The sequence below is a fragment of the Camarhynchus parvulus genome, chromosome 13 (assembly GCF_901933205.1).
Source record: "Camarhynchus parvulus chromosome 13, STF_HiC, whole genome shotgun sequence".
NCBI lineage: Eukaryota > Metazoa > Chordata > Aves > Passeriformes > Thraupidae > Camarhynchus > Camarhynchus parvulus.
In genome coordinates this window covers 15,731,776-15,802,806 of record NC_044583.1, presented here as the reverse complement: position 1 = coordinate 15,802,806, position 71,031 = coordinate 15,731,776, and the positions used below count along the sequence as shown (strand labels likewise).

General features: G+C 43.5%; 2 protein-coding genes across 3 annotated transcripts; both read left to right on the top strand.

The window, feature by feature from the left end:
* The first annotated feature begins 17,339 nt into the window (after positions 1-17,339).
* Positions 17,340-55,457, top strand: CPEB4 (cytoplasmic polyadenylation element binding protein 4). Of its 2 annotated transcripts, XM_030957261.1 has the most exons (9): positions 17,340-20,069; positions 28,768-28,849; positions 43,331-43,354; positions 45,229-45,402; positions 46,430-46,519; positions 46,969-47,087; positions 47,897-48,011; positions 48,276-48,457; positions 51,087-55,457. In XM_030957261.1, the coding sequence occupies exons 1-9, from the start codon at positions 18,948-18,950 to the stop codon at positions 51,312-51,314; spliced, it is 2,136 nt and encodes a 711-aa protein (XP_030813121.1). In that variant the 5' UTR covers positions 17,340-18,947; the 3' UTR covers positions 51,315-55,457. The 2 variants fall into 2 exon arrangements, with proteins under 2 accessions (XP_030813121.1, XP_030813122.1); XM_030957262.1 differs by lacking the exon at positions 43,331-43,354.
* An 8,962-nt stretch (positions 55,458-64,419) lies between these two features.
* C13H5orf47 (chromosome 13 C5orf47 homolog) lies at positions 64,420-69,467 on the top strand. The gene is made up of 5 exons (XM_030957752.1): positions 64,420-64,693; positions 65,282-65,370; positions 66,797-66,899; positions 69,023-69,069; positions 69,441-69,467. Exons 1-5 carry the CDS (start codon positions 64,420-64,422, stop codon positions 69,465-69,467), a joined length of 540 nt encoding a protein of 179 aa, XP_030813612.1.
* Positions 69,468-71,031: the final 1,564 nt, after the last annotated feature.

Genomic DNA, 71,031 nt, shown 5'->3' with positions numbered 1-71,031 from the left:
GTGCATGGCTTAAAGAAGGCATTCAGGTCAGTCTCCACCCAGGAGGGATCCAAGCACACTCTGTACTGGGAAGGGAAAAGTCTGAGCCAACTATGTAATCATTCTCCACCTTATCATTGCCCCAACATGACTAATGAGCCAGGGCCAGACTGCAGGGAATGAGGAACGTGGAAGCAGCAGCAAAAACAAAGTAGGTGTTTGCAACACCTCTTGCTCTGAACAAGTGCACTGAAATCATTGCCATGCAGCAAACCCCCTAAATCAGGGGTTTGGGTGGTTTTCTAACTTGTCCCTCAAACTGGTTTTTATCCCACTGGAGGGGTGTGAGGTGAGAATGAAGGAGCTGTTATTCTAAACTTAACTTTTATCTGATCATCTTGTCTCGAGCCTTTATTTCAAAGCCTCGCAGCAGACCCCAGGAGTGGAAATGAGATCAGATTGACAGCAGGAGCTGCTGGTTCTGTGCACCAGGTGCTCAGCACATCCACGTGGCTGCTGCTCCTTGTTTGGAGCCAGGTCTGAGGCAGGCAGGGCTGAGCTGTGCTGTGCCTGCCACTGCTGCTCATCTTTCTTTTCAAGTGCTGGATCCCACAGGTCAGGGCGGGGAGATCTTCATCTCCAGTTATTTATAAAGTGTCTTTTGACAGAGCTGTGAGTGAGGGAGGACTTGGCTGTACTGTCAGTGACCAGAGGTATAAAAAAAGCCCTGGCTTTCAGGAACACTAAATTAACTGCGAAATAAATAAATAAAATGAAGAGCTCACTCTCGTTATTGTGCTGCAGGCATCATTTATTAGATGCTGCTGTGCTGTGGAGTCCTTATCTCTCCCTCCAGATAGTGTAAATCAGAACTCCTGTTGCTGACACCCCGAGAGCATTCTCATCTGTCAGAGATTTAGCTGCCCTTTCCTCGTGTGTTTTCCTGGAGAGTGATTTTTTATTTTCACTTTAACCCTCGGCGCTCTCATCATTCATGGCTTACACTCTCAGCAAATAAGGGCTGGGGAGGGATGCTCCAAGGTCTTTTGTTGCTGTTGATGAACGTTTCTCTCTGTCCTCAGTGAGAGCATCTCTGTCACAGGCAGATGCTTCAGCCACACTGAAAATGTGCTGCTTTATGCAGGGTAACCCACAGGTTCCTCCCTCTCTTCCCAACCCAGCTGCAGCCATTGAGTTTTCCCCCTCCCTGCACTGTGCCTTTCAATATTATTCCTTTAATGGGCTTAATGATTTTTCCACTCCTGAAACATGAATCAAATATACAAATTACTCTTGAAGGTACTCGGGAAAAGCTGTGGTTTTATTGAACTCTCAGTGAGAATCAGCAGCACCTCAGCCAGAGGCAGGAGGAGCAGATCCCACGTGAGGGGTGATCCATCTCAGCCAGGCAGCAGATTTGGTGATTCATCACTGTTCACCACCTTTAAACACATTTTCCATTCATCCTGATGATTTACTGTGGCCATGGGTCTAAAAAAATCTACTTTAAATGAGTGGCTCTCAGACTAGCTGGACTCTAGGAAAGATGTCAACTTCTCTTCACAGTGCTAAGGGACTTTGTGCAAAGTCACAGAGCATGGGCTTTAAGTGATAACTCTGCTTTTGCTGATATTATTTAAATACTTGTGTGTGTGCATACTTTTATGGCCTTTCTCATTTCTCTCTTGCCAGTGGGTGTCTTTGCTTTATTAAAATTTATGTATTTCTCCAAAGTCAATCCAATCTTCCCTCCTTTTGCCATCACGCTCGTAACATTCATAACTCAGCTGTAAAAGCTGTCAATAAGGAAGCAATTGAGATTTAAGGGGGAAAAGGGCAGTGCCTTCTCTCCCATAAGACTGTATAGAAACTATTTGGGTAAAAGCCCCAGATTTGGACTGCAGCAAAGAAGTTTGTGCCTTCCTTTCAGCAAAAGTCCTGAGCAAACCAATGTGCTGGATCTAATTTCACCCATTTTTAATCTGTCTGTGAAACAGAGATGTCCTCAGGTTCTACTGTCCAACCAGAAGGATAGAAAGGGACTTTCTGAGGAACTCAGATTAAAAATTAGGGTAATGTGCTGACAAACAATCTGAGTTGTGATTGAGACATTCAAAAGTGTAAATTGATATCATTTTGGTGACCAGGGATTATGAAAGATTAGTTTGTGCCTGGCTCTCTTGGGAGTTTTCTGACAGCTAAACCACACACCTGAATGCAAAACCAGGTGTGTTTGTATACTCTGTAAATACATTTATATACAGCTGTGGCTTTAATGAAGATAGAAGTGTATATTGTGTGTGTGTGCTCCATACATCCTGCACTGAGATACTCAGCTCCAATCTTAGTGCAAACAAATAGTGCCAAACCCCGTTTTTCATGCTTGAATCTTTCAGAGACAGATTCAAATAGTTGTTTTGTGCCCAGAAAAGAATACTCTTAGGAGATGGAGGGTCATCAAATCCAATTCCCTTTTACGGTGATTCTGATCCAGCCGTATTTAGCTCCCAAAATTGCTTAAAAATCCAAACAAAGCAACCCATCATTGGAGGAGAACTTCAGAGAGCAGCTCTGAAGCCTCCCAGCAACAACTGCTCCATGCTCTGCAGGTTGGAGTTGCTGTTTTCAGCACAGGAACACAATCCATCACCAATCCCAACGCCCAGTGCTGCAATTCCCTGCCCAGCTGCTGGGGTTCAGCAGGGTTTGACTGTTGCGACACATTTTGCACAAAGAGCAAGAGTTTGGCTCGAAGATCTACAGAGCCTTGGATGAATATCAGCCCACAGCCTACAGTAGTAGGAGAAGCCTCAGGAAAGCTGCCAGAATTCAGTCAAGGTTGCACAAGAAGTGGGTTTTTGTTGGCCCAGCAGGTCAGATGTAACACCCCTACTGTTCTGAAGAACCATTTGTTAGGATCCCAAACCCTCAGTTTGTTCTTTTGGGTGCCAGCAGATGACCTGGGCACACTTGAATTACTTTGCTGCGGATTTATTGGGTGAACTGTGTCCAAGTCAGTTAGGTCAAGGTAGTAAAAGATGTTTGGAGGCTTGAATACAGTTGATACCCAGACAGATTAAATTCCCAGTTCCTATTGAGGTGCTCACCTCACCTCCCTCCACTCCAGCTTGTCAGATGTGTCCTGCTTCATTTCCTTGCTCGTTTTTCATAGGGTGCCAGGGATAAAAGACCAAGAGGCACCTGCTGCAGGAGTAAACAGCCATTTAGAAGATGTGTGTACAAAAGCAGGTCTGATAGATCAGAACTGATACAGCAGGAGATGATAAAACCACAGGGCAAATTGGGCTGGCCTGTAACAGATTGGGATGTGGCTACTTTTCCTTACTAGTGTTGTACTGTAGAATATGTTTGGGTATTTTTTTTCTTTCTTTTAAGCTGATGCTTTTAATGCTGTGATTAAAAGATTATTGTCAGAATGAAAATTAATTACATGCAGTGCACTTGACCCAGGTATGGTGAGAACTTGGAAAACATTTCAGAGACATGCCTTTGGAATAGAGAGTGTTCAAAAAGCACCAGGACACCAACCCCAAGTGCCCTTCAAGACAGGATCTGCCTCCAAAATATAACATTGTGTTGACATCAAAGCTTAGCAAAGGTATTTGCAAACCTGTCAGCATGGTCTGGCTTGTAGGATTAGCTGCCAGTCAGCGTGTCCTGCTGCCACCTCGTTAAATTTACTGATAATTGTTGATTTCCCTATGTTTTGGAATTAGCTGTATTCTGAAAAGGTGGATAAAAATGAGGAATGAATCAGATGCAGGAAGTCAGCAGAGTCAGCTGTGGGTAACATAACCTGGAAACACAATAGAGCTCAGAAATGGCCCCAAGGATATAGATAGCAGCTTTTATCTCCCTCAGATATAGGCCAGAGCAGCAAAGTTCAGCTCTAGTTTTGGATCGCTGAACTAGTTCAGTAACACCCAGCAGGAACCCGACCCCAGCAGATTCCCTGTTTGTCTTGGGAGGATTTTGTTCTGCTTCCCTTGCAGCTCCATCAGACCTCGTTTCACCCACAGCAAGTGTAAAACTGGGTCCAGATCTGCCATCCACAGAACAGGAAACCCACAGAGAACATCTTCTGCCTTTTCAGGAGGTGGAGTTTGGTCTGCAGCAATGGAAAACTCCGTTCTTCTGCTCAAACATTCAATTATTGCATTTCTGCTTATTGCTAGAGGCTTTGGGGACATCAATATGTTGTGGGTTATGTACAAACACAGGGGAAGGAATGTTCTGGACAAAGCAGAGGGGAGAGAAGGGTTAGGATGAGCTGGAAGGCCCTCCAAGGTAGAGAAGCCACCATGGTATGTAGGATGAATTGTGTAAGGCAGCAATGCATAAAGCTGTGGCAGAGGACACTTGAAATTCCAAACTAGAACTGCAGATATTGGACATTTCATGTTCCTGGTGGTTGGGTTTTTTGGTCCTCTCCCTTTGCATGGCACACCTTCCATTTATTTTTCAGAATTTCAATTGTAAGCTTCTAATTTTCCCCCTCACCCTGCCTTTCTCTTATTTACATCCCAGAGATTCTGTGCTTCTCAGAGGGCTGACATGCCCTGGCTTAAACTGGAGCTGCCCTGAGGACGATTTTATATTTAGTAGCTCCTTATGAGCTGCTCTCATTTGAAGCAGCCCAGACTGCCTGATACAATATTTACTGCAGAAATCTCTCTTGCCTCTCCTGATTGCAGTCTAATGATAAGGCTGAGCTTGAGAAGGGGCCAGGGCCTTACCCAAAGTGTGCCAGGGCAGCAGAGCCTTGCAGGGCACAGTTCCTACCCCTTTCTGCCTTCAGAGTAACCCACAAGATCCATGGTAAGAAATGAAATTCTGTCCCACAAAAACTGCTGCCAGGAGAGCACAGATCTCAGCTTCTATCATTCAGATTGTACACCTAGGAGAGGCCTAACCAAGAACAACCTCTGCTATTTTCCTCTCATGTGCTGCTATTTTTCTGCATTTATTACAGGCTGGCCTTTTTTAGAGTGGTGTATTGATTTACAGGGTTTAAGAGAAAGATGTCATGTGCAGCAGGGGTACAAACACAAAGTCACCTTGCTTCTCCCATCCTTGGGGTGCCAGCTTTTAACAGGGAGCTTTCTGTGTCTCAGTTTTATACAAAGCTCCTGGTTGGAGTATCCAGGTGCTCTGATCTGACTCTTGCCAAATCCTGGTGATAGTGATGGGGTGAAGCTCTGACCTGCAGCTCTCCTCATTCCAAAGTCAGCACTGCAGTTCACAGGACAGTGCAAGACCCTCAGCTCTCCCTCCAAAGATCCTCCTGGGCTGCAGGTAGCTGCAGACAGACCAATCCCTTCTAAAATAGTCCCAATTTTGAGCCTGTGATGCTTTTAAGCCTGTGAGCTTGTGGGGGGAGGTGATGCATCACACAGAGCACTGCCTCAGCTCTGACATGCTGAGCCTCTGGAATAAAGGAACAGCACAGCATTGCCTCTGTGGAGAGCTCCCTTCCTGGAACACTGAGTGGAGCAGCGAGGTGCTAACACAGCCTGCTCTCTCCTGATTGTGTTCCTGGAAAAGCTGCTCCATTATCAATAAAGTTTGCACCGACAGCATCAAAAGCCAACAAGGCTCTTGCTGGCCTTTAATAATTTCTTACTCAACAGATGTTTCATTTCCAGCTCAGCAGAGTGGGCACTGCAGGCACATCAGCTGAAATACAATCTCTGTGCTGGAAAGACAGACTGCCAGGCTGTTCCATTTGCAGACTAGGAAGGAATACAGAGCTGGCACCCCGGACACTCTGCTCTGCACAGCTCGAGCTGCCATCGTGCTCTTGGCACTGCCAGCTTCTCTTTCCTGCTGAGAACGTTTGGTCCTTGTTCATTGTTCACAGCTGCTCTGGGGTTCCTCCTCCCCCACTCACCACATCTGCTGGAAAGGAGGATTTCCCAATAAAGGTGAAGAGAAGGGACTGGTACTCACGTTCCAGATCTAAATCAATTTAGCCAGCACTGCTCCAGCTAGGAAATCTGCTGCTGTTCTGTGCATGTGTATACAGCATGGTATAGAGCTGACAGACAATGCAGGGAGGAGCATTAACCCCCTCTGTACCTTGCAGGAGGTTTACTATTCCAAAAGACCTTTTTTCATTAAAGAGAGAGCTTTAAGCCTACAATCTCTTTGAGATCTCAGACTGTCCTGGGTTTGTCCCTGTGAATGTGCCCTACAGAATCAGCACCAAGTGGGAAGCAGAGTGAAGTTTTGGAAGACCCTTGAGTTTGGGCCAGAAGTTGAACTGTCACCTGTCATAAATGCATATGAAGTGTTCCTTTTTTAACCTGTATTGTTCATAGACATTTCTGAGCATCCTGGTGGCTGCCATTCACCTAATTCACGAGATCACTGGCTGCCTGTGACATAAGGAGGCTAATGACTGAGGCTCATTAGAAAATGGAGAGACTCTTGTATCAGCAGATCTGAATGTCAGGCAGGGCTTCCCATCACTTTCAAAACATGGGAGCTGAAACTTCCCAGAAATTCCAGGTGGTGCTGCAAAATCCAAACCTCACACCAGGGTCACACCTGGGGGAAGATCCCCCTGGCCCTGGGCTTGCACTGCAGCATTTCCATTTTGTCTGAGGTCTCTGCAGCCTCACAAGCTGCAGGCACTCACACCACCTGTGTGGCGGCTGGTCTTGCCCTCAGGTGTGACAGCCAGGGGTCCCTGGGAGTTGAAGGAACCTGTTTGGGGTGCCCAGGTGATGTGCCAGGTTCCAGCTCCTCACTTGCTGCTCTGCTGGAGGTAGATGCAAACATTGGGTTGCCAGCGCTGCTGCGTCACTGATGCAAACAATTTTCATCAGGGCAAAAGCCCGGATGAAACCACCATGGCAACCAATTTTAAATAGAAACAATAGCCCAGCTCCTTCACTGAAATAAAGGCACAGGACCCAGGGATCTGGTTCCATATTCCTACAGCAGACAACGCCATTTTTTGAGCATTCATATTTTCTGGGTTTTTATTGCGTCTTTCAGAGCATCTCAATGAGCTGTTTGCAAATTCTATGCAATAAATTCTGATGGAATGAAGCCATCTCTGTGGGGCCAGCAGCAGTCAGAGAGCAGCATGGTGGATAAAGCAAGTTCTTGCCAACTCCTTTATCTTTCCAGTTCCAGGATCTCAAAGTCCCACGCAGAGAAGTCAGTCCAGTTTTTCCCTTGAAGATCTGCAAAAAACAAACAACAAATCATTAAAACTGAAAAGATGAAATGCTGAATCATGCCTTCCACTCTTTAGAACCCTGTGTTCCACTGACTCTAATTATTTCACACTTGCTACCTAAATCTTTGAGCAGTCTCTCCCAAGAATATTCACTATGAGAGCTGGAAAAGAATAAGTTCTGATGAACAGTCTAACAGGGGGACAATAGTTCTGGTCAAACTCCCTGGAAATTAATGTTGGCTTATCTCATAAGAATGGGATTTTATTTGGCCCAAACAACCTCAAGCAAACTTGAAATTGCAGTGAGGGCAGTACAGTAAATGTGCAGCTGAATGAACGAAGAGAAACTGCCAGGAAATGTCAAACATAATTTTAAGCATTTAAACCAGTGTCTTTTGAGTATCTGAAATAAGGTGAAAATGCATTAAAATCCCACCAGATCCCTCTTTCTCCCTTGCTGGAGCCAAAACACCCTGAACAGAGTCAGTGGGTGCAGAAATAAGAAACTACATTTTGCTTTTACTTAGGTAGTGGGGGTTTACTGTTTAAAAAAATCAAAATAAAAAATGCCTGACCTACAGCACATTCTGGAAGGGCACATATCAAATATCCTCAGCTCTTAATCTAAGAAGGAACTTCAGTGCTCTGGCATTGTTCTCCCCTGTGTCATTCTTATCTGACACGTAGTATCAGTTGCCAGAAACGCTGTGGGTTTATTCTGTACTTTGTATTCTAATATAAATGGAGCTGAATAGTTGTCACAGTCCTCTGGGCAGGGCTCCTTGCTGCAGCAGAGTTTAATATTGAGGTTGGCAGCACGAGGGTGGCTGATGTAATCCCTTCCATTACCGATATTTACGGCACACCACGTTACAATGCAAAGGTTTGGAGACTGGGAAGATGTGACAAGCCAAAAAGCCAAACCATTCAAAACTGAGCCTGGCTCTGCAGGGGTTGATTCCCCTCATTGGATGTTCACTGAAATGTCTTTTAATGCCTTCAGGAGCATTTGTGATGCAGAATTCAGGCATAAAGCACTGATGGCAAAGTCCCCATTGCACACCCCACATCTGACTGCAGCATGAGCCAGTGACTCAGGATCACCAGCAAGTGCTGTCCAGAGTCACCCCTGGGTTTCACCATTCTCTGGCCAAGCATCACAAGCCTTGGTGTATTGTAACCCAGGGGGAAGGGGCAGCACAGAGGAGGATTTGTTCCTCTTTCCAGCAAACTCCTTCTACTCCTGCAGCAGCCCAGGAGGTGATACAGTGCTCTCCATGAGTCAGAAAACTACACACTGCTTATTTGTGCTTTTAAAGTCCAGGATAATTCCTTCAATCTCTTATTTACCTCCAAGTTTCATCAAACTTACGACTCGTTCCTGAGGGGCAGAGCAGGGGCAGCTCTGATCTCTGCTCCCTGGGACAGGGACAGGAGCCAGGGAAGGGCTGGGGCTGGGCCAGGGGAGGGTTGGGGTGGATATTTGGAAAAGGTTCTTCCCCCAGAGGGTGCTGAGCACTGCCCAGGCTCCCCAGGGAATGGGCACAGCCTGAGGCTGCCAGAGCTCCAGGAGGGTTTGGACACCACTCCAGGGACGCCCAGGGTGGGATTGTTGGGAGGTCTGTGCAGGGATAGGAGATCCCTGGGATGATCCTTGTCAATCCCTTCCAGCTCAGGATATTCTGTGCTTCCACAAAACCTCCTCAAGCAGCTCTTTCAGGTTTGAGGGTGGGAGCTGAGTGACTCTCCACACGTTTAAGAGCCCATTTCTGTCCTAGAGCTCTCCTGGAGGATTTGCAGCATCTCTTCTGCAGAATCAGCACTTTTGTTGGTTTTAATGGAGCCACTTCTTGTGGAAGACACTGGAGAGGCTTCGTGTGGAAATGAGTAATTTCTATTGCAGAGAACACAGCCCACTCTGCCTGGTGCTTGTGATCTGATGTGAAAATAACTCTGCTGGTGTGCTGGGAATGCAGCGTGGTGTTTCCCACACAGATGGGCCCAACCCAAGGGCTTTTCCCCCAAATTTCTTAAAGTTAAAAGGAGGTTGGAACCAAAGTGCTTCCCCTGAACAGTTTAATTTTGTGTTTTAGTTGCCATGGAAGTGGCAAAATTGACTTTATCAAACAAATGCTCTTTGCCATAGCATTCAATCAGTTTCTTGCCATTTGCAATGGCTTCCTTGTGCTGTTGGTAAAAATAATGTTGCTTTTCCAGTATGTCATGTAAAATGATTTCAGCTGTGTTTTTTCCACTCCTGACCTCTGCAATGCTTGCATTTCAGGCAATTTTATACATTTATTGATTACATGAGGTACTGTTCTAATTTCTAGGAAGCAAGAACATAGCCCTTAAATCATCCAGACTCTGAAATGTTTTAATTTCCTCAAGTAAATAGAGCATATTTTGCCAGGAATCTTAAATGTATGATACATGGATTTGATTCCACTTTTACATAGGTCTTGTATAACTCTCATCACTTCAGTGAAATTACTCCTGATTAGCATTGAGAAACAGGTCCAGAATATGGGGAGGGGAGTGGGTTAATGCCATTTTTCCTGACACTGAGTGCTCTAAAAGCACTCTGAGACTGTAAACCATTACCATTTCTCAGTAAGTGCCCTCTGAGAGGACTGGGGAGGGTTGAGGAGTTTTTAACCAGTAAGTCACCTCAGCTCTTTCACAAAAGAGTAGAGATTTAGCCTTGTCCACCTCATCGGAAAACTGGTGTTCTTGTCATCTGCTGTGACCACAACTGCTGCCATTGGGTTAATTCCCTTCGAGGCACCCTGGAAGCACAGGTCTGGTTCTCTTCCCAGGCTTTGCAAGTTTTCCTGTCAACCAGGAAGGGAAGAGTTGTACAGAAGAGCTCTACAGAGGTGGATGATGTGCCTGCCGCGCTCGTCGTGCCTCAGCGCCTCGGCACCAAGGATGTTATTCTCCAGCAACGCCGTCAAACTCCCACTCCTCGATGACTGCTCCAAGTTATGAGCACTCCCAAAATAGGGCTGGATTTTCACAGTGATAATTGAGAGCCATAACTTTCCATCAGAGAGGCTCTGTAGGTGGGAGCAGCAGCACAGACAGCAGTATCAACAGAGTCGAGGCTTTTTGTCAGGATGTTATCTAATTTTATTGCAGTATTTATCCCATAATCCTATCAAGGTAGAGCCTTTCTTTAAGGGGTGTCTCCTGTGCACAATTTTGGACCCATCTTTGACCTTTGTGAGAAAAATCCTATGGGGAGCTAAAAAAAATGACTTTATGATGGCCCTAAGCCTTGGTTCAGGAAAATGTTCATATTCAGGAAGGGGTTGAAGCTTTTTGAACATTGCTTGAATAGTGCTGGCTCCACTGAACTGATGACTAGAAAAAAATGTTCATGCAGGGTTTTGTTTTGCTTCAAAAGAACTTCCACTGCTCAGGAAACCCACTCATTAGCTCACTTCTGATGCAAATATCAGAATATTTAAATGCAAGTTAATAGCAGAGCAATATTCTCAGTCACTGGAAAAAATAATTGTTCTTCTTTTGGAGCTACGTGGCCAGAAAGGCTGAATCAAAGAACATTTATGGGTCACATTCTTATCTGGTGCTCTGCCACCTCCATCAAATAACACCAGAGCAGCACTGCAGCAGTTGCTGTTGAGATCAGAATCTGCATATAGAAATTGTGTCTCTCAAGTTCTAAAAGTACTGTTACATTTGAAGTCAAAGAGAAAAGAGAGAACAAATAACACAATTTACTGCTGCAGATTATTTTTATGCCTGTGTGCTCCACTTAAGAGAATACTCTGTAAATGACTTATTATCAAGAAAAGTTATTTGTTTGCACTAATCAAGCCTTAAACTTGGAGGCATAATACGGAACTAATTATTTTTAACTAACTAATCAACATGTTTCATTCATAAGTTGGGATTTATCAATATAGCACATGAAAGGAGAGAACATATTATTATTTCAATTTAGATAATATGCAAAAAGCAGTGTGTTTGTAATGACCTGCTTTCACTGAATATAATCAAGCTCCAAAGCTCTATTACAGGCTGGAAATAGCAGCAGCTTACTTTAATGAGATTTCTGGCTCTGGGCCCCAGCTGTTCTACGCAAGGCTCTCCCTTTGCTCTATGACCTACCAATATGTGCTGTCACCAGTAATGAGACAGGACCTATTTCCTAACATGGGGAAAAATTGGAAAGCACGAGTTCATTCTATTCTGAGGAAACACACCCTGTTCCCCCTGCAAGGCACGAGGAGGGCAACACTGAATATGCAACATGCTCCCCCTTCCCTCACCAGCAGAAATGTGACAGGAAACCCATCAGGTGAGGAACTCCAAGGGAAAACTGGAAGTCTCTCCTGAACTGCTTCCCTCAACACACAGAAACCCAATATTCATTAAACTCATCCAGAGTATCTTTGTCCCCTTCAAGGACCCCAGCAAAGGACCTCCCATTACCTGCAAGGCACGGGAAGGGGGAACAGTGGCAGCCATGGGCTCTGAATCTTATGGATTTTGTGGAATTATGCTCATCTCAGGGCCGCGTTGGGAATGTGCCAGGAGCCAAAGAGCTGCACTTAATTTGCCTAAAATGGAGCAGATTACCACTGCTCACCTGCTTAATAATGGAGATGCAGCCTGGAGACTACAGATTCCAGCAAGCAATGCTCCAGAAGGAGAAAGGAGATCCAGGGGCTGGAGGTACTGTGGCTCCCAGGTGGAAAACAAGGCCAACCTCATTTTGATCTCTCTGAATTGGCCTCCTAATATTGTTCTTTTTGCTTTTTTTTTAAAATTATTATATCCCAGACTAGTCAGAAATTTTGTTCTAGAAAATGTTTGATTAGCTACCATTTGGGGGGAAGGGAGGGTTATGCTATTTTTATTCTTAAGCTGTCACTTGGGTTCATTAACACTTTGCACGTGAATCTGGGTTTTTTAGGACAAGAAGCCTGTGTTTTCTTCCCCTGAATAACATTGTTAAGTATTTCAGGAATCTAAAATCCAGAAACTATTTCTGTGCCCTGAATATAAACCTCTTTGGAAAAAGCCAACGAACATTTTAGTCAGAAAATTGGAAGGCGTGTGCTTAATGCACTTTGAAATTAAATGATTTGATGCTTTGCAATTTGTCTTTTTGCCCTTCTCAAATACCCAAAGGCACTAGCCCACTTTGTAAATGAGCAGGCTGTGAAATCTTACTTTGAGAAATGAAGGTGTCACCGAGTTGCAGTAAAAATTATACTGGGCACCAGCGTACTCTGCAAGCCCTGACTAACCGGCCCCTGACACTGCCCTGCATTCCTCCTTTATTAAGAGGAATTAAATAAGCAGTTATTTATTTGAGAAGTGGAGGGAAAAAAAACTTCCAAACCCCAAGAGATTGAGAAGCTTAGTCTCCATGGGATAAACAGCTTCTTTCCCATGGAATTCACTGGATGGCCATCACTCTCCAGGTGCCTCTGGTGGTGTCCCTGGACACGCTGTCCTGGCTCATCCCCTGGGTGCTTCTTTCCTTCTACCATTTCAGAAATAAGATTACAAAATGAGTTTTCAAATTTGAAACTCGGTGCCTCTGTGGATTTTTTTTTTGTCCAGCTCAAGGAAGAATTCTTAAATGAGAGAAGAAAAGCACATTTGCAAAGGTCACATCGACGGATTTTGAAGTGCAGTGGTAAGAAACCACAGCCTTTGCAACACTACCTATTTCCTCTTCTCAATTATTTATGTATTTATTGTATTTTACATGAGCCATGGAAGCTAGAGGCATTTTTGCAGTGTCAGGTCATTCTAAAGTACATGCCATACAAAGAATAGGGCTAGAAAATAGTTGTATGTAATACTGTTCATTAATATTACATAATTACTGCACACAAAATAGTTCTCTGGGCAGTGATAAGGATTTTTTTCATAAAAACCAAAGACTCCAAGGCAATGTATTCCATTAAAGGGTTGCTTAACATATGAGGGTATATCAATATATAGTACCTTCACCCAGCTGCAGCAAAATGACGAAGCCAGCTTAGTCAAATGAAGCCATTAGCATGTATAATGTGCTTTACACAAGAGTTAAAGGGTTTATAAAATCATACTTTGATATTGCAATGACCAAGCTGAGATAGAATCTAGCAAACAGCAGTTGCAGCTGCATCAGCACAAAAATGAACTGTTGGGTTTTCTCTGCAGTCTAGAGAACATTTTCTGCAGTCTTTGGAAATTGTTCTGGAATTAAAAAGTTTTCTCTATGTGTAGGCTAATATTAGCAACTGACAGCTTGCCTGGGGTTTTTAGTTCAGCCTTCCTGGAGCAATTGTTTAGGATAAAATGTTGATGCAGCTTTTCAGGTCTGTTGGCTGCTTTTATTACCACTGAATGTGAGCAAGTCCTGTGTCTTCTATGATACACCAGACTAAAGGAATGTGGAGGAACATCTGAGTGACTAACAAACCCGTAAACGATCCCTTTGAATTTTAATATATCCCACTGAACCCTTCCTAAAATTCCTGTGCTGTAAGTATAGGGTTAATTTTGACTTTAAATTTGATTTACTAAACTGTGTTAATATGCTGTTGGGTGGACAAGATACAGCAACAATGTTTAGTATAAAACTGGAGATCTGAACACCCTAATAGGTCTTTTGACATTCAAGAAAACATCAGTTGCAGTTTTTGAGACATAAGAAACAGCTGATAAATTTGCCTTTAGAAAAGCGATTCTTATCCTCTTTCTGCTCCTTTTCTTCTAAGGCACAAGATTACTTAAATGAGACTTGAATTCTGTGTTTCACCACCAACAGTGTGAAACAGATGCAGCAATCTGATGTTTCTGCAGCGTGAGCAGTGTCAGTGTTTGATGTTCGGGTGTTGAGTCACCGAGGGCTCACCTTTCCCTCTGGATGACACCGTGACAGCTGCAACCAGCAGATGCCTGGGAGCTGGCAGTGCTTTGATTTAAAAAAGAGAGGGTTGCTGGCAAGGCATTTTCACAAGGAGTTCCTTCTCAGCTCTGCAAGTCCTTTCACTTCTCTGCTCAATGGGACCTTGATTTGATAACACTGGGAGCGTATCACAAACAGCACATCTGCTCTGCCAGGATGAGCCGTGTGACTGAACTGGAGAGCTGCTTCCTGGGGATCCCACTTGCTTTCAGGTTCAGTTTATCTGTGAGCTTATCCTACTAAATTATCATTAGAAATTCCACCTCTTGCGAGGCACACGGCCTTTTGAGTACACCTGACAAAACTGAGGATGTGTGCTGGGTTTCACTGGGTGTGGGGCTCTGAAAGGCTGAGCAAACCACAGACCTCAGGGTGACCTTATCACTCTACAGCTCCCTGAAAGGTGCCTGTGCTCAGGTGGGGTTGGGCTCTTTCTCCAGGCAGCACTGACACAACCAGAGGACACAGCCTCAAGCTGCACCAAGGGAAATTTAGGCTGGATATTAGGAAAAAGGTTTTTACAGAAAGGTGATAAAGTTCTGGAATGTTCTGCCCTGGGAGGTGGTGGAGTCACCATCCCTGGGTGTGTTTAACAAAGCCTGGATGTGGCACTGGGGCCAGGGTTGAGTTGAGGTGTTGGGGCTGGGTTGGACTCGATGATCTTGAAGGTCTCTTCCAACCCAGTGATTCTGGGAATTCTGTGATTGTTTCTGACTGAGCAAAAGCAAGCACACGGATTTCTCTACACCAGCTCAGCCACGCTCAGTTTTTCCTGTGATCTGAGTCACAGTCAAGCATTTATTATGTGACATTTTCAGCAAGAGTGGCAGAATAAAAACAGGCTAAGAAATCTAATCCTCAGAGGAGAGCAATATGTTCCCACTTGGGGTTTAGTCTCACAGTGAAGAGGTTGTTAAGGGGTTTGTGATCCTGGAGACTGATGCTGGGGGGAGCCTGGGTAGAGCACAGAGCCATTGGCAGTCGTCAGCTAAAGCTGCCTCATGATGGCAGCTGGAGTGGCCAGAGGAATCCTCTCCTCCAAGGAACCCAGAAGAGTTAAAGTGCTTCCAGAAATGAATCCATTAGATGCTGATGGTGATTAGCAAAAGGTACTGTGATGATTTAAAGTACTTCAAGTGTCATTCAGACTGAAACCTCTTGCAGGGGGAAAGGTGTTGGATACATCAGGACTGAGCTGCAGGGACCAATTTGGAGCATGTGGCAGCAAATTTGGGCTTGAATCTCACCGGTGTGTGTGAGAAAATGCTACTGAGAGAACTCTCCCCTTTCCTTCCCATTTGAAAAGTCTTGAGTATTTACTGTTGTGGTGAAGGTTTCTAATTATTTGAATCTTATGTTTCAAATTTTGTCCAAAAGTTAGGTCATGGCATAAGCTACAGCAAAATCAATGTGACAAAGGGGTTCATTTGACTCCACAGGGATTTGAGCTTACAGCTTGAGTGATTTAAAAACTGGAACAACCTGGTCTACTGGAAGGTGTCCCTGCCATGGTAGGCGTTGGAACGGGATGATCTTTAAGGTCTCTTCCAACACAAACCATCTGTGATTCTGTGACACTGTCATCCTCTGTATTCTTTGAGACTCTCTTTACATCATCCAGCCACTACAGTGAGAATTTCCTCACAGGTGGTTAAATCCACTTATTTACAGACAACCCTGACTTTCTTCATTAATTTATTCTTCTTGATAAATAATGCCTGCAACCCCTGCATATTGGTCAGGCATTTTTGGTCAAAGAAGTTGAATAAACAGCTACGAATCCTGCTGGGCAGCTGAACCATCCCAGCACTGGCCCTTGAGGAACGTCCCATGGTTTCAGCAAACGATGTTTGTCAGGCAAAGTGATTAAAGTCAGATTTTAGAAATTCTGCTTGTATCACTCCAGTCCATCTGCATCTACCCTAATGCACTGCAAGGGTGTGCCTGAAATTAAATTAAGGCCATAGACTCAGTCTTTCCCAAACTATTTGTGGAACAGCAATCTGCTGCTGGAGCCAGGCCCGTGGCGTCCGGACAGAAGTGCCTGTTAACCCTGAGCCATAAGATGATGATAACAACATTATGACCAGAAAAATGCAGAGGAAAATAATGCCCAGTATCAGATGAGCTCACAGAAGTTGCAAACAGTAAACAAAAGGGGAAATTATAACCCAGTCAATGCATTTTCACAATGATGTTTTCACCATCTGTAAACAAGGCCGTTTTCACACATAGAAACAAGGTGTCTGTGATTGTGAAGAAAAAGGTTTACTTAATAAAATTGTTGGGAAATACTTGGTTTGGTAAAAGTATCGTTCAAATTAGTCGTGTCTGAGAAGAAGTCTTGGAGCAAGTAGAGGACAGCCCTCTACTAAGGGAAAACTTTTGAGGAAATGTCTCTGCATGGTTCCTTTTAAATCTGATTTTTCTAATGGTCAACCTATATATAGTTATTTTAATGTCACTATATTTTGATATTACATTTTAAACTATATTTTCATTTGCATGCTGTAATCTGTCCATGTGCAAAAACAGCGCCCATCCCCAAAATGAAGTAGTGTATAAACCAGATCTATAGTAAACAGACTTTTTGATGCTTGCCCTTGGACTACTTAGGTTGCACGTATGGAAGAAATTGTTTGCTGTGAGGGTGGTGAGGCCCTGGCACAGGCTGCCCAGAGAAGCTGCGCCTGCCCCATCCCTGGAGGCGTCCAAGGCCGGGCTGGACGGGGCTCGGAGCAACCTGGGGCAGCGGAAGGTGTCCCTGCCATGGCAGGGGGTGCAATGACAAGCCCTTTACGGTGGCTGCCGAGTGCGGCCGCTGTCTGTGACACCGAGCTCCGACAGTGACAGGTGACGCCCTGCCCTGCACAAACATGGCGGCCGCCGCGCTCCTCACTCCAAGATGGCGGCGCCGCCGACATCCGCCTGACCTCCCGCCCGCACCTAAGATGGCGGCGGCGCCGCGGGCGGTGCGCGCCCAGCCCCGGGGTGGCCGCCCGGGCCGGGGAGTCCCTGCCCGCACCAAAGATGGCGGCGTGGCGCCGGGCGGAGCCGGAGCCGGTGCCGGGGGCGGGCCGGGGGCGCGGCCGCCACCGCCCCGGAAGCGCCGCGCGGCCCCCGCCAGCTGGTTGTCATTTGGTGCGGCCGCTCGGTCCGGGCGGCACGGGCTGGGCAGCGGCCGCGCGGGGACCAGCGAGGCACCGGCTGCGGCGGCCGCCGGGGGGTTGGGGGGCGGGGAAGGCGGCAGAAAAAAACACACGGAAAAAGACGCAAAACGAGGCGGCGGCAGCGGGGGCTGTGCGCCGGGGACACGTCGCCGGCTACCGCAAGCTGTCGATCGCCTCGTCCTTCCAGCTCCCCGCAGCATCGAGCCCGCGGAGACCCCCCCGGTGCGGCCGGTACATGAGGGGCACGGCCCGGCCGCAGCCCAGCCGAGCCGCCGCAGGGCAGGGAGCGCCCCGAGCCGCCGCCGCTGCCGGAGCCCCGAGCGCTGCGCCCCGAGACAGAGCCTGCCCCGACCCCGCCGGGCGACCCGGGAGAGCCGCTTAAACACCTTCCATGGGGGAGAGAGGAGCCCGGCCGGCCGCGCCTTCCCCTCCCTGCCGGAGGCTGCTGCGCTGCTGAGGTAAAACCCCTCCTGCCTTGCCCGGCTCGAGCGAGGGCGGGGGACGCGCGGGGCACCCACAGCCCGGCCCCGCTGGATGCCGAGTGCCTGAGGAGGGAGCGCGTTCCGGGGGCTCGCTGGGCTGCGGGAGCCGCGATTCCCGGGGAAGGAGGCGAGCCCCGCACCACAAAACACCCTCCCGGCAGCAGAGAGAGAGAAAAAAACCTCCTTCCCCTTCCTCCTGCACAACTCGCTCTCCCCTCCCTTCCCTTTCCCGAACGGTGAACGCTGATTTCTGAGATGAAAACCTTCCTCCTCGGACAGTCAGGACTCATATGAAGGACACGCAAATATTGGATCATAAATAAGAAGCGAGTCTGGCGAGCTGAGAAACCCAGCCCAGAAGGAGCAGCATCAAGAATCCACCCTTCTCCTGCACAACTCACTCCCCACCCAACACACAGAGAATACTGATTTCCTGAGATAAGATCTTACCCCTTTAAACAACCACACACGCACACACACGGTGTATATTATTGCTAAATATAATAGGTTAAACCCAGCAGCACGGGATAAAGCCTCTTCTGCAACTCACTCCCCCATTTCACCCTTCTGAATGCTGAGATCCTGAGGTAAATTTTTCCCTTGTCCACAGCAAAGACTCTTTTTGAACAGGACACAAATATATATTAGATTATAGAGATGTATTAAATTATTCCAGATTTAAATCTATTTTTTGCTGCCAAGAGGTTGAGGGACCAGACGTCATTGTATTTTTTTTTTCTTCCCTCTTAACTCATTTATGGGCGAGTCAAGGCTGCTGAGGAGGAAAAAAACAGGATAGTTAGAATCTCTTTATCCTTATTTCCCAGAAGCTTATTCTCTCATTGCTGTGCATTTCCTTTAGAAAAAGGAAACCTCTTATTTTGTGAACCAAAGATTTATTTTTCCCTTCCTCCTGGCCAAAGGAAGGAAACAGACACAAATTCACACATTGAAATAGTTAAAGAGATCTATCTTTTGCAAAAAGAAAAAATACAAAAAAAAAAGCAAACATCTTTATCCAAATCTGAAATAAATAGCGTGGAGGGAGACACTGGAATATCTAGCAAAAACCAGGATACTTGCTAATCTTGCCTCACAAGAGGACAAGCTAAACACTAAACATCAACTTGTTCTTACAGGGAGGATTCAAACCCTAAATATAATAAATGGGGGATTACGGGTTTGGAGTGTTAGTGCAAAACAACACTGGAAATAAGTCAGCTTTTCCAGTCAGATTTCATCCACATCTGCAGCCTCCACACCATCATCAAAATGCAACCCCCAGCCCTGCTGCTTTTATAAATAATAACACAGCTGCCAATGGCAGTAGTGCTGGGTCAGCTTGGCTCTTTCCTGCTCCAGCTGCCCATAATATTCAGGATGAGATTCTGGGGTCAGAAAAATCTAAAACTCAGCAACAGGAAAAGCAAGAGTCCCTAGAAAAACAGCAGCTTTCCCCTGGTCAAAGTCAGGAAGCAGGCATGCTCTCTGAACCCGAGAAAGCTAAAACTGAAGAAAACCAGGGCGATAATTCTTCAGAGAATGGCAATGGGAAGGAGAAAATAAGAATAGAATCGCCGGTTTTAACAGGATTTGATTACCAAGAGGCTTCGGGGCTCGGTACTTCGACACAGCCCTTGACATCCACCGCATCTTCTCTGACTGGTTTTAGTAACTGGTCTGCAGCTATTGCTCCTTCTTCTTCTACAATAATCAATGAAGATGCAAGTTTTTTCCACCAGGGAGGGGTCCCTACTGCCTCAGCTAATAATGGTGCTCTGCTGTTTCAGAATTTCCCACATCACGTCAGCCCTGGCTTTGGCGGTAGCTTTTCCCCCCAGATCGGACCCCTCTCTCAGCACCACCCTCATCACCCCCATTTCCAGCATCATCACAATCAGCATCAGCAACAGAGGAGGTCTCCTGCAAGTCCTCACCCACCTCCATTCACACACAGAAATGCTGCTTTTAATCAGTTGCCTCATTTGGCCAATAATCTTAACAAGCCACCTTCTCCGTGGAGCAGCTACCAAAGCCCATCGCCCACCCCGTCCTCCTGGAGCCCCGGCAGCGGCGGCTACGGGGGCTGGGGAGGGTCCCAGGGCCGAGACCACCGCCGGGGACTGAACGGAGGGATCACCCCCTTGAACTCCATCTCGCCCTTAAAGAAGAATTTTGCAAGTAATCATATCCAGCTGCAGAAGTATGCACGACCCAGCTCGGCCTTCGCTCCCAAATCCTGGATGGATGACAGCTTGAACAGAGCTGACAACATTTTTCCTTTTCAGGTGAGCGCGCTCTGTTGTCTCCATAAAAAAAAACCCTAAAAAAACCAAACCTCCCCAAAGAGCATTAAAATGCCCTGGTTGTGGGATTTCTGTGCTTGCAACTGAAAAAAACCATATGGCTAACTCAAAATGTCATAGTGGGAATGATCCTCCAAGCTGTGATTCATGGGGTTTTTTTTAACAGTGATGGTCATAAATATCTATTGCACGCCAGCCATCTGTATTGGCCACTTTGCTTCAGCATAACACTTACAGAAATAGCCAATGGAGAAATTCACTGACAAGTATTTCAACAAAGAGGAAAAAGGAAAAAAAAAAAGTGTCTGGTGGAGTATGAGAGATCTGAGGCCTTTGAAGGCATTCAGCAATGTACCACATCTGAGAAAAAGTATGGAGTGATTTTATTTGGTTTTACAGTATCACATGGGCTTGCAGTGCAACATAATTTTTGTAGCATTTTTGGGGGAAAGTTTGCTTTCTACAAATAATGGTAATCAGTGCAGTTTGCTCTCCTCAGGAATGGCAGCAAATTTTGGTTACAGGCCATTAAATCAGCACTAAAAATAGATGTGGATGAGATCAGTTGGTGGTCTCCTATATTTTGCTGTGGCCTTCTCCTGGCAGGAGGCAGGTTGTCTGGCAGCTCAGCCTCTCCTTCTGGGCTGACTTGTTATGAATTTGAAAAGAACTGTATAATGTTGAACCTAATTTGCAGTAGGAATTAAACCAGAAGTCCCCTTCTTTTCATCTGACCACCAGTTAAACCCAGCTTTTATGTGTGTGTGCGCCTTTTGTAAACTCCTTTAGGGTGAATTAAAAGACCCAAGAGTTCTTTTACATTTCCAGGGTTGTTTTTCAAGCTCTTCAAATGAGGGCAAAAGTAAAATTCTCAACGTGATTGCAGTATTTCTTGCCATGCTGCAAGAACCGGGGTGACCTACTTAAATACAATTTCAAAGATACAAACTGTGCAATGTGTGTCATGATGGAAAGAAACAGAAATACATTGAACAGTGACTTTGTGGATGTGGGGATAGTTGGGTTCTTTGCAGACTGCAGGTTTTTGGTGGTGTGCAGGCCCTGCTGACAGCACAGCAGCTGCTGGCAATAACTTTCCTTCAGAGCCTTTTTTTCCTACTGCAGTGCTACTGACTGGTTCACTATCAGGTAGAGCCCTTCCAAATTTAGAAAGCAGAGTAATAATTGATTTTAATGTCAGGATTTATAATGAATATAATGAAGCTGTGTCCAGCATACTCAATTTATCCAGTGAAAGCATTAGAAAAAGGGACCCAGCTGGAGCTGGTCTTTTTTCAGCCTCACTGCAGCGAGCCTTGGCTCACGGTTTGATTCACTCTGTACCCTGACACATAGCTGATGTTGAGAGTGACAGAATGAGATCAAGTGTGTCCTTGCTGTTGTGTGTAAGCCCCAAATATATACACAGGCAAAGCAATGTGCTTGGATTGGCATCAAGGAAATTTCAGGAAACTGGCAAAGTCAACCTTGACTTTTGGATGGTGTTCCAGACACAGAATAGCAGACACACGTAGTTTGATCATGGTAAAGAAATCATTTTGGTGTAGCATGTTGGTGTCTGTTTACATAAACACTCTGATGAAGCTGTACATGTCAAGACCAACTCTTGACACTCCTTCATGCCAAAAAAAGGAAAGTGTGGAGGGAAGTGCTCTCCAGTCTGTTACCATCACTTGTGTGAGGAAAAGGGCAGGGCAGCAGAGCAGGACTTCAGCACTGCAGCCCTAGAAAGATGCTGATTAATTTTGAAGCCATCTTGGACAACTTTTTTTTCTTTTGTATAAAATCTTTAGCTCTTTTGGTCACTTTAGCTGAGTGTTGAAAGCACAGTGAATTTTTGAATCACTGGAAACAAATGATGTAAAATTTGACCTTTGATGTCCTTTTATTTTTTTTTCTTGACTATGCTGATTCTATTCCTGACTCAAAGCAGAATTTGGCTTATTACATATTTGTGTTCATGCATCTCTCTCTTTCTCTCTGCCCCTGAAGTATCCTTGCTGATGCAATCATGTACTGGACAAGGCTATTTTGTTACTGGAATCTTCTTAGATTCCTGTTTAGGAAATAATTGAAAGCTGTCTTTGCTGCAGCAACATAATGGAGTAATTTGATACAACAATCCCTTTCATTTAATATTTATGTTTTGCTGCTTAAATCATTAACAAGTGGTGCTGCAATCTAGTGAAAATGAGTTTCTTTAGAAGGCAAAATGTAAACTAGCAATTGCAAATATTTGGGGATCGCTTTCTTTTTTTCTTTTCCTCAGAGGTTGTGTCTCTTCCAGAGCCTGGTGACACACAGGATTCTGGCTATGTTTTGATGGAAATCTTGGGGTGACCAAGACCAAAAGCTCTTTTCCTCTTTGAAGAGAATGGCGTCACATAATTTCCCTGTAAGCCACTGATGTGAACTCCAGCTCCCTTCAAACATCCCTGACCATCCCATGGGATGAAATGGGTGCTCCAAATGGTACAGATGAAAGGAAAATACTGTGGTGATCAGTTTGATAACCTTGCAATTTGATGATGCCTTGCCTTGGCACTGAGAGCTGCATGCAAACCCTGTGCTCTCTGCTCTAAGTGTTTTGCATTTGGAATCCTGTCTCCTGCAATTCCCAAACGACACTGGCTGTAGGAACCTCTTGCAGGGATGGAACTGGCAGCAAGGTCAGAGAAGACTTAACCAGATCTGTTAATGAAATTAAGTTTTGATGTTGTGCTTTAGCCACTGGGCAGGCTCCCCCCTTCAAAGATCTTTTGAAAAGAGAAAAGCCATTGTTCTTTGTGTGTTCGTTTGAAAAGGAAATGGTCTCCAAATGAAAAAATGGTTCCTGAATTCAAATTAAAAAGCAAAAAAACAGACTCTTTTGGCTCTCACAGCCTTCCATGAGAATTAATGTATGAAAATGCTTTGAGTGTGACTGTGGCACCTTACCAAGTTAGTGATTTTTAAGAATAATTCCTTGTCCTTCTCTCCCAGCAGCACTGACAAAGTTGGTTCTCAGTAATTGCGTTTCACGGCAGCGCTGCCTTCAAGATTGTTTTGGCTTTCCTTTGGCTGTGTACTTGCACTTCCTCATGAGTGGAACATCCTGCCTGTTATGCAATGCATAAATCTTGCTTTGATAGGCATTTCCAGCTTTCCAGATCTCATCTTCAGTGCGTGATGATGTTTTTTAAATGGCTCTCTGAAGGCACAAGCAAGTGAAGCAATAGCGCTCAGCTTTCTGTAAAAATGCTTAAAAAGAATTTGTGTTTCTTCCTGGAATCAGGCTCGAAAATAACTGCCCATTTCAAAGAATTTTGTACATGAGAGCAGTTCATTGTATCCACTTGTTCAAAATGTTTTTTCCTTTCTTCCCCAGTGGCTGGTTTCCAGGTATATAACCCCTTCCAAATCCAGCCAGGGCCTGTGCCAGGGAGACTTGCTCTTCCCCCAGGCAGATATGGAATGTTTGAGAAAACACATTCGTGATTACAGAACGTGTTTGAATTCCGACCTCTACGTCAGCATTTGTTTGCCCATAGAAATGGCCTGATTTAATAAGTGCATTAAACAAATTCACAGGGAGCTGGAATTAAAAAAAAAATAGCCTCTTGAATGAGTTTGCCAAACTTTCCTCTTGAAGGGATCTTGCAAATAAATTTCTTTACTGTTCCTCTTTGTTTTAATACTTGGGTTTGAGGAACCTTTTCATAACTCACGATGACTGGCTGCACAAAAAGAGCTTATTTGTTTTGCTGAATTTAATTTTTTTTTATTCTAGCACAGCAATTATTCCCAATAATTTCAAGGTATTACTTGAAAACAGGGCAAATCCTTGAAGCTGGGTTTTTAAACCCGTTCCCACATTTTTGTGTAACTCCATCAGCTGTGCAGTAATTAGTGTTTTGTGTGCTGTTCCCCACAGCTACTGATCTGTGGGATTAGCAGCACTCTAATGTGGTATGACATGCACAAGTTAAGTGCTGTGGAAGTTAACACTGTTCTTGTTTTATAAACTTACTACTGACGTTCATACTTGGGCTTTGGCCCTCCTGTGTGTTTTTGACCTCAGGGTTTCTGTTTAAAGAGAGCTTTTGTTAAGGAGCTATTTGAATTATGTTTGTCTTTTTCCTAAGATTAAAAGGAGTACTCTTATTAAGCATTTTGCTTTGAAAGTTGCAGCCCAGCAAAGAATGAGAATGCAAGATATTGTGGAAGATGCTTGATAAACTTAATGTGCAGCTAAAATAGAATCACATATGTTACAAACATTTCCAGTAAAGGTTTGTCATTTCTAACACTTAAAAAGTTGGACTAAACTTTGTGTTTTGTGCCACTTCATTTTTCCAGCTCTTTCTTATTGTTCCCTGGTGAAGCTATAAAAGATGATCTGGGCAGAATGCAGCAACATCCTTTCAGGAAAAACCTGTTTATTCAAGGCCTTTAATTCACTGGATACTGGACTGGGAGCTGGAATACAGCATTTGCAGGGTGCTGGGAAGGAGGAGAAGCTTCCCCAGAAGCAAAATCCAGGCCAAATTTGTGTTGCAATTGAAAGAGAAATGTGGAACTTGTATTTATGATGATAAATATGGTGATACTGGCTCTCCTGTGCCTGAGACATGTGGCTTTGGAGTTGTGGGAAATGGGAACAGGGTTTCAGAAAGTTTCAGGCTTCTCCTTCTGTAATTAAGGTACAAATGTAGCTGTGAGGTTTTTGATTTGCACAAATGTTCTGGTTGGACAAAGATGTAAATGTCTAAAACAAGCCCCACTTTTACAACTACTCCTACTCCATAAATGCTGATCAATAAATTGCTTAATGCAATGGCATCTTTTGCATTATTATTGATGCCTTGGACTTCAGATCAACCTCATTTTAAGAGATCAGGCCCAGCCTTAGCTACCAGCAAATGTTCAAACCTTGATTTTTTGGTGCAATTTGGGATTTACCACTGGGAGGCCCATCCTGGGAAGTGCTCTCAGGTTCTGGCATCTTAATTATTCAGGTGAAGGTAATGCTGTGGGTGCAGACTAAATATAGTGACTTTATAAAGAGTTAATAGTTAAATTAAATGTGCATTTTTCTGATGTGCATTAGAATTAATGCGTGGGATTTTTGAAGTCAAAGTATTATCTTCTTGTGCAGGAAAAATTCCTGTGGAATTTCTTTTGCATGGGAGGATGACCCAGTGTATATCAGACATGTTATGCACCAAGTGACTCTGTTTTAGGGGTGAAAAATAAAGTTGGAATAGGGATTAGAATTTAATTGTTTTGTAGGCAGAGATGGCCAGGGTAGAGTTCACAAATGGTTTGTTGGCTATTGTAGGCATTTACAGGCTCAAGAACTCATTTTTCACCAGATCTGGAGTCTGTCACCTCTTGTACATTGTGCAAACAGCTCTGCTTATTCCAAATGATGTTTAATGAATCTCTTTTGGGATGTTGGCTAAATTTTCAACACAGTCATGTATTAAGACTGCAGGTTAATTTCTTTCTTTTTGGTTGTTTTGTGGCTTTAGTGTTTTTAATTTGCTTTGTGCTTTGTTTGTTTGGATTTTCTTTTTTTAATTTTTTATTGTGGCCTTGTGTTTACCCGATGTCTGTATGCTTCACTTCTGTTTCCCAAGGGTAAAAGTGTGTAGCCTTTGAGCCCTCTGATAAAGCAACATTTTAGGCGCCCTAAACAAACTTGTGTAAAGCCAAGTTCTTTTGGAACCCAGGTAAATAATATCAAGCTGTGGTTGCCACATTTTGTTAACTGAATTGTACATATTCTGCTTTAGTCCAGGGTAGTCATTACCCCTGTATATTTTCTTTATCAATAAATAAGTGAAAAGCAGCAATCCAGCTCCAAAGCACTGTAACTTTGTGAATTGCTTCATTAAAACTGTCACCATATTGTTATTAATTCTCTCTACATGAAATCTTTTAAAGAAAACATTCTTTTTCCTAAGTTCAGTGTGATTTATGTGCTAAATAAATAATATGTATCTGAGAAAAGCTCACATATAGCTACTGGTTTGTGATCAATATCTTGATTATTAGAGCTATTTTTGGATTAATTATTAGAGCTGTTAGATGGATTAGCTATTATTTAGATGGATTATTAGAGCTATTTTTGGATTAGAGCTTTTGGGATGAAATGCAGAGTTACGCATTTCTTCAGGGGTTTGGCCACTCCCACTAACCTTCACCAGCCTTTATTTTTTCTTTAGGTGCATAATTAATGGATATCTTTCAGATGTGGTTCTGGTAAAATGTCTTGCAAGATAAGACTGATGAAATCTGTGCTGCTTTTTTCAAAGGAGTTTCACTATAAAAAGGACTTAAATCTGTATAAAATTCTCAAAACTACCAATGGCGACTTTCTCTAGTAATGTGCTACCTGTCAATGCAAATAATCAACTAAATTATTGGAATTTTTTTTTTAATAACAAGCACTGTGCAGACCCAGCTGAGCTTGGCACCTTGGCTGGTTTTTATTTAGGACTGACATCTTTTCACTGGGGGGATGTACAGAGTCTTCCTTATCTATCCCAAGTTTTAGCCATTCCTCCTTTTCCTGGGAGGGAAATATCACCAGTTAATCTGTTGTATCACTGTGCAGGGTGGTGTTTTAAAGTGTTTTTGGCAGTGTGATTTGCAGCTTAAGGGCCTCACCCTGAAAAAGGGACAGCTTGTGGTTCACTTGAAAAGGGAAATAAATTCCTCAGCACCAAAAGCTTCCATTGGAGAATGCACTTCCTCGTGAGCCAACAGTTCAGTTCCACTTTTCCCCTTCAAATGTTTAAATTCTTTGTTCTCAATATTAAAAATGAGCATTGCAGCAGCTCAGGCCAACATAACACAGATATTTTAGAGAGAAGAGAGTTGCTTCAGGCTCAGGTGCTCAGCTCAATAAACTGGGAATTACTTGGCCTGGGTCACTTCCTTTGTGTCTCTCACACAACTGAAATGTGAAGTGCCGCAATTCCACAAAGATTTGGAATTACTGAGGTTCTGCACTTGGTGAAATTTGAGTTTTGTAGCTGTTCATGGGGTGGGCTTGAGGTTAACACAAGAATTCAGGAAGGAGAAGCTGCTGGGGGACATCAGGTTTGCAGTAAATGCTCCCACCTGTGTTTTAGGCTATTTTTGTCATTTTCTGAAGGCTGCTGGAAATGCAGAGGTTGCCTTTTAGTATCCATTTCTGAGTTACTCAACTGTTGGATCCTAATGGATCCAGAACCTGAGGGCTTGTACTCACTCCTGCTAAGGGATTTTAATGTAAATAGAGTTTGAAACAGGTAAGAAATAGCAATGTTTAAACCAAACCACTAAATTAAATCTGCTAGGACAGGCAGAAAACTGTAGGAAATCTATGAAAGAAAAGTACAGAATTTAAGGATTTGAATGCTCCTGATATTTTCTCTAAGGTGCCTCAATTATCTTGTAATAGAAATGACCATGGAAATCAATCCTGTGGGGAGACAGGGCAGTGCTGTTCTTTTTATAGCAAATTTGATATTTGCTAGACTTAATAAAGGAACTGGTTCCAAACTCTGGCCTTTTTAATGCTATTTGAGACACAGCACATCCGGGTTGGAATACGTGGCCTGTTCTGTCTCAGTAATAAACTGTTCTGAAGAGGGGAAAAATACCAGGAAATTCGATTGAAAAATGGTATTTTTTAGTGATCAGAATGTAATTTACAACTTGGAAATGGATCAGGAGCTGGTGAGTTCCTGCTCTTGGAGTAGTTTGAGGTATTTAAAGTCTAGAATGAGGGATCAGTGAAATCAGGAATGGCCCTTGTAACACACAATCACTGTTGCTTCAGCACTGAAATAAAGCACTTTATAACTCACCACTGCCTTTCAAAATATTCTAAGCTGGATCTGTGTGCTTTGGAGAAATTTCAGCTTCACAGCCAGTGTTAGGGACAAAAAACACACTCAGTGCTGGAATAACAAGAGTTGTGGAGATGGAGTCAAGAGCAAAAATGTCCAAAATTTCTCTTTCTTGTTTGAACAGAGACTTCCCAATGCTTGAGCTCAGTTCAGAGGGGATTCCTTAGAACAGGACTGAAATAAAATCTTTAGAGCTGATGGTAGAGAGCTTCTTGGACAGAAAAAAATTTAAATCAGGGTGGATTAATGTAATTGTATAAAATTCTATCCAAATTGAAATGTATACACAGAAAGTGTGGATATGTGAATAATATTGGGAATTACAGTGATTTTTGCCCCCCGTTGGGACCTTTTATGATACTGTAAAGATTTCAGAGATTACAAGAAATTTCAGTTATTCTGAATTTGCCAATTAAATTAAAGCAGTGCCAGGGTATTTTACATTGTGTTTTGCTTCTATCACATCAGATTTGTACTATGTGGAATTTATTGTTTGGTTGAGAAAGTCTGACCTGGGCATGTGTAAAATGATGGCTTTGGTTAATAGGAAGGAGAAATAGTTGGTGTTAGACTTCATTGGTTATGATTAAATTATTATAGATCAGATTCATATTTAATAATATTGTAATTTTTAATATTCCTCTATCAGAGGACATTTGTAATATTCCGGTATAGGGTTTTTGCTTAATTCTGCTGTGGTTATGTAGAAGAAAGTGGAAGTTTTTGAGTTTCAGGTGCTCATGTTTAACGCTGGCTCTGTTTGTGTTTGCTTGCAGGATCGCACGAGGACTTTTGACATGCACTCACTGGAGAACTCCCTAATTGACATAATGAGGGCTGAAAATGATTCACTGAAAGGTAAATTTAGACAGAGACTATTTCCTGCAGCAAATGACTGGGGAGAGGGGCTTACTGAAAATAAGAGACTGCAGTTGTGGGTAGGAAAGGTGAATTTCCCTTGTGCACCTGATGGGTTTTTTTGGTTGTGTGAATGAAGCAGTTTCAGCACAGGAGCACTCAGGGTGTCTGTGCTTGTCCAGAGCAGCGCAGAACACAGCCACAGGCTGACCTCTTGTGTTATTGGCCAGGGGTTTTGATCAACTTCAGGAACCTTGTGCAGCTCAGCAAGAAGTAATTTTTTTGCCTAACAGGGTTTTCTTGATGAAGTTAAGGTGAAAGGTTTATCCTTGTCCTTTTGAGAAAAACAGAGTATTTCATCTTTTTTTATCTTTTTGAAGCCATTGGGAAAGGAAAAGGGAGATTGAAATGATTTGGGATTTCTCTTTTTTTCCTTTTGTTTTTTTGGCAAAGGTAGTCGTGCTTTGGAAATACCTCAGCTTACAAAGTATTCAAAGTATTGTCTGCATAAAAGTATTCAAAGTATTGTCTGAATAAAAACTGCTTATGGTCAACAATTCAGAGCTGTAGTTTCATGTCCTGTAGGATGAGTAATCCATTGCAGTTCAGTGGTTACATGTATGAGTGGAGCAGTCAAATTCTCACACACACTTCTTATCTAACCACTCACTTTTGTTACCAGTCATGAGACCACTAAAAAAAAAACAAACCTGCACTTGTGGTTTCTGCAAGTAAATTCCTTTTGATATCAAGGTTTGTGGTGGTAATGAAATCTGACTTGTTTTAATAGTGATTCTTGCTCCAAAGGCCAACCTTTGATAAACTGGCAAGAACTTGTGTTTGTTGCCTTCTCTGTGGTCTGGAAATGCAACTCGAGTTTCCCATCCCCAGAGCTGTGCAGAAATTCAGTGTGGGGAGAAACACCACAAAATATTTCCCTGTTGAAATGACGGGGAGAGCCTGATGTGGATGAAAGTGATGCCAGATGAATTAAAACCCCAAAATACCTTCCCTCCTTAAGCAATGGGGATCAGGTTTTTATTAGTGACGACTACTAACAGCTTTTATTTGGTTTATTTTCTGTCTGGCAATATCCTACATCCCCAGAATTGCATGTAGAACCAAGAGTGAGGTGTTCTTCCTTGACTGAGCACCTGGGATTTGCCCCAAAACTTTCTACCAAGTGCCAGGCATTCCCAAACCAGGTTACAGCTCTGAAATCTGGCCCAAAGTGACGTGGCCATGGGACAAATAAAATCTCCCTTTAAATCTGAATTTAACAATTCAGCTTCATATGTATTTATGGTCAGCTGCTAAGCAAACGTACTTCTGAAAGCAGCTTGATGTTTAGTTTAAATGCTTTGGAAAGGTTCTTTGCAGTTGAAATATTTCTTTTTGAGTGCTTAGCATGTTTTAAGAGTGATGGAATAAGTATGTCAGCAAGGAATACAAATAGTTCTGACACGCGTTAATTCCTGCTTTAGCCTGAGTGTTAATCCCCTCTACAAAATCATCTGTGGCTTCTGCAAAGTTCTGTGTGCCTTGTCTCACACTGACTGAGACACAGGGATAGCAATCAGGTCCTGGGCTGGCAATTATTGCTTAGATTCCTTGTGAATTATTCTGTTTCACATTTAACTGTTATATAACTGTACAGAAAAAAGCCTCAAAGCCCAGATAAGACATTTAAGTGACTCTCCATAAAATACTTTGTTGTGAAGCCTAATTTCTCAAGGACCTCCTCAGCAAGAGCATGAACTTTGCTTCCAGAAAAATGTGCCGTGCCTGAATTTGGCTGTGCTGCTCTGGCACAGCCCTCAGTGACTTCATTCCTGTCGGGTATTTAAGGAATGGATCTTTATTCAACCCAGCATCCGCCGGGCGTGCTAACTGCAGAGATCATCCCTGCCTAGGGTGGGGTCTGCAAGGAGAGGAAATACCTTTAGTTAAACCAACTGATACAGCTGGAAAAAAACTGTAAACTGCTGGGACAAAACATTCCACATCAGGCCTGGAGTGGGGCTGGTGATCACGAGCCCTTTGTGTTTATTTTCCATCTGCTAGCACAGATCCTGTCTCATGTTTTCTCTTTCCTTGCCCCATCTTTATTTAAAACTCGGATATAGAAATCTTTAAATAGGACAAATTATGGCTGTCAGCTCAAATCTTGTTTGCTGTTTCAAACACCTGCATTTAGATCAGCAGCAGCTCCATAAGAAGTTTTTCAGTTTGCATTTTAAATGGGTTAATCAGTGCATGCAGTGCTTTGAACTAAAGTTGGATACTCTCAGAAAGGAAAAGCTTCTGGGTTTGAGACTTTAAAAATAGCCTGGGCAAGACAGTAATAAAACACACTGTGGAGAGCAAGCTCAGAATGGCATGGAAATAATTCAGATGATCTAATAGGTCTCACTGCTATCTTGTGAGAGGTTTAATCCTGCCTCAGCTTGAGTTTAGTGTGTAACATTAACAGCACCCCCTTCATATTGTCATGGGCTGCCAGAGAAAGAGGAACTGTGTAAAATACCCCTTCAAAACAACTGGGAGAATGGGCATGGTAAGAGACATCAGTGACAGTTTGGAACCTGCTGGCTCTGGGACATCATTTCCATCTTTAAATGATATGTTCAGAGCAGCAGGCTGGGAATTCTCTAATAAAATCAGAAGTAGGAATTCTTCCAAATGTAACAAAATCCATCCATAGTGTGTTCTTTGTGACTGAGGTGATTAAGCTGTGCTAGCCTTGGATTTGTTTAGGTCAGTAATAATTGCATTCTTAGGTTGTCTTGCTGTATGAAATAAATAATATTTTCTGCATGAGGCTAAAAGGTGACTCTTACAGTGATTCAGTACACTCAGCATTACCTTTTAATGCTTTGAGTAGGCATTTTACCATTTTCTCCCCTTCTTTTAAGGTATATTTTTATCCCTGCTCAAATCCTCTTCCTTTGCTGAGCAGCTGCCATTTCAATATGTTATTTTTATCCAGCCCAGTGAGTGTGCTGTGTGCTGCACAGCCAATGTCAGCCTGCAGAAGCCTTTCCCTGGAGACTTAATTGCATCTTCTTTACAATGGACTCGGCCTCCCTGAGCTGAGCCTGGGATCCAGAGCCTGATTTTTGAATCTGGGTCTTCCAGATGGCAATTTGAGCATTACTGGAATAGTAGTAGATTGACTAAATATTTCCTTGTTAAGTGACACTGAAATATCTTTAAATGCTTTATGACTGGTTTGCTAGTGAAATATCCAACATTTCAGTTCAGAATATCAGGTTATTGCCTGGAAATGATGCAAGGTGGGAGGGATGAAAGCAGCAGGCCAGGACATCTGCTTCCAGCACTGCAAAGTCCTCCTGTAAAATCTGGGTGTGAACAGCTCAGTGTCTGCAGGAATCCTGTGGCTGTGACACAGTCTGAAAAACTGAACACACTTCTGCACAAAAGGAAAGGGTTTAGGAGTGGAGTAAGGTTGAACAGCAGCCCTAAATTTTAATTTTGAATAGCCAGAATGCTGCAAAGTTGCACCATTCAGGATTTCTCTGAGCAAGCAGAGAGATCAAGCTGAATTTTCAAATCATCAGCCCCTTAATATTAACCTGGAAAACCATAGCAAAATTGAAGAAAATAGGTAAACCTTATAAAATATTCCTTGATGAAAGGGATCCAAATAGTTTTGAGAGCTTTTTTGAATATTGGATAAGAATCTGAACTGGTTTTTTTCCAAGCTGTATGGATTATGCAGCATATTGATAATAACGGAGTAGAATGGGACATTTGAGTTTCTGTGTGATCCAGAATATTAATGAGAACCTGCTGAGAGTCAGTCCCAGTTGTCTATAGGGAAGTTTAGGGTCCTTTATAAATGCACAGGACAAAATCTGACCTCTTAAAAATGTAAAATAATAGATTTTGAGGCTTTTTACAGCTGCTGTGGTGGTTGCACCTCAGACTTTGGGGTTGATCTCCTTGGCCAGAACCTAAGGGTTAGTCATTTGCAATTTTTTAATGTATCCAGCTTCAAATAAAATGAACAAACCCTTCCTTTCAGGCTGTTCAGGTTTGCCTTCATTTTCTTTGGAAACTGTTGATGAGTTACTGTGTGAATGTTTCATTCTCAGGATCTTCCTGAATTTTACCTCTTATGCCAGGAAGGGCTAATGGCATTTGCAGACCTGAGTGCCTATTAATTAAGAGGAAAATCAATTGTTTTACTATGTCAAAATATTGCAGAACTGGGTCTAATAGCACTGAACCCCAGCCCATGCTGAGGGAGCTGGGATGGGGGAAATTTTGTGGGAATTTTATTTGAAATCAGCCGTTCCCATTCCTGTTGCCATCCACTGATTTCAGGTGGGTTAAAGTAGAAGTATTACAACTTTTGCTATTCTATATTCTAAAATATTAACAAGCAAGGGCCCACTTTCTTTCCAAATGCAGCTAATATTCAAAATCTGGGGGCAATACTCAATATTTTAATTTTTTAATTAAGTGGAGTGTTTGTTGAATTTTCCCTGCCTTTCCAATATTTGGGATTTATCACAGCTTTTGTTTAGAAACAGCCAACAATCTTGTAAGAGAATGAAATCACCTGGGCAACAAGGAAGGGACCAAAATCTTCTATTAACAAACACTGAGATCAGATTCACAGATTGGATTTGAACCTACCACAGAAGTAAGGGATACAAACCATACATAATTTATGATTTTACACTCATTACTTCCTAAACTTCCAGTCAATTAAATGGACATTTGGGTTTGTGGCTTCAACAAAATTGTTCAGAGGAGATGCCAGATTTGGTGAGGATTAGAAAGGTAAAAGTAGATTGGGAAGAAAAAAATCATGTCTGAAACTTGCAAAAAAAAGGAAAAAGGGGGAATTTGCCTTAGGTAGTACACAGGGAGGAAAGATCTCCAGTGAAGAGAGACTCCAGGAGCTGGGCCTGGTCAGTCTGGAGAAGGGAGGACTGAGAGGGGATTCCATCAATCCCTATAAATATCTCCAGGGGGTGTCAGGGGATGGGGCCAGACAAGAATTCCTGAGCAGCTGAACCTTTCTGATAATACCTGTCTGCTGTAGAAATGCTGCTTTTGACAAGGCACATATCAAACAATCATTAAACAACTCTGGTTTTACTTCACCCCTGCAGGATTTCGAGGTGGGAAATGTTGATTTATGCTCTGTCCAAAACGGAGCCATTTAGCACTGAGCCTCAGGGTATTGATGGAACCACCCTTTCAGACCAGGAAATTCCTTTTTCTGTCACCTCAGAGCAGTACAAAAATCCCAGGGTTTTCTGATCTTAATCCAATTTGGGCATCAGTGTGAGGATTCCTGTGCAATTCACTGGAGCAGACCTGTGTTTCTGTGTCCAGTCATTTCTCCCAGGCCCCTTGCCATGCTGTCCCATCTCCAGAGCCTGCTGGAAAATTAAATGCCTCTCATACTTCTCAGACAAGATATTTGCTTGGAATGTATGTGCTGTAAATGATGTGGCAGTCAGAGCTCTTTAAAACACAGCAAAACATTGAAATAGTGCTGAATATTTTCATGTCTACCTCCGTGATTTGATCTTCAGAAGTGGTACAGCCAACAAAATCGTTCTGAATGCCGTGACAGCAGCCTTGATAATCTGATTAAAACCTTTCTAAGGTTTTCTTGCTTTCTTTTTTATATTTGTGGCCTCGTGAAATTAATCCCATCCCTTTTTTTTTTTTTAGAAGTGTGTTTAATCTTCTGCTTTGTTTAATGTCCACCAAGTAGGTTTTGTTTTAGGTTTGGCGGGGTTTTTTTTTCTTTTCTGAATTCTTGCTTTGATAATCTCTGACCATTCTGGATCATCTTCAAAGCTGCCTTTAATTTGGAGCTGTATTTCATGAGTGGTGTCTGTTCCTTGTTTTAGAAGACACTGAACTCTCCTGCCTCCCTGCCCAAACTGCTCAAACTACCTGGCTTTTTGCTTTTTGCTCGCTTTGTTCACTTTTTGCCTTGATGTTGAATCGTTTGAGTCTTTTGTTAGCCACGTTTTGCATGATCTCTGCTGTCGTGTTTGTGAGCCTTGAAATGGCATGAAAGAAGCAGGAAGAAAAGCCTGAAGTGGTTTTCTTAAAACTGGAGTTAAAGAAGAAATGGGTGTAATGAGAAAAGGGATGAGTTTTGAGCAAAAATAAGGAAGTGAGTGCTGAGATGTGAGTGTAAAAGGGAAAAATTTGGTCCTAAGAAAGTCATAACTTCTTTAGTCATGGGCAGTCATTGCTTATACCCAAGAGTGACTAAAATCTGAATTTTGCATCAATTATTTAAGATACTTCAAGAAAGAATTATGATGCATATAGAATTTTTTTCACTGAGTACCCACTTGCTTTAATCCAGCATTAGCTAGAATGATAACAACTATTGCTGAGGTGACTTTGAAAACACATTTTGGAGTAGATTTATCCATCCTTGGCTTAGTGCTTTGTGTGGTGGAATGCAGACTGGTCAGCTGGGAGGGCAGGTTTTTTCCACTGCAGTGTTGATGGTTGGGCTGTCAGGTGAGTGCAGCAGTGACCTGCTGCCTCCACACAGGCACATGGCAAATGAGGTGCAGGGAGGGCTATTGCAGCTTTACTCAGAAATCCCATTAGCAGGAATCCCAGCTCAGCACTCACACTGGGTGTGAGAAAAGGATAAATGTTGTGCATGGAATGTGGGGATACTTATATAAATATGTACTTACATAAATCCTGCTGGTGCCTGGTTCTGTGCAGCACTTTTGAATCCAGGCAGGGGAAATGGGGATTCTTTTAAAATAATGTTTTCATTTTCTCTTCCCATTTGGATTGGGTGTGGGGAAGTGTGTAGCACAGTTTTGTCAGATGTTACTGGAAAATGAGTGTCCTACCTGTGCTCTTCACTGGAAAAATGGGGAAATGTTCCAGTGCAGAGAGTTGAGTGTGCTCCGTCACAGAACCATGGAATGGGTTGGGTTGGGAGGGATTTAAAGCCCATCCAGTGCCACCCCTGCCATGGCAGGGACGCCTCCCACTGTCCCAGGCTGCTCCAATTCCCATCCAGGACTGCCAGGGATCCAGGGGCAGCCCCAGCTGCTCGGGGCACCCTGTGCCAGGGCCTGCCCACCCTCCCAGGGAGGAATTCCTTCCCAATATCCCGTCCATCCCTGCCCTCTGGCAGTGGGAAAACATTCCCCCTTGTCCTGGAGCTCATCCCTTGGAAATTGTCCCTCTGCTTGTTTCTTGTTGGCTCCTTCAGGCACAGTTAGGTCACCCCAAATCCTTCTCTTCTCCAGGCTGAACAATCCCACTTTCCTCAGCCTTTCCTCATGGGTTCTGTTGACTTGCTTGTGTTCCTGTTCCCTTCTTGTTTGGGAGTGAATTAAGAGGATGGTTAAAAAAGGAACCAAGGCCTCGTGTTGCATTCCAGGCTGTCTTGTGATCATTCCTTCCACAGACAAAAATAAGTTGCTTTGAACCTATTCTTGTACTTAAGGAACTGCAGGTTTAAATCTTGCAGTGTAAATCCAGCTCTTGCAAATCACAGGCAGGTGATGCAGGAAAAAGCCTGGACAGAATTCCTGCTGCAGGAATTGCTGATGGGGTGGACAGACAGCAGAGCTCCTGGGGGGAAATGCTGCATATAAAGAGGCCAGGAGCACAGTGACAAACCATGACAGCAGAGATTTGGGAAGGTTTTACACCTTCTCATAAGTTGTTCAATAAATTCTCTACCAGGTTCAATAAATTGTTCTTGTCACGTACAAGATAAATTTTATCTAGCAATTTTTAGCATATGACATCCCATTCCTCCCTTCCCTCCTGTCAGAAATTCTGTCATTAATGAAGTTACCACATTTGAAGTAGTTTTGTGGCTGAGAAGCTGATTCCTGTAATGCTTTTCCTTCTCCCAGCTGCAAACTCTGCCTTTCATTTCTTATTTTTCAAGTGAATACAGTAATACTTGAAGTGTTCAAAAGATAAATGCTGCCAATTATTCCATATCATAAACTGGAAGATGTATTGAGGCAAAAGATGGGATGTTTTTATAACTTGGTGTCTATTCTCCAGCAGTCATACATGAATATAAAATAAAGCTCAGGGCCATGAGCAGCAGGATGCCTGCTCTCCTGAAATTCAGTATAATTCCAACTAACATCCAGTCTCCAGCTGCTGGTTGTGCTCCATGATTTGCTCCTCTGCTTTTGGTTTCTTATCTCACACCCTGTGGGGCATCCTGGAGAAGGGTTGTAATCAAATACATAGAATATTTAAAGCTCCCACTTAAACTGATTTGCAGTATCCCACTGGAATATAATTGGAATTAAGGAACAAATATTGATCCCTGGTAGACAAAGCTGGAGCTGTGTCTAGGATTTGTAGCAGGCTGGTTTAGGAGATTTCTCTGTGTGCTGCTGTTTGATAGCAAAGAAACTTCAAAGTTACCTTTGAAGCTTGTGTAGTTTTGAGATGAAGGAGATTGAATTGGGTTTGTCACATTTCAGGGGTAGTTAAGTGGTTGTGGAAAGGGAGGAAAATCCTGTCTGGAGGTCCCTTCAGTCCAGGGACCTGTTGGTGTGACAGAGCAGCAGAGCAGTGACACTGCTGCTGGGTTTAAAGCCCTCACACCAACTGAACTCAGGGTTTCCAGAGTTCATCTGTTTTATCCCATTCCCCCTTCACCCTTAGGCTTGAACTGTGGGTGCCCATCCCTGGAGGGGTCCAAGGAAGGCCTGGATGTGGCACTCAGTGCTCTGGGCTGGGTGACAAAACTGGGATCAGTCACAGCTTGGACTCAATGGCCTTGGAGGCCTTTTCCAACCAAAGTGATTCTGGGATTCAGTAATTCTGGAAGCATGTCCAGGGCTTTTTGGCTCAGTGGCTCAACCCAGGAGTCACCTCGAGCTCCTGGCAGAGCTGGGTTTGGAGCAGGGGTGGCAGAGTGGGAGCAGGATGTTCCCTCCTGTCCCTGCCTGGGAATCAGGGATCCCAGGGGCTGGAAGGGACCTCTGGAGATCATCCCTTGCCCAGGCAGGCTCACCTGGAGCAGGTGGCACAGGGACACATCCAGGTGGCTTTGGAAAGTCTCCAGAGAGGGATAAGAGTGTGGGGGCTTCTTCCCATGGGTAATTCTTTCCTGGCTGTGACTGCCCCATCTCTCAGTGGGGCAGATTTTCTTCAGGCAGATGAAAGCCCTAGAACCTTGCAGCTCATTGCACAAGCCTTGGAAACAGTCACTTTGCTTTCAGTGTTCTCAGCCTCTCTCCAGCCCTGCTTATTTGATGTAGAAAGTTGTCAACACTCCCTGTTTGCAGCTATTATGCTGAGAATCTGCTTCCTGCCACTCACTCAGGTTCTACCTTTCTACCATGTGAACCCAATTAATTCAACATAATCACAGGTAAAACAGTGTTACTTACCAAAGGATTTTGCAGGATGATTCTCCACAGGGTTTCTGAAGGAAAGAAACCTGTTTGCTTTTTGTCTGTCAGTTGTTTTGTGACACTGACCTGGAATTGAAAATTAAAGATTCTAGTCAGACCTGTACTTGAGTGCTATGGAATAACAGAAACTTCATTTTGTTCCTGTTCTTGACAGAAGGAATGGTAAATACTTGTCTTGAGGCATCTGGCTTTACTTGAAATAAAGCATAATATTTGCATCTACAATAGTACTCCTGTTTTTCAGCATTTGTTTGGACATTTTGGACATAAGGTAGAGCTGTATTTAACAACATGTTTTTTTAAAATCTCTTTTTACATTGTGTTTCTTTAAAAGTAAATTAAGAGGAAAAGTACAAGTTTTGGCAACTCTGCTGCTTAATTTTGCAGACTTAGTAATTCCAAAGGCGCTAATCCTTGGTTTTACTGTGCAGCAAAATTTAGGCTTCTTTGCTGGTTTCATGCTGACTTTGACATTGCTGAAAGTGTGTCAAATATACATTCTTCAGATGTACATACAGAGCTGCTTCATTTTTGTAGGACTGTTTTAAGATTAATAAAATATTATTGGAATAGTTTTCACTCTTTGAAGTTTGGTAGTGCTTGAAATGCACAAAAAAGGGAATCTCTCATATTCCCTTTTAGTGGCTTGGTTTGGAAAAGCATTTTTAGGACAGGGATCTCATCTGACAGTGTCAGAGATGGCTGGGACTGTAAAATGCAAAGTTCTGACATGGAATACATTCACTGTCAGTGCAGATTTGTTAGCATTTTGTTCAGTTTCTTCTGTTTTGAGAGCATTTCTCCTGGATCAGGTGTCCTGGGCTGCTGTTCCACAGTCAGCATGCAGAAATTCCACATCATGTGCTTGGAATCATTTGCCTGGAATGAGATTAAGTGCCTGAACTGGGCAACGCTTCTGCACACATGCAAATGTCTCAGTTAACACTCCTGGAAGTGGTGACTGATCCTTTTGTGTTTTAGAACTGAAATCAAGGAATGCATAAAAAAGAGAACTTTTGGTTTTTTGCCTGCCTTAGAACCTCAGAGTCACAGCGTGGCTTGGGGTGGAAGGGACTTTAAAGATAATTTAATTTCGTCCCCCTGACATGGCAGGGACACCTTCTACTATCCCAGGTTGCTCCAACCCTGTCCACCCTGGCCTTGGGCACTTCCAGGGATCCAGGGGCAGCCTCAGCTTCTCTGTGCCAGGGCCTCCCACCTTCATAGAGAAGAATTTCTTCCCAAAATTTAATCTAAACATTCTCTCTGTCAGTTTGAGGCCATTTCCCCTTGTCCCATCACTCCAGTTGAGGACAAACACAACTTTCCATGATATTATCTGCTTTCAAGCTGAAAATGTCATCTAAGAATTAAATTGTAAGGCTCTATTAAATGGAAAGAAATATTTCTGTGTGTAATACATGCAGGTAGATGAGATTTTCTATGTTCTGATTTAACAAATTGTATGTAGCTCTCTGCAAAATCCCTGCTTGGGTGTCTAAATTTAATAGAGTTAATTTAACCAAATATGCATTAAATAGAGATGTTCTTTAGAATTTTCTTAACTTTTCTTCCCTTGGTTTGGTTAAGGAGATGTTTCATTTGTTCCCTGGTGAAAGAGGGCTTGAAGTGACCTTACCGAACCTCTTGTGAAATGTCCTCTTACCTGTGGCAAACACGTGATCCATGTGAAATGCGTTGTGAAATACAAAGTGATGATAAAATCTCCCTCTGGAGTGAGAACCAGCCCTGCCTGCCCTCAGAGAGTACTGGGGGGAAAAGGTATTAAAATATTGGAGTTCATGTTTGTAATGGTCTCGTGCACAGAGTTGGCAATCTTGATATAATTGCAAAGTAGAGTTGAGTGTAAAAAATGTAGGAAAAAAGCTCTGCTGGTATAATGGCTAAAGCAGATTGTGCTGCAGTTATTTTTCTAGAATTTAAAAGTAAAATTCAGGCAAGTCAAAATGTTTTCTCTGGTAGATTCAAGGATATCCAGCTCGCTTTTAGAAATAATCCTGTGGAACTTGGATACTTCTGTTTCTGTAAGTCCTAAGAGAAACAAAAGACAGCCTGGCCCCAAATTACCTTTCCAGTTTCAATGAAAGCCTGAAACTCTCTGATATTGGTCATATTTACTTTCCAACATAAATAAACAACTGCTCACCAATGTTAGTAACAATAGAGAAAACCCCTTAGGAAGAAGAAAGAAAATCTGGCATCTGGCATTTCTCTCCATTTATGTAATATTTAACAAACAGCTGCTGATGGTAAAAATGGAAAATACACCTGGAATCAGCAAGAACCAGGTGCCCAACCTGGGCACACTTTGTGCTGCTCAAACTTGGAGCAGATTTGGGGGTTGAGTGATTTAGGATCCCTGCAGTATTTTTCAGGGTTTTTCAGCAGAATATGTTTGTGGGGTTATACCCAATGTGCTGACAGGTTTTGTGATGCTTTTTCCTTTAGAGGGAAGAGACCTCAGCACGTTTAATTGGAGGTATGGACACAAAATATATTAATTTTTTAAAAAAAGAAAGGAGAAAGGGAAGGGGCCAGGAGCCCATTAAATGTCTCAAATGAGAAGACAAATCAAATCTGAGTGGGTTGTTTATTCCTGATGTTCCTTAAAATGAAAGTAAAAGCAGCAGATTTTTGCAAAAGATCATTGACTCTCTCTATGGCTTCATTTCCAACACAGAAATAAAGGGAGGGCTGAAGGGATGAAATAATTGAAGCAGCTACGAATAGCATTTTAAATTTCAGGCTGATTTTATTGGCAAAACATCTCTGCATTGGTTATTAATAAGCAGTTGAACCAGATACATGAATACTTTGTATTTTTAGGTTTTGTAGGAAAATTCTTGCTCAGACATCTCACGAGATAAATAAATCTTAGGCCCTTTATGTAATTATCTGAAGCACTGAAGAAATGGGGAGGGAAAAGCAGCTTTGAGGAATCCAAACCAAGACTGCAGTTGTCTCATTTCTCAGCAAAGGATGAGCAAGTGTTGTGATCTACAAATTAAACCTTTTCCTGTGTTGGTGGCAGTTTAAGGCTTCATTTGTGCAGCAGCTTAGCTGGGTACTGGTGTAGCAAAGCCTTCTCTTAATCTGAATTTCTGAAAGCCAGAAGGGGGGACTCAGCTGCCTTCCTGGCCTGCCAAGAGAGCATTCCTTGCCTCAATGCTGTTTGTATTTCACAGAGTTTCACATTGTGTGAAATTAATGGCGTGTGATGAACCCTGCATGCAGGGAGCAGAGAAAGTTTGTATCTGTGCTGTGCTGGGCCAGTTTATAAACTGTGGCTCCTGAGAAATGTTTTGAAATGTCAGATGTTGGTATTTTGCGGCTTAGATGTGAAGCAAACGCTGAAAACAAGAGGCAAATTAAGAAGAGGAAGAGGGAAAAAAATCATAGTATTTGGTTCTCCAAACCTAGTATTTGGCACTGGAAATAATTCTTAGCTGGTGGTTGAGCTTTTTTGGGGTGTTTTTTGTCCTGGTAAAGGAGAAAAGTCCTCTTGTGTGGAGTGCCTCAGGTGGGGAGCTGTGAGGAGTCCCCTGGCCTGAGCTGTGGTCTCACATCCACAGTGCAGTCGTGCCTGGGTGCTGCTGCCAGCAGTGAGTGTACAGAGAGAAGGAGGCTGTGTGGTTTTGTCAGTAATTCAGAAACCACAAGCAGGATTTTTCTGGCTTTATAGGCAGAGCTGGCTTTGAGAGTACTTGATGTGTTCCAAAACGTGCAAAGGCTGCTGGGCTCAGGCAGGGACACAGCAAGATTGCTGATGCTCTGTCATTTCCTTACATTTCTCCTTTGAGGACTGTATCAGCCTCCTGCATTTTAAAATTCAAAATTACCATGGAAAAATTGTACTTGTAAAGACCCTCAGCCTTTAAGATTCTCCCATAAAACCTTTGCCTCAAGAATATGCTCCAGTCTGACGACGAGGGTTTTGTTAATTTGTGTTCTTGGTGTTAATTGTGAGTCTCTACCAGAGGAGTGAAATGATTTTATGGATGTTAAATAATCATGAAGTAAAATGGATTGATACAATTTTTATTTGGAAAGAGGAAATGACTCCTGTATTGTTGTGGTTTACAAATATTTAAATGCTTTAACTAATTGCCGGCCTCAATTTTGAATGGGGAAGCAAAATCAAACACATGATGTGCTCAGAGTTTCTCACAGCACTTGCCAGGAAGAATCCAAGTTTTGAAAACAGTTGGCCTGCTTTCAGAAAGAGATTTTAATGAGATTAAAAGAGAAAGAATGTGCAAGTTTGATTAGAAAGTTTGGCCGTGCTCTGACAATGGGTTCTTGCAAGCCAGCGCAGCAAATGCTGTTGTTTGTAGGGGTAGAATTGATTTCTTCTGAAACACGAAAAGTAGGAATGAGTGGGTAACAAATTATCCCAGCACAGTGTCCTGGGTTAGTATGAGAGAATCCATCCTGTTGGACACACTGCTGAGTCTAGAAGGCAACTTCAGTGGCTCAATTTTCTCCTTGATTTTTCAGTTTTTCAGATGGTTATTTGCCGGTCAGAATTGAACCAAGGATTAAGTGGGTTGTGCAAAGCAACCTGATTTCAAAACAGAAAGTATCACACCAATCTTTCCCTTTCCTTGTGTCAGGGCTTCTCCTCCAGCTTGGGTGGAGAGCAGCGTTGGAATATTCTGGAGCTTGGCAAGGCAGGGAGAGCCTGGTGCATGAGGAAAGACCCATTTGCTTATAGGCACATCCCCAGGAATAGCTCAAACAAATAAATAAATGTGCAAATTCGGGGCTAAAATTGCTTCCAAAAGTCTCTTGAATTATCCACGTGCACTTGGTCAGGCTCCTGTCACCGTGGTTTATCAGTAAGTAACAGAGCTGGGCTGAGGAGGCCATGGGGGGTGGGAGGGGCAGCTTGTGAACACTTATTTTAAATAACCTGGATCTGCAAAGCCTTGAGAATCACTGAGTCAGTATAAAGGCAATAAAACGAGGTCTTTTGGTCCTTATAACAATGATTGAAAGGCTGTTTTCTTTCTCATTTAACATGCAGCAAGGACATATGGGAGAAGGCGAGGTAACAATATTCCTCTTTAATTTTCTAATGTTGACAATGTCTCATGGGAGAAATAACAGTCAGTTTTTACTAGAGGGCAAAGTCCAAACTTTAAGCTTATAAGGGAGCAGTTTCACATACATTTACATAGTCTGCATGCCATAAATCAGCATTTTAAGTGGATTAGGGAGTACCTGAGCTGAAATGATCACAGTGGACATCACCTGGATGGTTTGTGACCCTGGGGGGCTGTGTTGCTGTGTTTGTTTGTGTGTGTGTGTGTGTGTGTGTTTATGAATGCCAATGCTGGAGGAGTTAATTTTGGGAATTTTGGGTGCTGATGGAGCATAAATACAGTGAGGTCTGACCTGCTGGGTTCAGTGTGTGTGGAGTTCTCCAGCAGCAGCTGAGGAGCCTGGAAAGGGGAGGGAATTAGGTTTGGGAATTGCTCCCTCCCAACAATACCTGCAGGATTGGGGTCTGAAGAGATGAAACAAATCCCATGTGCAGCAGTTTCCTTAAGGAAAAACAAGGTTGAAGTCAATATTGCAATATTTTTATAATAGTAGGAATGAGGTTTGCCCAGCTACAGAGAGAGGCCTGATTATACTTGACTGTTATTTTTATTAAAGGTGTGTAAAAGATTCTTGAAGTTTCAAATAAGGCAACCTGATCGAGCCTTCCATTTTTAATTCATAGAAATTCTATGGCCTGTGGATTTTACTACTTTTTTTTTTCTTTCAGCTTCTTAGCTGTTTGATTTTTGTCACAGAAAATGTCTGTATTTTGGTCAGATTTTCTGTTTTCAAGATGTTTTCCTTTTAAAAACCAATTTCTTTCAAGGGAAGGAAGCAAAACCAGGATAAATTAACCTCACCAGTACATTTCTGTGGTAGATTGGGATGAATCCTGAAAAAACAGACACAGTGTATCACATCATAGACAAAAGGAAATGTATCCTAGAACGTGTAGCACACCTCATTACTTACTCTCCCTATATATATTTATTCCTGAAGTGCTCCTTAAATGAACAGAAGTCTCAGTTTGCTGTGTAGCTGTTGAATATTGGAATTAAAGAGGGAATTCATGGCAGAGAACAGCTCTTGTGCTCTATTTATGATATTATACAGTGGCATTTATAACAAAGAACCTTATTTAAAAGAAATATTATTAAGGAACTCTCTGATAAAAGATTGTCATAGAAAGATGCTGGACTGCAAGGGGAACATTTCTCATTTTACAACATTTTCTCTTAGAGTGAGGCCATTAACAAAACTCTTTTGTAACACAGAAGTGAAGTTGAAGGGGGGACAAAATTTTCAGTCTTTGCAACAAGTGACAGTGTAATGTTTTCCTCAGGTCATTTTTGTTATTTACTAGTGGGTGGTTTATGATATGTTTTGATATCAGGTAATTTGAATGTGTGATATATTTAATTGGTAGAATTCTTGTTTTCCCATTTTCACCTTGAAATTTTATCTATTCCCTGGAAGAAGCTGTTCACTGGAAAATGGAATCGATGGCTTGATATTGTGAGAGCCCCAGAAACCAAATTGGCTGTTCCCTTCCCTTTTTATACTTTTTAAAAGAAACCTCATTGGAAACACAAAATATTATGGAAAGCAGTCAGCTCGAGCACCCGTTAGAAATCCTGGTTTGTTATAAGGAGGAACCTTTCCTCTGAAATGAAGCATTTGAGCTGCTGGATGATGCTGGAAACTGAAAGGGTGCAATGAAATCGAGAACATAACTGCTCATTCAGAGGGCAAATCACTCCCAGTTCTGCTGATGCAGCAACTGGTGCATTTTCCCCAATTATTCCAACAGTGTGCGCTTTGTTCTGTTAGTATGGTTTTTTTTCCCTGTTTTTCTTTTTTTTCCAACCCCCTCTTCAGGTCAGTCCTCGCTGTTCCCCATGGAGGATGGGTTCCTGGACGATGGGCGTGGGGATCAGAGCCTGCACAGCGGGTTGGGGTCTCCCCACTGCTTCTCGCACCAGAACGGGGAGCGCGTGGAACGCTACTCCCGCAAGGTCTTTGTGGGGGGGCTGCCTCCCGACATCGATGAAGGTAAAAACCCCACCCAGGGCTGAGCCTCTTGTCTGCCAGCTCAGGGATGGCTGTTCTCCAAGCTTTGATATGGAAATGGATCTTTCTATGAGTTAAGGTCGTGGGGTTGTTCTGCCACTAAAGAACAAAATCACCAAATCACACGTCCACACATTAAGCTGACTTCAGCAGGATAAAAAGTACAAAAGTCCAAAATTAAACTAGCCAATATCACCTGTGGAAACTCAAAAATCCATTGCCCCAGAAGCCCCAGCAGCAGGAAAAGCTGCTCATTATAAAGTCTGTGTGGGGTAGCAAGTCCTAACTCTATGTTTGGTTGCTCCTGTGTAGTTGACGTTGTTTCCAGCAATGTTTTTTGTCCTGTGGTGGCTCCTGACCTGTGCATGGTGAGAATCCAGACAGGAATGAATCTGTGCAGGGCATCCTGAGGTACCAGGGTCTTGTGGTGCTCCATCACACAAATACAGGTGGCAGAATACTGCACTTGTTATTAAAATAAAATTGAAACCTCAGGTGCAGGGGTTGTGAAGCTTTCTTTCACCAGAGCTCTGTGTTCTGTGTGTATGAGCCTGCTGGGATAGCAGGTAGAAGAAATGCAACAATAAAGCTGAAAAGCTTTTTTCTTAATCACAGAATTGTTTTAATCCCCCCTTTTTTGTGTCAGAGCTTCTAATGCGCTGCTGTGACATGGTAACCTGAATTTCATGTCACCCATGAGAGCAGTTGACTGTTATAACTGTATAGATGCAGTGGCTCAGTTCCTGAGAATTAATGGGTTATGAGCTTTTATTTATAATTATCAGTGAAAGAACAGTTTGATCTTTGGCCTTTTTGAGCTTTGTTTTATAAGGACTGTTCTGTTTTGTCACAAAGATCCTCCATCAGCTACTGAGCACTGCAGTGAGCTGCTGAACCTGGAGGGTCACAGAATGTTTATAGGATGAAGCTACCTGAAATCAGTGTCTTTCAAATGCCTTATGTTCGATTTATTTTAAGCTCATGCCTTTTCCCTTCTGTCCTGTTCCAGATGAGATCACTGCAAGTTTTCGGCGCTTTGGACCTTTGATTGTAGACTGGCCACACAAGGCAGAGAGCAAATCGTATTTTCCTCCTAAAGGTAAATACTGCAAACCAATAACATGAGCATTTTAGAAAAATTTTTTGTGATTGGTCTGACAGTGACACAATGTTTAGGGGGGAAAAATTTAATCCTTGGGATTGTTCGAAACTAGTGAAGTTTCAAATATGCCTTTGTAGTTATTATTCACTAAAAGAATTCTTCCTTAACTTCCTGTTTTTGCTTTATTCCATTTTCCCTCTTTTCCCTGTTGTTGTACAGGTAGTAACAGCTTTTTAAAGGCACTAAATGCCTTCCACAGCAGCTGGGAAGGATTTGTCCCTTAAGTGAAAACCAGAGCACTTGTGGGTTGGAAATGTGTGCTGGGAGCACCTCAAATCTTTTCCCCTCCTGTGTGGCAGTGTGATGTCAAACCTAATTCTGAGTGAAATTCTGATCCTGTAGACAAACAGACAGCAGCAGTGATGTTTGTGTTTTCTCTTGGCCAGGATATGCATTTTTGCTGTTCCAAGATGAAAGCTCTGTGCAGGCACTGATTGATGCATGCATTGAAGAAGATGGAAAGCTCTATCTCTGTGTTTCCAGCCCCACTATCAAAGACAAACCGGTAGGTGCAATTGTCAGGGCCTGCACAATTCCTGGGTGATGATCACAAATTGGGCTCTTCACATGCAGTTTTTTCTGTTTTCAGAACGTTAATGTTAAAATTTCTTTAAGGTGTCAAATTAAGAAGAGAAAACACCAACTTACTGCTTTTGAACTAGACATAAGAAAGTTTTTTAGTCTAGTAACAATGTTTAGTTTTTATCAGAAAAAGATGTATTTCCAGACAGGTATTTTTTGCTTGCTAATGATGAACATGTAGAATCCATATTGTCTGAGTGTTGTATGTAACAGATAAATCCTAAAGAACATACCATGGCATTGAACTGTAAATTATTAATATACAAATGATTGGGGGGCTGACACAAGTCTGTCAATAGTTGGGGAGAATTCTGCTCCAGTCGTGTGTTTCAAATTTTGACCAGCTGTAGCCAAATAGAAAGCATCTCAGGAGCTAAACAGGCATCTCTGGAGCCTGCTGCACTGAGATAAGGCTGGGACAACAGGAGCAGTGCAGATCTGTGTGACCAGGGGGGTTGTACAGCACGGCTCAGTCATGATTAAGTAAATGTGTGAGCAGAGGGTGAGGGTTTTTTCCCCCAGAAATTTGGGGAACAAGGAAGTGATGAAATTTAGCATCCTCAAGTGGTCTGTCTTATAGAGCCCGTTACCATTTCATTTTGCTGAACAAGTAGAGTTTAGAAACTACAGCTGTTTAAGAAGTTTTCTTCTCTGTAGGACTCTGTTGTAATTTATATTACTGAGACACTTTGAATTGTGAATGGTTAAAAAAACCAGGCTTTTTGTCCATAGGTTCAGATCCGGCCTTGGAACCTTAGTGATAGTGATTTTGTTATGGATGGTTCCCAGCCTCTTGACCCAAGAAAAACCATTTTTGTTGGTGGTGTTCCTCGGCCTTTACGAGCAGGTACACACTGCAGCACTGGGCATGTTGGATGTGCAGCCTGGTTTGGGGAGCACTGGGGGAAGCCAACCTGGAATTCTGAGTGTGGTGACACAGTGGGGGACACAAACCATCCTGAGGCGGTGCTTTGAGAGAAACGAGGCAGCCTAGAGCCCTGTTTGGTTTTGCTTTGTGGTGACACAGTGGGGGACACAAACCATCCTGAGATGGTGCTTTGAGAGAAACGAGGCAGCCTAGAGCCCTGTTTGGTTTTGCTTTGTGCTGCAGTGGAGCTGGCGATGATCATGGACCGGCTCTACGGAGGGGTTTGCTACGCCGGCATCGACACCGACCCCGAGCTGAAGTACCCCAAGGGGGCCGGGCGGGTGGCATTTTCCAACCAACAGAGCTACATTGCTGCTATCAGCGCCCGCTTCGTCCAGCTGCAGCACGGAGAGATTGATAAACGGGTAAGGCCTGCTCCCCCCTGCTCCTCTGCAAACGCCCTCCCTGCCTCAGAGGTGTCCCTGGAGTGTTACAGCAGGTTAATCCCGTTTTTAGTGCCTCTCAGATGCAGCGCGGGGTGGAAGCGGAGTGGTGGGGAGCTGGTGGTGCTGGCACGTGGGAGGTGACTGTGAAAAAGGCTTTTCTTGAGTTGCTGAGTGTAGTGGGAAGTGTGGCAGCTGCCTTGGCCTTTTCCAAGAATATTGAGCTCCTCAGATGCTCCCTCTGCAAGGATTTGGGGTGTTTGTGAGGTGCAGGGAGGGAGGTGCCTGCCACAGCTCTTACTCCTTTGGGAGAAGAAGCAGAACCACCCCATGTGTGCTGGGCGTCCAAGAGCATCCTGGTAATACCTTGTAAGCTTGTTACTGTGCCCTGCAGCCTTGCAGTCACCCTCCACAGCCTGTGCAAAGGCTGTGCTTGCTTATTTCTTTCCTTTATTATTGTATTCCTTATTATTTTAAATTAGAGCAATATGCCAAATGGATCAGCACTTCGCTTTCTGCCCTCTTCATCTCTGTAAAGCCAGTTACAGTGATACTCAGACCACAGTTTTGGGAAACTCAGATGCTCACATCTCCTTTTGTAATTCATCCTTTGTCTCTGGATTTTTCCTACATGACTGTCACTGCTGATCTTAATTTTAAAGTTAATACAGTGGAAAACCTCCAAACTTGGCTGATTAGCCCATTATCTTTTCACTTCTGCTTTGGTTATAAAGCAGAAGAATTGTAACAACAATTTGACTGTGGGCCTGTGAATTGGAATGTCTTTGTTCTAATCTTGGCTCTGAAATAAGTTCTGTACAGCTTTGAACAAATAATTTGGGCTGCCCTTGTGCAACTTGTGCTTGCATAAGCAGACACTTGGGTGAATAGGTCCATTGAAGCTGGTGGGACTACAAATTTAAGTAAGTACTTGTAAACTCTGAAAAAAAATTTTGCAATCTATTTCCCCTTCCTCCTCTCCCCCCACTCCCTATTTCCTCATTTTTTGGTGCAGTTTTTGTGTGGGAAGATAATGCTCGGAGAAGATTCATTATAAGAGAAATTGCGTGCATAAGGGAGGTAAAAATACAGCAACACTAGTTTTTATTAAGGTTCTATATAGTTTTAGTTTTCCAATACTGTTTTTCTGCAAAAAGAAAAATAAAATTAGTTAAAAAAACAGTAACAAGAAGGGATTTCCTGTAAAATTGGGCAAGGAGGTGCTGCTCAAGGGTGTGCCCTGAGATAATGCACAGGAAGGGTTCAGTGGCTGGGGCTCCCACCCTGAGAGGGCCTGATGGAGCTGCTGTAACTGAGGCTTTCCCTGGAGCTGGGAAATCCCCTGTGCCCAGCTCAGGGAGCAGTTCCAGCCCTGCCACACTCAGAATTAATGTGACAAGGACACCTGAGCTGCAGTTTGGCCTCTGAAGGTGGCTGAGCAGAGGGAATGGAGCAGAATCACCACCTGAAGGAGGCCTGTGTGGCATCTTTGTCCTTTTAGCATTTGGAAAAGGCAGCACTCCTCAAAAAATCCCCATCCTCCCACTGCCGAGTAGATTAGGGAATGGAGAACGTGGTGTTAGGAATATTTGCCTGCTTCTGCTCTTGTACAAATTGACTGAGTTGGCAGGGCAGGGTTTTGGAAAATGCAACTCGAGCACTGAAAGAGGAGAAAAGCAGATCATTAAAAAGGCTACTGTGCTCTGTCTGAGCAGTTTATGTGTCCTGTAAGCAAAAATGACATCAAACTACTGCAGTGCCATCTGGACTGTGATAAAATTGGGTGGGTTTAAAAACCCAGCAAGTTGTGAATGTCCTTATTTGCCTGAGGTGTGTCCGAGGCCTGTGAGGTGCAGAGGGGAGCAGCCCCAGGCCAGATGCAGAGATAACAGCAGAGATACCAGTCACAGCCTGGGTGTTTGAAAATGTTGGTGAAAACATCACATTCAGTGAGCTTCTGAGAAGGTTCACAAACCCTTCTAGAGCAGGAACTTGTACCTATATTTATTTCTGCTGTTCTGAATTCCTGCCCATCACCTGGCCCTTAATGCCAGCAGCGTAGGAGGGCATCAGTCCCGTGGTAAGCCTCTCATTTGATCCCAACAAGATCAGGTGGATTTCCTTTTGCTGAGAGGACTAAGCCATGGAAAAAATACAGAAATGAAGTGTTTATTTAGAGAATAAATGAATTGTCTTAATGCTGGAAATTCAGACACGTATGCATATTTAATCAGCAGTAACAGTGTTGTATAAACAGTTTCCATTCCTGCCTGAAAGGGACAGAGCTTAATTGGGTATCAAAAATAACTCCCATAATTATCCAAGGTTTTGGTATCAGTCAGTAGGTTGTTTCTGTAAATCAGTGACAGCAGGTGTCATACTGATGGTCAGCCCTGATTTCTGGGGTTTTTCTGCAGGATCATAGAAGGGGTAGAAGTGTTGAAGTGCCTGGAATTTGGGGTGTTCAACAGCCACGTTCAGGTGTCATGAGGGGGAAATCTCAATTTTAACATTCCCTACTGCATAACTGCTGTCTACCCTGCTAAAACACAGGTGTGGAGTTAAGAATTTGCACTGAAGAATGACCAACTGTCTCGTTTTGTGGCTGCAGGTGGAAGTTAAGCCATATGTCTTGGACGATCAGCTGTGTGACGAGTGTCAGGGCGCCCGCTGCGTCGGGAAGTTCGCCCCGTTCTTCTGTGCTAACGTGACGTGTCTGCAGTATTACTGTGAATATTGCTGGGCTGCTATCCATTCCCGGGCCGGCAGGGAGTTCCACAAGCCTCTGGTCAAGGAGGGAGGGGACCGCCCGAGACATATTTCATTCCGCTGGAACTAAAGGATCGCTCATTTGCAGGCCTCCAATTAAGTGCACTCTTCTGTTCCTCCCCACCCCGCCCCTCACTCACAGCATGTCCTTTTGTAGTAGTCTGTAATTTAACAATAGTCTAATGAAAGAATGACCTATAATGGGTATTTTATAGAATCTTGTCATTGAAAACTGTATTGGGAACTCCTTTTCGTATTGATAACATGTTGCAAGTGAGTTGCATTCTCTTGTCTTTACTACCGAGAGAACACTTAATTTCCTGCAACGTTTTCTTAGAGGAGAGAAAAAATATTAAGAGAAGAGAATTGAAACAATAGAGTATTTTGGTTTTTTAATTAAATTATTGTTAATAAAGAACATAATAATACTTTTATTAAATAACCGTGTAACAATAACACTATCAGTCTGTTCTGACACTTTTCCCCCAGGGAAGCCTGTTTTTGCCTCTCTTTTTTATTTTTTTTGTTTATTTTTGGATTTTTCCAGCAACAGATGAAGTTAGCATTTACCTACCAACAGGAAAGAGCATGTTTAAAGCAACAGAAATGCATGAGCAAAGTTGAAGCAGCACTATAATAATGATCTTTTTTTGTTGGTTTTTTCTTTTAAACTCTTTTAAGGGTTTTGAGGCTGAAATTTTAGCTCGGTGTGTATCTGACCGTGCCTCTGGCTACCACCCACATCCAAATTACTAACAAGATAGGCAGAGCTTACTATATTTTCATCAAAATGATTACATTTTAAGAATTCCTGAATGTAAAAGTTGAGTAAAGTTACTACTGAGGGGGGAGTGCACTTTTTTTTCTTTAAGAGAACTCAATTGTCTGGTTACAGCCCTAGATATCCTACCAAAGCTAGAGTAATGACAACTAGTGAACTGGCATTTCCTCTCCTGAAGGATAAATATATAGATTTTATTTTTGATGGCTATATATAACTCTATATCCTAATATACTAACATTCATCAGGGGCCAGCCTTTGCTCTCCATTTTGACATGAAAAAGTAGAAAACCTAAAGATACCTCAAGGATATCACTGATTTTTACTGGAGTTTTGCTATTCCATTGTGGCACACAGACTCAAATTGGCTGCTTATTGGTTTCCCATCTTGGCTGTAAAGTCAGTTTTCTGTCAAATTTAGCTGTAACAGAAGGCATGAACCCAAGGAGTTCCCAAATCCTGCTCTGCACCGCCGGCCGAATTTTGTGCACGGAATGGTGCAGGTGTGCAGATGCCTTTCTTACTCTTCCTGTAGAAAGAATCCCAGCTCAGATCCCAGCTCTTCAGAACTAATTGTGGGGAGATAAAGACACGCAGGTGGAAGTGCCAACATCGCTAATTAACGCCGGCTTTATTGGGACTCAGTCCTGCCTTGAGAAGCATCAGCCCAGGACACGCGAAGCGAACGCTGACGAGTGGGTGCAGAGGGTTTAGTTTGAAACAGATGAATGAAGGAGTAGTTCTGAAAATTTATTTTTAGTACTTTTCAACTAAATGCCCTGGCCAACTTCTCCACCAAGGATGTAGCAGTGTGCAAACAAAGTGATTCTGTGGCAATCTCTGCCCGGCCCCAGGGGCCTGGGACCACCCGAGAGTCTCCCAAACCAAAGATTTGCCCTGGCACTGCTTGGAAAACATCTGCTCCCTTCAAAGCCCCCCTCATCCCTTTCCCCCAGCCCCCATGATCTTTATGAGAAGCAGTTTTTTTGTTCAATACAGGCTTTAATGAACTGATACCTTACCAAGTTCCAAAGGTCAAAATGGAGACATTTGCTGTCTATTAGTCAAGTATAGCAAGGGAGCTGCTTTTACTGAAATCCCTGAAAATATTGACAACAGTAATGCAAATGCAGAGTGCTCTTGTGTAGATTGTCAGGGACTTTTTTTTCTCTGAAGTACATAATTCTAGTTGGAATGTTCCTTTCATTTTTTTAATGCTTGTAGGTGGCTTGGGGTGTGCTATTGTGCCGATCCTACCCAGCAAACAGGTGAGGTGGGTTTCCATTACAAGAAAATAACACTGTTTGAGAACTAGCTTTGAATAATAATTTTTTCCCTTTGTACATGACCTGCTGAATTTCGGTACAGTGTTTTTGTAGCTAACTTATTTTGTCATGCACATAATGTATATTTGTTATGCACTACTTTTGTATATCTTGTTTTTCCAACAGTGAGCATTTTTAGGCACACTTTTCACTGACGGGATATCTCTTTATGCAATACCTCAATTTTTCATATTGCAAAGAGTAGCTTTTTGTACTTTTATTACTGAGAGATCTTCATATACTTCATTTTTTAATATAAATAATTTTAATAAATTTTATTTTCTTATATTCTGCTTTTTATACATTTCAGTGCTCTGCATACATTTTGAATTATGGATGTTGTGCACTGGCAATGCTATTTTAGAATCTGCAGAGAAAAGAAAGCATGTTGCTTAAACATCTTAGCCCAGCACCAGGTATTTGGTGTACATATAATTTAAGAAATAGTATATGTAAAGTTGAGAATTAAAGAAGAAAAAGCATGAAAGTGACAAATGACACTTGTCTTTAGACCCATGAAATTTAAACGCATAAATATAGTGTAGAAATTTAAAAGTCAAGAACCATCAAAATTGTCTACCGCTTCTTACTGAGTTTTTAAAAATTATACACAAATGCAGACGTTTTTGGTGAATGTTTAGCCATTTTTATTATTAATAAAGAATCGATGTTAGGTGTTTGATGCAGAACCGTGTCTGCTCTTTTAAATTATATTTAAAGAATAAAAGAGAGCCTGCTAGGTGGCAGGCATGTAATGTTAGTATGCATGACTAATGTAAGAAATCGTTATTCTACTAATATTCACTTGTGATTGTGTGACAAGCGTGTTTACAGATCCTTTGGTTACACTTCGATTTACAGGGCATAAACAATTCTCTCCATTACTCTGTGCTCAACAGTGCTGGCCCAGCCTCCTGATGGCACGGGGCTCTCTGGGGTTACCGTGTAGCCCCAGGCTCATTAACGTGTAATTAGCTACCGGTGGGGGGGTGTCATTAATGAGCAGCGGCGTTCCCCGGGGGAGTGACAGAGTAATTCCATGGTTATTTTTGCAATGTAAAATAAAGTGTTTCTGATTATTTTATATGTAAAGGAACCCCACTGCCCCGTGCTTTTTTGGTATAGTCTCTACTTCTCCATACACAGACCTCTGCAGAATGCAAATTTCAACCTTGCAGTGACTGAATTTAGCGTTTTATAAGGATGCTGTTGGAAAGACTTGATAATTCACCCCTTGTGTTTTTGAAGAGTTCAAACCTTCTGTTCAAAGGTGATTTAAAACTTGAATGTGATGGATTGTGGCAAGTTAACTTCAAGTTATGTGCAATACCTATTTCAGACTTCTGGAAGATCTTTGCAGTGTAATTCTTTGTTTTTAATTGCAGACATTTAAAAATGTCATTTTCTACTGTTCTAGTAAATCCTCTTTCTTGCTGGTGTTTCTAAAGAAAAGAATCAGAAATCAATCTTTCTACTAATGTAAATTTGAGATTATTTTTAAAAAAAATGGAATAAAACGTTTTGGTCATTTGCTTTATTTTATTATCTTATTTTAAAGCTACTGTGATAGCATTGTAAGAATTGGGACAATATTGTATTCAACTGTTTTATTTTTTATATTTTTAAATTTTAAAGTATAATTAGTTTTTATAATTTTCATCAGATTTTTTTGTTATATTTTTTGGAAGTGAAACTTTTAGCAAGTGGGTGTCTAGTTTTTACTAATCCCTAATATGTTTTTCCCCCAATGTATTGCTCATATTATCAGAAGGAAAAGTTATTTAAGTATGTCAGTTAATTGTACTACTTGGCTGAATTTCCATATAGTTTTTACTGTGTATGGGGAGGTTGTAGTATTTATTATAGCATTTTAAATAAGGGTAATTCATTTTTTATTAAAGTCATTTTCACGTTTAAGTTCATATTTTTGTATGTTCTACTCTAAGTTATATAACACAAGTTACTTTTTTTAAAGAGTTCATTTGTTGAAGTGCTAGTGAAAATTAATGTTATTAAATAGTTTGCAAATGACTATTTATACCAGTATGCATATAATTTTTAAATATTTGTAATGTGAGATGTTGAATGAATAAAACTTTTAACTCAATGTTTCTTCTTAACCTTTTTCTTTTGAGCTTCCTCTAGGAACTCGTTCCTTCGTGGCCGAAGCTCGTGGGGATTTGGGAGAGGTTTTTGTTGGGCTGTGTGGGGTGAAAAGGGCTTTAGGTTCTGGTCTCAAATGCAGCAAAGGTTCCTTGGGGAGGTGAAGATGCAGCAGGTGAGGAGAGAACCACCGAGGCACAGGTAACCCCACTATGGTTTGGGCTGGAAGGGACCTTAAAGCCCATCCAGTGCCACCCCCTGCCATGGCAGGGACACCTCCCACTGTCCCAGGTGGCTCCAAGCCCTGAACAGCCTGGCCTTGGGCATTGCCAGGGATCCAGGGGCAGCCACAGCTGCTCTGGGCACCTGTGCCAGGGCCTGCCCACCCAGACAGGGAAGGATTTCTTCCTAATATCCCACCTAACCCTGCTCTATCAGTGTGAAGCCATTCCCTGTGTCCTGTCCCTCCATCCCTTGGAAAGGGTCTCTCTCCATCTTCGCTTCAGCTACTGGAAGGCCACAGTTGGGTCAACCAAATCCTTCTCTTTTCCAGGGTAACAATGCCATTTCCTTCAGCCAGAGAGAGACCAGAGACCGCTGTGCAGTGGGACAGAGAGAACCAGAGCAGGGCCAGGGCAGAGCCCAGCAAGGCAGGGACAGGCAGGAAATCCTCTTTAATTGTCTCACATTTGTGATCTGACAGTAACACAGGGAAGGCATCTGACATTTTAGAGAACTTACTCGTTTCAGCTTTTAATTTAAAATATCTAAACTTGAAATCTCTGGAAAGTCTCGTGAAGAGTTTCTAACTTACAGATCTGCTCTTCAAGGACTGTTCAACAGGTGCTTAAGGAATCCCAGAGTTGTGCCGCTAATCTGGAGAGCCATCACTGAAGGAATTGTGATGCAAATGCTCAGTGGATGGTGAGTCTCCTTCCTTGTGCGGGTGCTCCGGGAAACGCAGGTCCTGCAGCTCTGATGGGATTAGTTCTGCCAGTGCTCCCTTCACTTTCTTTTGCCTTCACCTGGTGCACATGGAGCAGCCCCTGCCTTTCAAAATTGGTTTTTAACAGGAATGTGAAGCTTTGCAGGTGGTTCCACACAGACATTCCCAATTCCCTTGCCACGACTGTTAGAACAGAGGGCTGGGATGCTGGGATCAGGAGTGGCTGGAGGTGCATTGCCTGCCCAGTGAGTCAGGAATGCCTCAGTGCTCAGTGCCAGCCCGGCAGCACCAGACACCCTTGACCAGCTCCAGCTGTGACTTGGCTGGGAAAATTTATCCCTCTGTTCTCTGCACTGGGGTTGTTGGGAAATAGCCACAGTTCTTGACATTGTTTTCAAGTGCAAATGGTCTTTCAAACAACATGGGCTTATTTATGTGTTCATGTTTTTTCACAAGTGTGACAGGCTTGAAATCTGGTCCTGGAGTATGGAAGTTTGAGGCTTTGGATGCTGTGGTGGTGGAACCAGCAATGTCCTTCACAAACAGGGCACTCCCTGCCTGACCCCCAAATCCTGCAAACTCAGAGTTTCTCAGGATCCAACATCTGATTTACAGTTGGGGATTACAGTGTATATTCATTCTAGAATTCTCCTCTTCTGAAGATTGCAGAATCCTTGGTGAATGTTTAAGTTTTCTTGCTAGGCAGAGTCTAAAACACTGAAATCAATAAGGGGAAAGGTCTGGATCATTCAAAACTCCAAATAATCTCTTGGGAGTGATGGGCTGATTCTGAATTGCTGGTAAGTTTCTTGGGCAATGACACAACAAATCCATTTTGGGTTTCACTTTGCACTGAAGCTGTAAGTAAATGCTACAGGCAGACTCCAGAAGATGGAGGTAAGCCCTGCTGTGTGGAATTACAGAATTCCCAGTGTGTGATTCCCAGCTTTTTCCTTCCAGCAGGAGCTGCCCCCATCACAGTCCCCAGGAGCTCTCTCAGGTGCCACTTGCACTGAAGGAGCTGCCACATTCCAGGCTGGTGCAGGAGGTGGATGGACCCAATCTCCCCATGATTTAGAGGCTGAGCTGATCCCCAGGAGGGCTCTGAGCTGTCAGGTTGTTGTGGGACACTTCCTGCCAGTCCTGACCCTTCAGCTGCCGCTCCCAAAATGCTCAGTGCAGCTCCAGGGAATCTGGGACAAGCCATAGCCTCAGAAAGGGGAGATGAGGAGAAAAGCTGCCATCCCTTCCTCTGTGTGAAATAAGCTGATTCAGTTTGTCAGAGTGAAAAACAGCCTGTGGGATAAGAATATCCTCACAGCTGTCTGTGCACTCAGAGGAACTGAAGGGGGTGAATCAGTGCTCTGAATACACCACTGAAAGTCTTCCTGCACCCCCATGCTCTGATTGATGCCATCAGATATCACCTGTTTTCATGGCACAGGAACTATAATTTCCTGACTTCTTGTAGGGCTTGTCAGAGAGACAATTTGATACTAAATGCTGGTTTGTGTGAATGCATCTCTCCCTAAGGGAAGCTGCCTCTGTCCCTTTGTTTATGGAGTGTGGGAGACCGTGTTCTGTGAAGGTTCCTCTGTGAAATTTGCTCGTCCAAAGTTCTCAGTCCTCCTTGGTATACAAAAAATATAGAGATGTATTAAGTCAGTGCTTGATTGCATTTTTCCTCCTGAAATTTAATTTGGTGAGTTATGAAAGCTGAGATTAAATCCTCTGAGCACAGCACAGGTCAAGGATGACTATGAGGACACATTTTTGGGTTTGTATTATTCTTAATGTTTAAAATGGATGTTGTTTTATTGCAGTCAGCCATGGGATATTTTTTATCCCAAAACTTTGAGTTGCTTTGCTTTTCATGGGAGTGAAGAACATTGCTTTTAAATGGCAGTTATGGGGTAGATGCATTGGGCACACACTGTGTGCCTCAATAACTCAGACCAGATCTGAAATCCATGGAAAGAAAGCAATGCATTTAAGAAAAAAAAATCTCTGCCAGCCTTGTCCAACCCAAGGCTTGGTGTAACAAAAAGAATGTTTGCTTGGTGTAAATCACCATCTGACATTGCTGCTGACTCACAGACCAGGATCAGTTTGCTCAGGGATTGTTCAGGCCTTGCTGTGCATTAAGTTGTCACTTTGGCCAAGCGTCACTTTGCAAGGCAGTGCTTGTGGCTTTAAGCTGATGCCCAGTGCTGGGCTGGGTTGGGAGCACGTTCATGCCAAGTGTTTCTGAGTTTAAATGGGATTCCTCACGTTTCTGAGGCATTCTCCTGGAAGCAGCAGCAGCAGCCCCCAGCTCTGCTGCAGTGGGCCAGCTGTGCATGGACAGATGTTGCTCTGTACACACTGGCAAAATCAGCCCAGCTCTTCACTCAGTGCAAAGGGAATTTGCTCAGGCGTTGATTTTGCAGGGGGTGTCTGTGGAGGACTGTGGGGGCAGAACAAAGCAGTGACTGCTTCCATTTTCTCTGCAGAGCAGCAATCCATGGAGACAGAGCCCTGCTCTGCTCCTCTCCTGGCAGCATCCTGATATCTCTGGGGGAGAGAGGGAGGAGGGAATGCTCAGTGCCTTGCTGCTGAGCATCCCAGAACCTTTTGGGTTGGAAAAGACCTCAGAGTTCATCAAGTCCAAGCTGTGCCCCATCCTCACGTTGTCCCCCATCCCCACCTTGTCCCCAGCCCAGAGCACTGAGTGCCACCTCCAGGGATGGGCACTCCTGGAGCCAGGTGTGTTGGTGGTCACACTTTGGCCTGAGATCCCATTGGATTTCAGAGGAGAAGTAAGAAATTGAGAGCTTTCTGTGCCTAGTCTTGGGTTATGTACATTAATGCTGAATCTGGGGATGATCTAGTGATTTTTGCATTTTACATCCTGTGTGAGCCAGGATTCTTTCAGCATCTGGTGGGTTATGGGAGATAGGGCTGAACTTCCTCAGCTGTGTGTTCCCTCAGGATCTAACTGCACATTGCTCTGAATAGGAGACTTTTAATCTTTAATATCATAGTCTCTGCAGCCTAAAACTTGGAAAAGTTTCCCTGTCTCTGATTTGGAAACAAATACTGATAGCTTGCACATTTAGTTCATTTTTCATTTGGAAAATTAAATCAGAGCAAGTGAAGTCCTCACCTGCCTTCTGCTTCATCCACTTGGCTACCAGCTTTTCCTGCAAATCAGGCTGTGTCATTCTGGTGTAATCTCAGAGCTCATTTTGTCTCCTTGTTTTCCCCATAGTTTTATTTCCAACTGGCAATCTGTTGAAATGCTGTAACACAAAGTTCTGCCAAGCCAGGGGTTTTGATCTCCTTGACGTGGGTTTTGTTGTAAAGCCCATGGATCTTCTCAGTGATTTGGAAATCACTCCAGGGGAGAGCTCAGGCTTTTATGTAACACAGTTTATAGTCTGCTGAGTATTTTTATGCACAGCATGAAGAGATGGGAGAACAGGCTTCTCTTATGAGGGGTGTGGAGGAAGGGATCCCCATATGTGTGGTTTGTAAAGCAGTGGGAGCTGGGCAGGTTCACTGCTGTGAAATGCAGGTACTGTTCCATTTTCTCTCTCTGCTGCCCATTACTGCTCACACAATTAACTGAGAGCCAAGCTGAATGATGAAAGAAGTAAGAAGAAGCTGAAGGCAAATTCATTGCTTTGACTTAGCAGAAGTCGTGACTTTTGTTTTTATAATGATTCCTGGTAACACTAGTAAATGGTCCCCAGTGTCTTTTGTGCAGTAACCACATACTAATGAAATCCCTCACTCCAGTGACTTATTAAATATTCTGTGAAAATGAAGGTGATAGAATAATTGTTTGTGCTACTGCTGAGGGTATAATTAACAAGGTTTGAGTGTAGCTGTTGTCAGAATGAGCACACTTTTCCCTGTTCAGTGCCAGAGTCCTACCTCAGATGTATTCACCCTTTGCAGTTCATCAAGGTAATGTTACACCTAATGAGCAATGGCCTTGCCTGAGTTATGTTGAATTTTTGGGTAAGTTTAGGTGAGGTGTATGGAAGGAATTGTTCCCTGTGAGGGTGGGCAGACCCTGGCACAGGGTGCCCAGGGAAGCTGTGGCACTCTGTGATTCCATGTATTCTGTGGAATCATGTGAGTACTTTCTACTGCAAGAATGTTCAGGCAAACCCAAATCTCCCCCAGCAGCAGAAGTGTGGGTTTTTTCAGGGAATCTCTGACCATGTGTGCAGCAATGTCCCAATGTCTCCCTTCCTTCCTTCCTTCCTTCCTTCCTTCCTTCCTTCCTTCCTTCCTTCCTTCCTTCCTTCCTTCCTTCCTTCCTTCCTTCCTTCCTTCCTTCCTTCCTTCCTTCCTTCCTTCCTTCCTTCCTTCCTTCCTTCCTTCCTTCCTTCCTTCCTTCCTTCCTTCCTTCCTTCCTTCCTTCCTTCCTTCCTTCCTTCCTTCCTTCCTTCCTTCCTTCCTTCCTTCCTTCCTTCCTTCCTTCCTTCCTTCCTTCCTTCCTTCCTTCCTTCCTTCCTTCCTTCCTTCCTTCCTTCCTTCCTTCCTTCCTTCCTTCCCTCCCTCCCTCCTTCCTTCCTTCCTCCTCCTCCTCCTCCCTCCCTCCCTTCCTTCCTCCCTTCCTCCCTCCTTCCCCTTCCTTCCTTCCTTCCTTCCTTCCTTCCTTCCTTCCTTCCTTCCTTCCTTCCTTCCTTCCTTCCTTCCTTCCTTCCTTCCTTCCTTCCTTCCTTCCTTCCTTCCTTCCTTCCTTCCTTCCTTCCCTCCTTCCTTCCTTCCTTCCTTCCTTCCTTCCTTCCTTCCTTCCTTCCCTCCTTCCTTCCTTCCCTCCTTCCTTCCTTCCCTCCTTCCTTCCCTCCCTCCTTCCTTCCTTCTCCTTGGCATCAGCTCTAGGCACCAAAAGCTGCCTTATTTTAAAAGAACTGTCAGGGCTCATGGATGGTGACACATCCTTGGCCAAAACAAATCTGAAACAATGGAATTCAGGAACCAAGTCGTGAGATGGAGGAGCTGCCATGGGAGCACACAGCAAACACACAACGAGGTGCAGGCTGGAAGATGGGATCTGGGCTATTTTTAACCAGACAGTTGCAGCTGTGGTGAAAAGCTGAGATGTTTGCTCAGGGTGATTAATACAGAGATAGTGGCCAGCTGGTAGTCAGTTCACACATGCGGAAAGGTGGGTGAAGAGCAGCGTGCAGCTAAAATAGCTGAACTTGACAGATCTGCAGAGAGATTTTAGGTGGCACTGATTTCTCTGGGTAGCAGCAGATCCTAAAAAGAATCTGAGCTGAATTTGCATTTGAGATCAAAGTGCTGGCAACGTGCTGTTGGGAAAAGTGGACAAAATGTGCCCCACGAGGTCTGTGTGTTTGCATTAGCAGGGTGGAAGCATTTATTTCTGTGAGTACAGGTGCTGAGAAACCACTGCCTTGGCAGCCGTGGTGCCCCGAGGAGGCCGGAGGAAGGAAGCAGCTGCCAGCTGGCACAGGCAGCTCCTGCCCTGGCAGATACAGCAGCAGAGTGTTCCTGCACAATGCCGAGACAGTCATGGAATGAACACGGGGCTCTTTGGGTTTGTGTGAAGCATTCACTGGGGGGTTGTGGTGTGGGCAGCACTGCAGCTAAAGAAGGGATTTCTTTACCAGGGCTTTGGCATGGATGCACCTGGGGAAGTCTGTACGTCAGGACCGGTTTTTAATGAAGCTTTTGGGTTTAATATCCCAAACTGAACTCACTGGCTGCTGCTCCACTGGTACAGTTGGTTAGTGCAGGTTTTGACAGAGGAGGGAGTTTGGGTTTGTGGAGGAGTGGAATTGAAAATTGTAGAATCACAGAGTATCCTGAGTGGAAGGGACCCACAAGGATCATCGATCCAGCTCCTGTCCCTGCACAGCCCCAGAATCCCACCCTGTTCATGCCTGGAGTGCTGTCCAAGCCCTCCCGGAGCTCTGGCAGCCTTGGGCCGTGCCCATTCCCTGGGGAGCCTGGGCAGAGCTCAGCACCCTCTGGGGGAAGAACCTTTCCCAAATATAGGAGGTCACAGTTGATATTGGAGGTCACATTTGATCTCAAGGCTCCTGACTCAGTGGTTGTGTCACACCTAAACCTCCTTTTCAGTCCACACCCTTTGGACCCTGCAGGAGATGCCCTTTTATAACTGGGAAACAACGAATTACTCTGTCAGGCCGTGCCTCTGCGAGTTGTTTTCCCTCGTTTTCGGCTGCATACGTGACATGCCTTTAGCGGGCAGTGTGTACAAGGACCGGCGATCCGGGGATGCTGGGCAGGCCGCGCTCACTGCCGGCCCCGGGCAGCGCCGGTTCCGCGGGAGCGGCCGCCACCTGGCGGGGCCCGCCCGCACTGCGCCGGCCGGGCCCGGCGCGGGAGCCGCTGAGGGGACAAGGAGCTCCGGGACCACCGAGTCCAGCCTGTGCCCCATCCCCACCTTGTCCCCAGCCCAGAGCACCGAGTGCCACCTGCAGGGATGGGCTCTGCAAACCTCCCTGGGCAGTTCCAGTGCCTGAGCTCCCTTTCCATGGGGAAATCCCTGCTGTGCCCACCCTGAGCCTGCCCCGGCCCAGCCTGAGGCCGTTCCCTCTCATCTTAGATGCCCACCTGGCTGTCCCCTCCTGTCAGGGAGTTGTGCAGAGCCACAAGTTCCCCCCTGAGCCTCCCTTTCCCAGCTCCCCCAGCTCCGTTCCCTTCTCTGAACACACACAGGGACCCTCAGCCTCTTCCAAAGCCTGGGGAATGACCGCGGTTTGCTTTGCATCCATTCCAGAGGGTAACACCATTCATGCTGCCAGTGTTGCTGAAATAATTAGGAAAAATAGGTATCTTCATAGAATTTATTATTTCTAATTTGCAACCCTGTGCAAACTGAACTCTGGGAAGTAATCTGGAGCAGTATTTTAGTGATAAAGAAAACATCAGTGGGATTTGACATAAATTCTTCCCTGTGAGGCCCTGGCACGGGGTACCCAGAGAAGCTGTGGCTTCCCCATCCCTGGAAGTGTTCAAGGCCAGGCTGGATGGGGCTTGGAGCAACCTGGGACAGTGGGAAGTGTCCCTGCACATGGCAGGGAATGGAACTGGGTGGTGTTTAAGGTTTCTTCCAACCCAAACCGTTCCATGATTCTATGACTTGAGTTCTCCAGTGGTTTGAGAATGCCAGTTATCACCGTCCATACCCAACAAACCCACGGCTGCAATGGGACCCCAAGCATCTGCATGGGCTGCACTGACCCGCCAGGCATCCTGTCAGTGTCACACAACTGTTGCTGCCTGAAGGACAAAAAGGTATTTGATGTTTCATTATTGTTCTGCACGTGGCTGGAGTGGGTGCACTGTTTGGAGAGGAAATCCCTGTATCAGTGCAGAAGCACCTGCACCAAAGGGATGCCAGGGTTCCCCTGCTGTGGAGTCAAACTAGACATCAAACAACCTTCAGCCCGGAGCCCCCTTACCACTGGTACAAACAGATCAATAACTTGCATGAAATATATCAATACATGGCTTCGGGCAGCCGCAATGTGTGCTAAACTCTAGCACTGACCCATGGACAGGGGGACATACAGCCCCTCAGTCCCTGGCTCCCCTCAACCCCCGGCTCCACTCACTGACCCCCGGCTCCCCTTAGTCCCCGGCTCCTCTCACCATCCCCTCGCTACCCACTCAGTCCCGGCTGGTCTCACAGCCCTGGGCTCCTTACACTGAGCTATCCCCGGTTCCCCTCACAGACCCCCAGCCCGGCTCCTCTCAGTCCCCGGTTCCCCTCATTGACCCCTGAATTCCCCTCACCGCCCCTCAGCCCCGGTTCCCCTCACCACCCCTTGGTCTCCGGCTCCCCTCACCGACCCCTCTGTCCCCCGCTCCCCTCGCCTCCCCCTCAGCTGCGGCTCCTCTCAACCCCCGGTTCCCCTCACTTAGTCCCAGTCCCCGGTTCCCCCAGCCCCCGCTCCCCTCACCGACCCTCGTCTCTCCTCACTAAGCCTCCCCGGTTACCCTCACAGCCCCCAGCCCCGGTTCCCTCATGCCCGCAGCCCCGCCGCAGATGGAGCGCGACCGCCGCGCCCACCCGCCCGTGCCGCTGGTGTACGTGAACAGCTTCGGCTCGCACCGCTGCGGCACCGTGATCCGCCTGGGCCGCGGCTGGCGGCAGAGCCCCGGGCAGAGCCCCCCGGGCCGGGCTGGGGCCCCGAGGGCCGCCCCGGAGCCGCGGGCCGGGCGCAGTCCCAGGCCGGGCGGCAGCGGGAGGCGAGCGGGGAGTGGCGGCGAGGCGAGAGCCGGCAGCCGCACCAACCGCGGTACGTGAGACCCCGGGACAGCCCCCTTGTGTCGGCTCTCTGAGGGCTGGAGGTGGCTCAGGTGTTGTCTTAATTGTACCAGGAATAGCGGCAACAGCAAAACCCGGGTGGGGGGTGATTCTTCCCCTGTTCTGGGCATTGGCGAGGTCACACCGCGATTGCCGTATCCAGTTCTGGGAAAGAGAGGGAATTAAAAGCTCCCAGAAGCCTGTTGTCTAATGCGTGGGTGCTGTGTAGTTTTGCAATCTGTTTTGTGGTGTTTGAAAGATGCTCACTTGCCCCACGGTTATAATGGAGTAAAGGAGAAGGGAACAAGCTGCAGGATGTAAGGGTTGATACCCTGTAAGGTGACCAGAAATAAGGACCTCTGTGGAATCATAGAACGGTTTGGGTTGGGAGGGACCTGAAAGATCACCCAGTTCCATCCCCTTCCTAGGGACACCTTCCACTAGACCGTGCTGTTCAGAGCTCCATCCAACCTGTCTTGGACACTTCCACAGCTTCACCGGACAACCTGTGCCAGTGATCAACACCTTCCTTAGGAACATATTCTAAATACTCAAAAAATGCTTTCTAAACTCTTTCCAGGTGACCCTCAAGAGGCTAAGACCGACACCTTTGACTTTCCCATCCCTTCAAGAAACGTTGATAAAGTCATTAAACGAAAGAAGAAAAAGGTATAAAGTGTGGCAGCTCAATTAGCTGCCTTGGCATTTGAGAAAGCTGCTTGTTCTCTGTGTGTGAGAGCATGAGGGAGATTAGAAGATGGAATTGGTAGCCTGTTACTGAAAACCTTACTTACAGAAAAGAAAAAATGGTATTATCTTCCCTCTCTGGAGGCTTTAAAATTCTGGCTCTTATTCAATAAAGCACTTAAGTGTGTGCTTACCTTGAAAAATGAGAGTATGCTGTTGACTTAAAAAGCCTGCACTGAAATGCTTTGCTGGATTGGGGCCAGAGTGCAGCACACCTTGGGGTGAAACCCAGCAGGAAAAAGCTCTGCAGCTCCTCTTCCTCTCATGTTTTAAACAAAGAAATCCCACGGGTTACAAATAAGCGAAGGCAGGAACCTGAGCTATTAACACCATCCTTGGAGCAATGCAGAATTACTTTCTGCTTCAGAAATGTGTTTCTGTTCCTGTTCAGTAGTTCGACAAATGCTTGAAATTTTAAGAGGAACATTTGTTAAGCAGTAACTCATTATGAGATCCTGTAATGTGTGAAGTACAAGTAATCCGCTGGACTAGAACAGAGCCATGTCGTAGATACTTGATTTAAAAACAGCAAAATACTACCAACTGCAGAGGAACAGCTAATAACATCCTGGAATATGGCTCTCCTGGTACATTGAATAGTCTTCAAAAACATGAGGAATATATAGAATGTTTTAGCAATAAATGTCCTCGAGAAAGGAATTATCTTTAGATTTAAACAAGTTTCTCAGATGAGGTCCAGCAAAAGTCCAAACATCAGCGTGTCAACAGCCATTTCTATTTGTTAGGCCACCTCTGCCTGAATGCTTTTTTCTACAATTCCAATTTAATCTTTCCAATGCACAAGTTTGAAACGTGCACATTGCGGACAGAGCTTTATGCCTCTAACATAAAGGTTTTCAACATCTATAAAACAAATTAATGTGGATTTGATATGAGATAGGCAAGAGCGTTGCTATTCTGGAATCTGTGTTTGGGCCTCAGATGCTGCTGCTGAGGGACCACATGGGAAACTTTTTGCTCCTGGAAAACGACACAATCTTTTTTTGCCGCCCATTTTGGATGACTTTGAAGAAAGCTTAATGGCTCTACATAGGTTTTCGTGAGCTTTGCTTATCTAGAAGGGCACTTCTCAAGTCCTGGGTAAACACAAGAGTTGTAGGCAAGACAGGAGGTGGAGATTTCATGTGAAAAATCATGGAGGAATTTATGTTTCTGACTTTTAAATAGAGATGATTCTTCCATATATTCCACATTCCTGCTTCCCTCCTTGCCCAGTCCTCAACAGAAAAACCCAGCTGGACTTCATAGTCATTGTGGGGAATTCAAAGTTCTGCCGTATAGATGTTTTAATGCAAACGTTTTATACACTTCACATTTTATCTTTCAGTCCAAAGTCTGGCACAAAGTCTGGAAAGTGATTTCAAAAATGCTTGAAGAAAATGAAAGGTTCAGAAGTCGACTGTTGACCTGCAGCCAGTTTGATGGAGAAGGTAGGAAATGAACTGCTAATGTTTTATTTTACGAGAGAAAACAATTTGTTTATTGTTGTGAAGATCCCAACGTTTAAGGTCCCTTCAGCTGTTTTTGTGGGTAGTAGGTTTTACAACTCACAAATGGAATTCATCCCATACTTTAGGCACTTCCAGCCTTTTTGGAAAAAACCCTTTTGTTTCATGGAGGGTCTTATCTGTGTTAATTTGGAGGAAGGATGGTGGAAGTGTTTGCTGCAGCCTGACATTAAAGATATGAACATCAAACATCTGCAAGTTTTTCTGAACATGTGAAATACGTAATTAAACTTATTCACAGATGGGTCCAAGGCAGTAGTTGTATGAATAATAATTTATTTTTTCATGTAGGAAAATAGTGGTTGATTTCATACATACAATAAATAAATTAGATGCTCCCCAAAGGTTGCTGTAACACAATTTAACAAAACCATGGAACATGTTCTCACTCTGTGCCCTGAATGCAGCTCTTTCATTACTGGAAAATGACTTGGGAATTAAAACTGGTGCTCTGCATTCAGCCAATTTCAATTAGAGGCATTGTAGCTGCTGCACAATTTAAGATAATACAGTGTATGCTTACAAATGGAATTGGAATTTCTGGCTTCACAGTTGGATGAATTATTAGGAAAAAGAATATACTAATCCATGAAGAGCTACCAGGCAAGTTTAAAATGCCACTTTCAGGCACAGCACATTTTCTTCCCTTGCATTGGTGCTGATGGAAATTTTCCACATGGGGCATGTTAGGGTGAATCCTAAAATGTAGGACCATTCCAGGCAGTGTCTTATTTGGTAAATGTTGAATTAGATTTCCACACACATGGCAAGAAAATACACCCTCAAAAATCTTCTTCATGAGAACAAAAGAGGTGCAGTTCTGGTTCAGAACAGAAATCTCTACCCCAGTGGATGTTATTGAATAGGAGAAATTCCACTGAAATATGCTTCAACAACTTCTTCTGCAATTATTGTGCAAATATTCTGCATTGTGTGCAAAAACACTTCTTCTGTTGGCTTTAAACCCAATTCCTGATTAATTCTGGAATTATGACATGATATTAATTATTCATCATGTGCTATTCATATTCATATTCAAGGTTCCATTGGCCTCTGTCATATTTCTGTACTAAGTTCCAATGTAATAAATCTCTCCTCCCATGGAAGCTGTTCCATGTGCTTTCTCCCACAGCTGAGATCATTGCAGAAGTGTGTGTGCAAAGCTATTAATTTACATGTTGGACATATATCTATGTGGAAGACTCACACATCCATGGATATGTAGGACAGGGAATTAAAAAAAAAAATCTTCCTGGATTTGTCTGTTTGATTTCAAGAAAAAGATGAACAAGTATCAAGAAAAAAGGAGGATAAATCTTTAACAGATTATTAGATTTCAAATTATTGTAAGAAAAAAACCCCACAAATTCTGCTTATATATTATTTCCTGTGTGGATTTGCCATCTTACCCTAATGGCTGCTTTTCTGTTTGTGATGGATCACCATGTGCTGTTTAACCTTGGATTTATTGACAGGGCCTGTTCCCTTTTCAGCTGCTCATTTCTTTTAGAGAAAGAGCATTTTCTTTATATATAATTTCCAGTGACTTGAAAAACCTCACCAACCAACCAATCCCTCCTCCTGCCCTCTTACTCAATCCTTAATTGTAATTTTACCCCCTTTCTCAGGAGCTTTAACTGAGAATCTCCTACTAAGTCCTATTTCAGTGAAAACCATCAATTCTAATACCTTCTTTCTAATTAGCAGATTTTGCACAACATCAAATCTAGGAGATAAGTCTCCTATTGATCTGAATTTTTCATTAATCAAGAAGCAAATGGAATAATCCTAGAAGCTATTTAGATAGGGATCAACAAGTCTGAATAAACTGGGTTCATTTTTATCTTCTTTTTATTTTCCCTAGATTAATAAATCTAGAAAATTAATACTGCATTTTATTGCCTCTATAAATAGGTTTTTTTTGAGAGAACAAAAGTCTACTTGAATTTTAATGCTACCTATTTACTCCTTGGAATGTTGCAATTAAGATTAGATTCCATGTGACTGCAAATGATGATTTTCCTCCACCTGATGTTCTCCTGCAGGCTCTGACAGGACCCAGAGGTCACAGAATGGGGCATACCTGGACAGGGTATGTAGACAGTCTATTAAAGGCCAAAAATCCCTAAAATATTAAATTAATAATGCACTGATCTTGTTTAATGTTATTATAATAAGTGCCAGTTATATTCTAAAGTATTACTGACATTGAGCTCAAATATTTTCAAGATTTCAGATTTGGGGCCAGAGCAGCTCCATCCTCACAGGGAGGGCTCTGTGCTTTGCCAAGGCAAAGGGAGATTATTTGCCTTCTTCTTCTTCTTGAGCTAAATCCTTCCCTGGTGGTCTAAAGTACAACCTGGAGAATCTGAACAGTCTTCATTTGCCCCACTTGATATAGAGATATACTTTTTAATATTAATGGGAATGTACCAATTCACTTTTATCACTTTTTTCCTCTAGGATGAGTCCATCTTTGGCTGGGTGTAGCAAGGAAATAAAGGAAGATTCAGCCCCAAAGGAAATATAACCAAAGTGAAAGCTTTTATGTTGATGTAGTTCTTCCTGGAGTCAGTGCAAGACTGCAAAGTGACTTCAGGGAACACAGGTTCTCTGTTGTTTGCTTCTGTTTGTGCTTCTGCTGTTTAAGAGGTTTGTTTTTACAGTGGCTTAAACAGCTCTGTTGCAAGATATTTATCTCAAGGCATTAAGTCTAGTGTTTCACTGAGCTATTAGTTTTAGAAAGCTTTTTAATGAGCATAATATTGTGACAGTTTTCCTGCAAAAGAATAGATACACATTTACTGTTGTCTCCACATTTATATCTTTTATTTTTGTAGCTTGTCAGAATAATAAACACAAATTCAGTAAGGCAGAACTCCACACAAGGCATAAACTCCACTTTCCTTTTTTCCTGGTTTGCATAAATTTGACTTTATGATATTAAAATATTACACAATAATCCTCTCTGTTCTTTCATCCATTTATACATGAATCTCAGCAAGTATTTGGAATATGAAACCAGGTGAATGTTTTCTCTCTCTGTTCATCCTGAGGCACATAATGGTACCATCACAATCAGGAGGTGTTGTTTATCTACCTGACTTCAATAACACAATATAATTTTCTTCTGTTCTGCAGCTTAATACTTGAACCCTTGATTGACTGTTAAAGCCTTTTAAGCCAGCAAATTGTGTAAATGGAACATGAAAACTGCATAAAAATAGTTATGTATATGGGGTTCATCTGAGGAGTAAAACATTCACCTGTCACAATGAGACCTCCTTGCCTTCAATAAAAGGATTGTTTTCTCCTGCCATAATGTCTTGGTGTTTGCAGATATAATGACTGCAGTGTCAGAGTGTTGAGCTTTAATAACATGCTGGTGATGGTGTCATTAGGCAGCAAAGCACTTGGAAAGGTTTCATCTCTGTTTTCTTCATGGTAAAACTGCAAGTGTGGAACTGGAATGCACCTTTTCAGGGACAGCTGCAGGTTCAAGGTTTTCTTCTGGTTTGTGGTTGGGTAATATTTGGATTTTACTTAAAATAGTTGACATTTCAGCTTGGAAAAGGAAATGAGAAGGCAAAGTATTCAATCAAGATGTGATCATTTTTCTGGCAGAACAAAAATGTCATAGTTCTTTGGTATTTTCAAAACACATGTTTAGAGTCACACGTGGGATTTTGGGGGGGGTTGAGGTTTTTTTTTATTAAATGAGATGGTCTCCCTGTCCCCACAATTCTATCAATGAAATGTTTGCATTGGGAATATTTAATTTATAATCCTGGTTTGTAAATTGTAGAGTTGTTGCTCTAACTTTTCTTTTCTTGTAAATTGCAGCTGCAGTTGGTGCTTTACTGGCACGGACTGCAGGGGCCCTGGAAACACTTTTCTTCCAGATGCATAATTGCTACTTTAACAGGATAGATGAGGTGCATTAACATAAATCTCTGCCTGAAGTTTAGCCAGCGCATTAAGATTCTTTGGATAAATACAGACCTCTGTCTATGGGGCTGTTTTAAAAGAAATTATAAAAGATAAGTATGGCCTT

Bases quoted from the DNA above. Each gene is read 5' to 3' on its own strand.
- CPEB4 (XM_030957261.1), top strand. From the start codon at position 18,948: ATGGGGGATTACGGGTTTGGAGTGTTAGTGCAAAACAACACTGGAAAT. The intron at 43,355-45,228 runs GTAACAATATTC...CCCCCTCTTCAG, and splicing joins GACATATGGGAGAAGGCGAG to GTCAGTCCTCGCTGTTCCCC. The intron at 48,458-51,086 runs GTAAGGCCTGCT...TTGTGGCTGCAG, and splicing joins ACGGAGAGATTGATAAACGG to GTGGAAGTTAAGCCATATGT.
- C13H5orf47 (XM_030957752.1), top strand. From the start codon at position 64,420: ATGCCCGCAGCCCCGCCGCAGATGGAGCGCGACCGCCGCGCCCACCCG. The intron at 65,371-66,796 runs GTATAAAGTGTG...TTTATCTTTCAG, and splicing joins TTAAACGAAAGAAGAAAAAG to TCCAAAGTCTGGCACAAAGT. The intron at 66,900-69,022 runs GTAGGAAATGAA...GTTCTCCTGCAG, and splicing joins CAGCCAGTTTGATGGAGAAG to GCTCTGACAGGACCCAGAGG.